We start from the raw sequence: 72,089 nt of genomic DNA, 5'->3' as shown, positions 1-72,089 counted from the left end.
CCAAAAGATGGGCTTTTTCCGACAATTGTTGCACAAAACATCCACCCCCCTCATAGGATTCACTGGAGACGCTATCTCGGCCGAAGGTGTCATCGAGCTGCCTGTGACTGCGGGCATTGCACCCGCAGAAGCCACGGTGCGGCTCGGGTTCTTGGTCGTCCGTGTCCCCTCGGCCTACAACGCTATCCTCGGACGACCCGGACTGAACGCCCTTCGCGCGGTGGTTTCTACCTACCATTTGCTCATGCGGTTCCCCACAGCGGCCGGGATTGGAGAGGTCCGAGGTGACCAGCCGACCGCACGGCAGTGTTTCCTAGCAACTCTCAAAGGGAAGAAGCCCATGGAGGCCCTAAGCGTCGAGTCACTTGACGCCAGAGACGAAGTGGCCTTGCGGCACGGGGAGCCGGCCGAGGGCGTAATCGAAGTTCCCCTCGAAGAAGGCCGCCCGGACCGCACGGTCCGGGTCGGTGCCAACCTCGACTTGGAAGCTCGGCTCCGGTTAGTGGAATTCCTCCGAGCCAATGCAGATGTGTTTGCCTGGTCGGCGGCCGATGTACCTGGGATCGACCCGGAGGTCGTTTCTCACGCCCTCAACGTCGACCCGACCCACCGACCAGTAAAGCAAAAGAAGAGACACTGTGCCCCGGATCGGATCCGGGTGGTCGACCAGGAGGTAGACAAACTCTTGGAGGCAGGTTTCATAAGAGAGGTGAGCTACCCCGAGTGGCTGGCAAACGTCGTACTTGTCCGGAAGGCGAGCGGGAAGTGGAGGATGTGCGTCGACTACACCGACCTGAACAAGGCGTGCCCCAAGGATAGCTTTCCGCTTCCACGGATAGACCAACTGGTCGACGCGACTTCCGGATATCAGCTACTGTCTTTTATGGACGCCTTCTCCGGCTACAACCAAATAATGATGGCTCCACAGGATGAGGAGAAAACTGCCTTCATAACAGACCGGGGGCTGTACTGTTACAAGGTAATGCCCTTCGGTCTGAAGAACGCTGGCGCCACTTACCAGCGCCTCGTCAATAAAATCTTCAAGGAGCAGATCGGCCGGAATATGGAGGTGTACGTGGACGATATGCTGGTAAAAAGCCGCCATGCAGACCAGCACATTGCAGATCTGGAGGAGACTTTCACCACCTTGCGAAAGTTTCGCATGAAGCTAAACCCAGCGAAGTGCGCTTTTGGTGCTTCGGCCGGGAGGTTCCTCGGTTTCATTGTCAACCAGCGCGGGATCGAGGCCAACCCGGACAAGATCAAAGCCATCCAAGATATGTCCCCTCCGACCAAAGTGAAGGAGGTTCAGGAGCTCGCTGGAAGGGTCGCCGCGCTCGGACGATTTGTAGCAAAGTCGGCCGAACGCTGCCAACCATTCTTCAAGGTGTTGAAGCGCCCAAAAGACTTCCTCTGGACGGCCGAATGTCATGCGGCGTTCGACCAGCTCAAGGAGTACATGGCGTCTCCTCCCCTGCTGTCCAAGCCGCAAGAGGGGGAGATGCTCTACCTTTACCTGGCGGTCTCCCCAACCGCAGTCAGCGCAGTACTGGTTCGGGAAGAGGCAAGACTTCAGAAGCCTGTATACTACATCAGCCGAGTCCTCCGGGATGCCGAGACGCGGTACACGAAGGCTGAGAAGATCGCCTTCGCGCTGCTGACTGCGACCAGGAGGCTTCGCCCCTATTTCCAGGCTCATTCTGTCACCCTTTTGACCGATCAACCACTGCGGCAGATTCTCAGCAATCCAGAGAATGCGGGACGGCTGGTGAAGTGGGCAGTAGAACTTGGTGAGTTCGACATCCGCTACCAGCCCCGACCAGCCATCAAGGCCCAGGTGCTCGCGGACTTTCTCGCTGAGTGCACTGTGCAGGAGGCGGAACCTAAGCCGCCGGAGACACCCAGCCTCGATCTCCCGATCTGGACGCTCCACATTGACGGGTCGTCGAACCCTGAAGGTGGAGGGGCTGGGCTGGTCCTCACCAATCCCGATGGAGTGATAGCCGAGTATGCCTTGAGGTTCGGATTTCCAGTGACCAACAATGAGGCGGAGTACGAGGCCCTAGTCGCGGGACTCAAACTCGCCAAGGAGCTCGGCATCCGGCGTCTGAAAGTCTTCACCGACTCCCAGCTGGTGGTCGGGCAGGTTCGAGGGGAGTTCGAGGCGCGGAGCCCGACCATGCAGAGCTACGTCCGGAAGGTGCAAACACTCATTCCCGACCTCGGCAGTGTTGACATTCAGCAGGTCCCGAGGAGCGAAAATGCCAGGGCCGACAGGTTGTCCCGCCTAGTGGACGCAGACGCGCACAACTTGTCGAGGGCAATCTACCTGGAGACCCTGGATGCCCCGAGCATTGACGGGGCTGGAGCGGTGATGGCAATTGATCCGGAGCCGTCTTGGATGGACCCGCTCGTCGCCTACCTCGCCGAAGGAATCCTCCCTGAAGACGAAGATCAGGCCCGGCGGCTTGTAAAGAAGTCCGCCCACTACGTACTTTATGAAGGGAGGCTGTATCGGACCTCGTTTACCGCCCCCCTCTTAAGGTGCCTCCGCCCCGCGGAAGCGGCCTACGCCCTCGGCGAAGTCCACGAAGGCATCTGCGGATCGCACTTGGGGGCTAGGTCCTTGGCGCATAAGATCATGAGGCAAGGCTACTATTGGCCGACCTTGTTGGAGGACTCGAAGGACCACGTGCGGAAATGCGACGCCTGCCAGCGCCACGCCAACGTCCAGAGAGTCCCCTCTGTCCCCTTGGCGCCAATCACCGCGCCCTGGCCCTTCGCACAGTGGGGAATGGATATCCTCGGACCATTCCCCGTCGCTTCGGCCCAGCGGAAATTTTTGATTGTCGCCATCGACTACTTCACCAAGTGGGTGGAGGCAGAGCCACTGGCCACCATCACGGAGGCACAAGTCCGGAAGTTCGTGAAGAAGAACATCATTGTCCGATTTGGAGTACCTCGGGTCCTCATCTCGGATAACGGTCGACAGTTTGATAACAAGCACTTCCGGGACTTCTGCGAGGAATTCGGGATCGAGCATCGGTTCACATCCGTGTCGCATCCCCAAACCAACGGCGAGGCCGAGGTCACAAATCGGACAATCCTCCAAGGTATCAAAGCGCGGATCGGCCGGACGGGGCAAGCTTGGGTCGAGGAACTCGAGAATGTCCTTTGGGCGTATCGGACCACACAACGAACTCCTACTGGAGAGACGCCTTTCAGCCTAACCTATGGCACGGAAGCCGTTGCCCCCGTGGAGCTCGGACTCCCCTCGCCTCGGGTGGCCGCGCACCGACCCGAGGCCAATTCAGAGCAACTCCGAGGGAACTTGGATCTCTTGGAAGAGGCAAGGGAAATGGCTCAGGTACGGATGGCAATGTATCAGCAGAGGGTGGCCCGATATTACAACTCCAAAGTCCGACCGAAGCTTTTCAGAATTGGAGATCTGGTGCTGAGGCGAGCTAAGGCATCTCAACCTACGGAAGGTGGGAAGCTAGCGCCAAATTGGGAAGGCCCGTATAAAGTTCGTTGGGTAAACCGACCTGGCTCCTACCAGTTGGAAGCCCTAGATGGCCGAGAAATTCCAAGGGGCTGGAATTCCGCTAACCTGCGGATGTATTACCAGTAGAACAACAAGGCCAGAAAGACAATTTAAAAAGGTGCAATACTTTTCATTTCAATAATTTCTGGTTACAGTGGCGTGCTCGTGTGATTACAAGGAATTCCCAGAGGGAAATTAGGGAGTAAAGAAAGTAAAGAAGAGGTGGGGACCCAAACCCTCAACCCAGGGCGGCTGCAGTCCCACCAGAAGTGGGTGCTTCTAACCAGAGGCGCCATCCAGCACCTCACCAAAAAGAGGAGGAGCCGCCGCAGAAGAAGCTCCCGCTGCCCCCAGGGGAACGCCGCCTCCAAAGGATATTCCCATCTTCCCCAGTGGTAGGGAAGAGAAGGGATTCGAGGGGGAAGAGTATATGGAGGCGCGGTCCCGGATTGAGCGTCCGGCGCAGAGCTCAACCGGGAGGCTGAACTTCAAGGAGGGGAGATGTGATCCCGGATGAAACGCCTAGAGCGGAGTTCCGCCGGGGAGACCCTCCTTGTTGATCCCAGATGAAACGGCTAGTTGGCTGAAGTTGTAAGGGGAGCGCCTCCCCTTTCCTTCGACAGGAGTCTCTCAGTCATATGCCAAGGAGGAGGTCCGCGATCCATGGCAACCTGCAGCTCCGGCTTGGCAAATTCCATCGTACCTGCACCTGTATTTATAGCCAAGCTGCGGCCCCCTGGTAGTTCCGATACGGGTGGCTCCAATAAATGCAGGCGCACTGAATCCGGAGCCGTTCCGGCTCCCGAGGCGTATCTCCCCGCGATTTCCTAAGCGTCATTCTCCTTAAATCGCATTCTTTGTGCAGGACGATCCGGGTGACGTATACCCCTAGGTCCACGTGTCTCCGCTCGCGCCCAGGCCGCATCCTCCTCGAAGAACCCGCGTATCGCGGCCGCTCAACTAACACTCCTCACCAGCAGCAACTGGCGATCCGATTTCCCAGGTAACGCATTAATTAGCGTTTAATACCCTTCTCGTGTTCCCCCCAGGCAACGCTTGGAGGAGAGGAGAAACACGGTCGCGGCTGGGCACAGAGAAACCCCGATGGGCGGCGAGCGACAAGTGGCCGACCAACGAGTGGAATGTCCCGAGGCTCGGCCCTCGGATGCCTGGCTAACCCGATGATCATCCCGGGAGCAGACTAGCCGGAAGCCCCGACCGGTCGCCTCGGCTTGCGCCAGCCTTGGCCGACCAACGAGCGGAATTTCCCTGAGGCTTGACAACCCTCAGATGCCTGGCTAACCCGATGATCATCCCGGGAGCAGACTAGCCGGAAGCCCCGACCGGTCGCCTCGGCTTGCGCCAGCCTTGGCCGACCAACGAGCGGAATTTCCCTGAGGCTTGACAACCCTCAGATGCCTGGCTAACCCGATGATCATCCCGGGAGCAGACTAGCCGGAAGCCCCGACCGGTCGCCTCGGCTTGCGCCAGCCTAGGCCGACCAACGAGTGGAATCTCCCGAGGCTCGGCCCTCGGATGCCTGGCTAACCCGATGATCATCCCGGGAGCAGACTAGCCAGAAGCCCCGACCGGTCGCCTCGGCTTGCGCCAGCCTAGGCCGACCAACGAGTGGAATCTCCCGAGGCTCGGCCCTCGGATGCCTGGCTAACCCGATGATCATCCCGGGAGCAGACTAGCCGGAAGCCCCGACCGGTCGCCTCGGCTTGCGCCAGCCTAGGCCGACCAACGAGTGGAATCTCCCGAGGCTCGGCCCTCGGATGCCTGGCTAACCCGATGATCATCCCGGGAGCAGACTAGCCGGAAGCCCCGACCGGTCGCCTCGGCTTGCGCCAGCCTTGGCCGACCAACGAGCGGAATTTTCCTGAGGCTTGACGGCCCTCGGATGCCTGGCTAACCCGATGATCATCCCGGGAGCAGACTAGCCGGAAGCCCCGACCGGTCGCCTCGGCTTGCGCCAGCCTTGGCCGACCAACGAGCGGAATTTCCCTGAGGCTTGACAACCCTCAGATGCCTGGCTAACCCGATGATCATCCCGGGAGCAGACTAGCCGGAAGCCCCGACCGGTCGCCTCGGCTTGCGCCAGCCTAGGCCGACCAACGAGTGGAATCTCCCGAGGCTCGGCCCTCGGATGCCTGGCTAACCCGATGATCATCCCGGGAGCAGACTAGCCGGAAGCCCCGACCGGTCGCCTCGGCTTGCGCCAGCCTAGGCCGACCAACGAGTGGAATCTCCCGAGGCTCGGCCCTCGGATGCCTGGCTAACCCGATGATCATCCCGGGAGCAGACTAGCCGGAAGCCCCGACCGGTCGCCTCGGCTTGCGCCAGCCTTGGCCGACCAACGAGCGGAATTTCCCTGAGGCTTGACAACCCTCAGATGCCTGGCTAACCCGATGATCATCCCGGGAGCAGACTAGCCGGAAGCCCCGACCGGTCGCCTCGGCTTGCGCCAGCCTTGGCCGACCAACGAGCGGAATTTCCCTGAGGCTTGACGGCCCTCGGATGCCTGGCTAACCCGATGATCATCCCGGGAGCAGACTAGCCGGAAGCCCCGACCGGTCGCCTCGGCTTGCGCCAGCCTAGGCCGACCAACGAGTGGAATCTCCCGAGGCTCGGCCCTCGGATGCCTGGCTAACCCGATGATCATCCCGGGAGCAGACTAGCCGGAAGCCCCGACCGGTTGCCTCGGCTTGCGCCAGCCTAGGCCGACCAACGAGTGGAATCTCCCGAGGCTCGGCCCTCGGATGCCTGGCTAACCCGATGATCATCCCGGGAGCAGACTAGCCGGAAGCCCCGACCGGTCGCCTCGGCTTGCGCCAGCCTTGGCCGACCAACGAGCGGAATTTCCCTGAGGCTTGACAACCCTCAGATGCCTGGCTAACCCGATGATCATCCCGGGAGCAGACTAGCCGGAAGCCCCGACCGGTCGCTTCGGCTTGCGCCAGCCTTGGCCGACCAGCGAGCGGAAGAATTTCCTGAGGCCTAACCCTCGGATGCCTGGCTTAGCGCCGGAAGAATTTCCTGAGGACTAACCCTCGGATGCCTGGCCTAGCGCCGGAAGAGTTGCCTGAGGCCTAACCCTCGGATGCCTGGCTCAGCGCCGGAAGAGTTTCCTGAGGCCTAACCCTCGGATGCCTGGCTTAGCGCCGGAAGAATTTCCTGAGGCCTAACCCTCGGATGCCTGGCTTAGCGCCGGAAGAGTTTCCTGAGGCCTAACCCTCGGATGCCTGGCCTAGCGCCGGAAGAGTTTCCTGAGGCCTAACCCTCGGATGCCTGGCTCAGCGCCGGAAGAGTTTCCTGAGGCCTAACCCTCGGATGCCTGGCTTAGCGCCGGAAGAATTTCCTGAGGCCTAACCCTCGGATGCCTGGCTTAGCGCCGGAAGAATTTCCTGAGGCCTAACCCTCGGATGCCTGGCTTAGCGCCGGAAGAGTTTCCTGAGGTTTAACCCTCGGATGCCTGGCCTAGCGCCGGAAGAACTTCGGGAATCAAAAGTCAGCAAGAAGCAACCAAGAGCTAAAAAAAAAAAAAAGAGGACGAGGGCGAGATGAAGAAATATTCAACGTGCATTAATTTTCAGGGCCGAGGCCCATACAATTGGGCAAAACGCCGACATACAAAAATAAAAAAGACAATGAAAGGTACAAGAGGTCAGCTTGGAGGAACTCCCGGGTCGGGAACGCCGGGCTCGTCCGCGGGAGGTAGGGAAGCAGCAGGAGAACCAGCAGGCGATGGCGCCGGAGAGGAGTCCAGGAGGGAGATCTCGCTCAGGTCAACTTCGGGATACTTAGCCGACACCCTTGCCAGGCCCTCCTCGAAGCCCAAGGTGAAGGCTTCGGCCCCCGCGTCCGACGCGTCATGGACAAACTCGTCAGACTGGCGATAGGTCCGCACTGCCTCCGACATATCATGGGCGAACTCGGCGGACTGGCGATAAGCCTCTACCGCCTGACGCCCGATTTCCGCCCTCTTCTCGGCCAGCTCCGCCTCAGCTCGCTCCATAATCTGAGCCTTGGCCTCCAAGACCTTCGCCACAATCCGGCCTTCGGCCTCAGAGGAGACCCTCAGCAGATCAGCCTGAGCCTCTTTATGCTTTGCCTCGGTAGCAACCCGAGCGGCCTCGGCTTCCTTCAGGCGCGAACGGAGCTCTTGGACGTCCGTGCATGACTTCTCCAGGGCCGACTCCAGTTCGCCTAGTTTGGCTTCAAAAGAGCGGATTCGGTCGCAGGCGTTGTCGGCAGACCGCTGGGCCTTCTCCCACCGCTCTCGATAGTCCGCGATCTTCCGGGACTGCTTTTCAGCCCGTTCCTCCGCCTTCTTGACCCTGCTTTCGAGGCCCGAGGCGGCTTTGAGTTGCTCCCGAGCCTCTGACAGTTGCTCCTCCAGGGCGGCGAAGCCGAGTGCCCGCTCTTCGGCCTCCCGGAGCCTCGCCTCGAGGTCCCCGGTCGTCCTGCCTGCCGCAGCCCGGCCTCCCTCTTCCATTGCTTTCAGCCGGTCCTCGGCCTTCGCCAAAAGCCCCGCCTGTTCCTTGTAGCACTCCTCCAGACGGATCATGTACTGGGCGAGCTAAGAAATAGGAAAAATAAGGGAGTCAGGCGGAGAACAACAGAGCCAATAAATGGTGAAAGACGGCCAGAAGAACACTCACCGACATGAGACAGACGCAGCTGGCGGCCCCAACGTCAGAGATATCCAACTCCCGGACCCGCCGACGGTCCTTCTCCAGCAACACTGTTTCGATGAGATTTCGGGCGCCATCGGTAGTGAAGGCAGACCCCGATTTCTCCCCGGAGCCGGATGGTGGTTCTGCAGCCTTACCCTTATCCATCGCCTGGGGAAGAGTCCGGCTGATCGCGCTCGGGGCGGGGGTCGCCCCAGGAATTGATAGGGTCCCGCTCGGCCGGGGCCTCGGCGCGTCCCTCCTCGAGTCATCAGGAGCCGACCGAGTCGAAGGCCGGGTCGGGGACCGATCACGTCCGACCCGTCCGTCTTGAGCAGGCTCAGGTGGCACCTCCGGAGTAGCGGCAACCTTACCACCGGAGGGCTGATACAGCGTCAGCTGCCGGTCGGTGCCCACGACATCTCCCTGACCGGTGGGCCCGGACTCGTCGGTCGGCATCGGAGGTATCTCCTTACGGGACTTCTTCGCCGGTGGGGGCCCCGCTCGGAAGAGCTCGTTTCCTCCTCCGGACTGCTTCCAGCAGGGACGCCCTACCAACAGCCTTCGACTTCACCGACCGCATGACGTCGTCGACCTCTGCAAGAAGGACGGGATGGTCAGGGACTGAGAAACCGAAAGGAAGAAGGAACGAAAGAGAAGAAAAGAGCTAAAGAAACGATGGCGGACTCACGGTCGGTGGGGACCGAGCTCAAACCGACGTTCACCAAGGTATCCTCAGAAATAAGGCGGCCCACCGGGGGAAGCTGGCCCTCGGCGACCAACCCCTTCAAGGCGGCGACGCCCTCGGATTCCTCCCTCGACAACTTCGACAGGCCAATTGGGGACTTCACCGGCGTCCCCCAGATTGCCCTGATTTCCCAGGAGGGGTCTGCATCAACGAAAAAGAAGCGCTCCTTCCAGTGGTGAATGGAGGTAGGACCCTCCTTGACAAGGCCGCACCCTCGCCGCGCTGCGAAGCACCACCACCCTTTGTCCTGGGGGTGGCCGCTCAGGCCGTAGAGCTCCCAGAAAACGTTCAAGGTGGCGGGAATCGCATGCAAGCGACAGAGAACCTGGAAGACCGTCAGAGCACGCCACGAGTTCGGCACCAGTTGCGTCGGTGCCATTCCTAAACCCCGGAGCACCTGTAAGACTAGGTCTGAAGGGGGAAAGCGGAACCCGGCCTGGAGGATGCCCTCATTGATGGCGATCTTCCCTCGAGGAGGATGAGACATCCTCTCCTCAGGCCCTGGGAGCGTGACATTGCAGGCCTCGGGAAGGTGGTACCGAGCCACAAATCCGTCTAAGTCCTCGGCGACCAGTTTTGACTTGATGCTATCTGCTCCCACTTCGCCCATCCCTAATGGCCAATCTACGGTCAGGACGGGGTCAAGAAGGAGGGAAAGGCCGGAACGACTGGGGTGCACTAGTACAAAAAGAAAAAGTATGAAGAGCTCAAAGTAGAAGAGTGGGAAACTCACTTGAAGAGGAGGAAGAACGGCTCCGAGAGCGTCAAAGGAAAAGCAAGCGAACGTTTCGGCGGCAACAATGGTAGCGCAAAGGAGAAACTCGAAAATGTCCGTAAAGAAGAAGACGGACGGGGGAGGGCCCCCGATTAAATAGGCGAAAGGGCAAGTGACACCTCGATGACGCCAGAAGACGCCTGGCCGCCGAAGGGTCGCTCGCACCCCAAAGGCGAATCGACACCATTAAGGAAGGATGTCCGCCGAAATCCACAGGTTGCCAGGTCAGCAGCAACCGCCATACGCCATAAAGAAGGCGGGAAGCTTGAAGCGCGCGCGCCTCTCCGAAGGATGGCGGCAATCTCGAAACATCACTCCCTTCACCTGTTCCCCTTCTGGTTCCAGGCTCGGAAGTGGGGGGCTACTGTTATGGGGGAATTGAGCCGCCATGCCCCACGTGATCGGCACGCGTATCCAGGAAAGCTACAGCTGCCCTATGATCCAGCACTCCGACCCCGAGTCGGACCTCCTCGGCTCCGCAGCCCGACCCCGGGTCGGCTGCCCTATGACCCAGCACTCCGACTCCGAGTCGGACCTCCTCGGCTCCGCAGCCCGACCCCGGGTCGGCTGCCCTATGATCCAGCACTCCGACTCCGAGTCGGACCTCCTCGGCTTCGCAGCCCGACCCCGGGTCGGCTGCCCTATGATCCAGCATTCCGACCCCGAGTCGGAGATCTTTTGATAACGACAGGCTATTCTCCAGAGGCACGCCGCGGCCTCCTGCTCCACTACTCCCTGCAACGGCTGTACCCGATGCTGCCCACGATCTCCTGTATCAACCGTATAAAGCGGAGCTCCACTACGCCCTGCCATGACCGTACCCAGCGCTGCTCCACGACGCCCCGTAACGGCCATGTCAGTGGCCATTCTATCGTGCCCCACGACGACAAACCCCCCTGAGAGACCTCCCAGCCAGGTATATATGCGGCTGGGGGGAGAAGGGGGGGTAAGCAATACCTCCCAGAGCACTCTCTCCCACTTGTGATTATCATCTCTCCTCCTCCAATCTCCTCTGACTTGACCGTCGGAGGGCCATCACCACCCTGGTGGTGGTGCAAGGCTTGTTTGCAGGTTCCTTGGCGGAAGGTGGAGCGCAACCAGCATCAACCAAGACAACTCAGGCGGAACCCCGTTCACACCGTCGTGTCAATCGTTCTCGGTTTGGACCACCAGCAACATATATATATATATATATATATATATATATATATATATATATATATAGATATATAAACAAAGGACCAAGAAAAAAAGTGGTCTTTTGTTTTAGGGAAACACAGCCAAAGAGAATGCAATATTCTCGTGGCAGGCTAATTACCACAATCCGTGCCTTGTTACAATTTTTTTCTTTAATTCCAATAAACCTTTGGGAAATAGACTTGGTTATAATAAAATTCTCTCTCTTCCTCCCCGTACCATTGGAGCTCGACATTGATGACTAGAATCTCATTCTATGGCTAGTTGAGCTTTTCATATTTTTTTTGTAGGCAACTGGAAACGGTTGGATAGGGTTGTATCTTTTATGCAACAGAAGGATTCACCTTTTTTCGTGCGAATCTACTGTTAGATTGCACAATAGCTACTTTGAGGGCTCGTTTGGTTCGCGGGAAAAGAAGGGGGGAAAGTGTGGTCAACGGGAAAGTAATGAGATGCCTCTTGTTTGGTTGGAGTTTTCAAAGGAGAGAGAAGGAAAAGTTGTATTCCCATGGGAATATGATTCCCACATTTCATGGGAAAGTCTTTCCCATGAGAAACATGGGAAAGTTACTTTCCCATGAGGCGGGAATCACTCCATTTTTACTTTTTTCCAAAAAGTCCCTTCAGCATTAAAGAAGCATTAAAGAGGCATTAAAAACCTAATTTTTATTAAGGGCATAATAGAAATTATATATAACTTTCCTAGGAAAGTAGATGGCCAACCAAACATAAGCATCTTGGAAATTTGTCACTTTCCCATGGTCAACCAAACATGCCAAAGGTACTTTCCTAGGCATCCTCTTCCTAGGAATTTGTTTCCCAGGAATCATATTCCTAGGAAGGAAAATGCTTCCCGCGAACCAAACGAGCCCTGAGATCTATGCATGCAGTAGTTTGGATTGCTTTGAGATCTATGCAGGACATGATCTAACGATTAATGTCATGAAGGAAGATTAATCATTCTTTCGTGAGAAAGATACAAACCGAACCCCAAAATAGTATCCTATATGGCTGTTTTCAGAAGGCTTGGAAGGGCGGTGATCTTAAGCACTTGGTCAAGGAATCTAGAGCACTGTATAGAGAGGGTAATCACTACTAGCTCTGCAAACGGCCTAGGCCTGGACAGGGTCTAACATCTCATGGATTTAGATCGAGGCCGAAGTCATGTGCGTTGTATTCGGCCCAAAACCCACAAAAAAATAGGACTATTTGGTACAAGCTCACTTGCATTTGAAATCAAGTGTTAATGCTCCAATGGTTGAACTTTTCAGCCGTTTCCAATATTCTACCAAACATCCAATACCAGTACAACATTAAAAATAAAAAAAAACTCCTACCAGTTATTTAAAACTTAAATATCTAACATTTACAACAAAAACCACCAAGAAGAAAGCATAGCATCAAAGAAATAAGGACTTGAAGTTCGCAACATTTTTTCATCAAATAAAAGCATTTGATTTTCGGGAGGGGGCATGACCCCTTGAAATTTTGAAACTTCTAGTAATCCTGTATTATACTATTTTATCCAATCTTATTTAAGTGGTTTCGCCCTATTAATAATCAACAACATTGATGGACCGTTATTTGCTGATTCATTTGGATAGGAGCATTTTGGAACAATGTTAGACTTGATATTGTCTAAAAGAACTTAAATGGAGAAGATTGACCAATCCTCGTATTATCATCAACCTTTGCTTTTGCTGCTTTTTCTGATCTGATCTTTTCTGTACAAAAGAGGAAATTTCTTAAAGTCAAGCTAGAGAAATTTCGAATCGAAAAATAGGCCCCCTCTTCGACATCAAATCTTGTTATCTGGGCGGGCAGCTTTCGGTCCGGGTGCTCGACTTTACTTTAGAAGTAGCGCCTAAGTCGTAAACAACCTCGCCAAATGAGAATTTAGGCTTGGGTGAGAAACCTTTTTTTTTCTTCTCTCTCTTTCTCTCTCTTCTGGTGAGAAAGAGTAGGAAGCTCTTTGGTTTGGTAAGTATCAGGTTACCCAATCTAAGGCTTCATTTATAATGTTATGAGGCCCATATCTGGTACTAAGAAAAGCCATTCATAACTAGTAGAGGGTAGTTCTATATACACCCCCCCTATTGCTCAGGACACCCCCCAAAAACCAAAAAAAAAAAACCCAAACTAACCTTTAGTGTAATTACCATATTACCCTTGAAATTTTCTCATACACCCCCCTTCCTCCTCCTCCGTTTCGTTTTGAAAAGAAAAAAAAAAACACCCCTCAAACCCCCCTTAAACCCCTCCTCCCCCGTTCCCCCTTCTGTTCAGCCGAACAGAAGCCTTCTGTTCGGCAACCGTCAACCGAACAGATCTGTTCGGCTGCACAGTGCCGAACAGAAGGCTTCTGTCCGGCACTGTTCAGCCGAACAGAAGCCTTTTGTTCGGCGATCCAGTGCCGAACGGAGCACGAACCGTGAAAAAAAAAAATTCGGGAGAAGCCGGCGAGGTGGTTCCGGGAGAAGCCGGCGAGGTGGTCGGAGATCGGGAGAATGCCGGCGACGAGAGGGAGAAGGGGGAACGGGGGGGTTTTGGGCGTTGGCGAGGTGTTTTGGAGGGGAAGAGCGGGGTGGGGGGGGGTTTGGTTGGTGTAGAGAGCAATTTAGGTGAGGGGGTGGGGAGGGTGGGGGGTAATTTAGGAATTTTTAATTTTTTAGGGGTGTCCTTAGCAAATGGGGGGGGGTGTAGAGAGTATTTAATTTTTTTTTTATTTTTGGGGGGTGTCCTGAGCAATAGGGGGGGTGTATATAGAACTGCCCACTAGTAGACCATGTACCAATAGGGGATTGGAATGATTAACTTATAGGTAGTGGCATAAAGCACCAACCTCCTTAGGATATATAGCCTTGGAGTCTGGAGATCATGGAAAGGGAAACTTTTATCTTGAGGTGGTAGAATGACTTTGATTGATGTAGTAATTTCAGCTAGTCCTCCTATTATCCGTCAATTTTAAACTGCCAAGATGTGTTGTCAACAAATCAAATAAGGCCAGCTTTTCTGTGGAAAGCGGAAGAGAATGTTAGTGCATTTCGTTGCTTTATAAAGTAGGGAAATATCTGTCATTCCAACGAAGAAGAGGTTTATGGTTGAAAAATTTTAAGACTTATGAACCTCGCTTTATTGGTAAAATAGGCCTGGAAATTGATCAAAGGCTCAAGAATACTTGGAATGAGAGTAAATCGAAGCTTGGTTAAACTCTCCTATCCGAAAAGATATCAGTAAGGATCTTGATGCTTTTTGGAATTGCATATCCTTAAAGTTTCAGAAAGAGCATTTGCTTTTGGAAGGATTGGCCCAGTTCAACTATCTTCACTCTTTTCTGATCTATATCACAGAGCTATCAAGCATTATGTTTCTGCTGCATCCCAATGGAGCTAGAGATGAAACATGAGGTTGCATGGCCCACTTTCCCATCACGAAGCTAGTTAGCTAGACAGCCTCCAAGATCTTCTTAGCTTTATCAAACCTACTAGGATTGCAGATATACTAGTATGGAAGCTCAACCAAAATGGAATTTTTTAATGGACTCCTATTACAAATTCTTTAATAATGGTGACTCCTCCTCCCTTACCACAAAACTATTTGGAAAGCCGCCATGTAGGAGAAAGTCAAAGTGTTTCTTTGGCTAGCTTTGAGAAGCAGATTGCATACAGGAAAAGTCCTTACTAGAAAAGATGGCCAGTTAGCTCGTTACCCATTATGTGGATCTTAGGTGAATCTGCCACATACCTTTTCATTAAATGGCTTGGATTCACTCCAAAGTCTTGCCTCAACTTGAGAGGATGACCATCTAATCTTCACACCCTTTGGGCATCATGGAGGCGTCAGAAACTTTAATTCTTACTCCAAAGTATGGTATGCCGTACCAACCTAAATCGGATGATACAGAGCGTACCATACAGTATCGGTTTAGTATCCGTATTCAGTATGAGTGACTGACACTCGACATGCCAAAAAAATCTCATACTGTACTGTATCGACGATATGCTAGTATGGTACTAGTATGAGGTCTGATACTGAGACGGCAAACTTTGCTCCAAAGAGCTTGGGACCATTTAATAATAGCATTAAGTTGGCAAATTTGAAAAGAGAGAAATATGAGGATCCATTCTCCAAAAGACCATTTAGGTATTCCACCATTGGGAACATCTCTATTCCGATGGGATGGTCGAAGGTCATCGTAGACTTCGGAACTCGTTGTCTTCATTGTTGCTACTGGAAAACACTAAACTTTGATGTGATCTTTGTTCTTTTCCATCCTTCATCCCTTCATTTGCAATTCTTAAAAATTTATCCTCAATGTACCTTCCTTTCTTTGATCAACAAATTCAGGGGGTGTCTCACTTCCTCCATTACCCCTAAGCAAAAGATATATGGCCTTGGAGAAATGTAAAACTGAGGAGGAGATCAGAGACGTACGAGTTCAACGGTGAACGGAAATGTTTCTTTTCTTTTCTTTTCTTTTCTTTTCTTTTCTTTTTTCCTTCTCATGTCCTAGTATGAGTTTACTCCCCCTAACATTACTAATTTTTGCACAAAAAGCTTTGGTTTCAATAATGAAATACCATCAAAATCACAATTGAATTACATTTTTCTAGATTTCAGAGTTCCAACTGCTGAATTATTTTCAATTTCTTTTGCTTATTTATTACTATTTGAGTTTTGCATCATAGAAATAGAAATATATTGCCTATTTTCCTTTTGCACATGTTATATCATTTTTTACTGTTCATATTTTTAAAACTTCTATATATAAATCTCTATAAATAACACAGGCAATCAAATCTTAGAATTTATAAAGTTATAATTCCCCGATAGATATATTTTAAATTTTTTTCCCTTCTCATTCCTCACCAATAGAGTTTTATCATTTATAATAATATAGTTTTCCGGCCCCTAAAGAATTCTGAGTCCACCCCTTCTGATGCAATATCATCTAAAATCCAGAGCTTAACTTCTAAAACGAGCAGTTTTGATAAATTTCACTGAGTGGCTAATGATGCATCAAAAGGCTTCATACTGACCTGACAGAATTGATGATGCTATTTGATTTTTCTTTTTCCGCATCCTACTCAGAACCTCCTAATGAACTCAACTTTTGTATTAAAAAATAGAAGAAGAAGAGAGAAACTTCTTCCAGACTATGCTTTTCACATACCTGATTTAACTTCTTCTTAAAATTCTAACAGCAGCAAAAAAGCAATACAAAATTAGAAGGTAATACCTGACAAAGATTGCGTGCAAACTTAAAACTGCCAATTTTTATCTTTTATGCACCCTAGATCTCCGATTCAGTAATCCAAGGGCTGATCAATTTCATGTAGAGAAAAAGACCTTTGTTACCTCTACTGTTTTCACAATCAATTTCAGTAGGAGTTGTCTCTCTGACTAATAAGAATTATTATCTAGTTCAACATCCTAAAGGCAAACAAATGCAAAGATATCTATAATAGTTTTATGCAAAGTTCGCCGTCTCAGTACCGAACTCCGTACCGGTGCGGCACTAGTACATATCCATACGATAAGATATGAAATTTTTTTGACATATCAAGTGTCGGTACGCCACCCGTTCTGGGTACCGGTATCCAACCCTCGGTACGCCACCCGTACCGGATGGCGGTGCCGCCTAGTTCAGGCTAGTACGACATACAATAGTTCTATGACAAAAAGTATATAAGTTTATGTCTCTGAGACCTAAAGTTGTTTTGATTAAAAAAGGATGTCCATATATTGCCCTGGTACCAAATAGATGAGGGTAAAAATATTACTGGAATAGGTCGGCCAAAGAAAATTTGAAATCAGCCAGGGGAAAGGATCAAAAGAAGCTTGTGAGATTAAATATAGATAAGGAAAATGGGGAACAATGGTTTTGTGGCAGGTAGAGAAATAATTTATGTTGTTGGATATAGTTTCTTGAATGGTTCTCTAACAAGGCCATACCCGAAGTCCTGAAGACTTTTTCTGGTATTATCCTGAGCAGCCTCGGAAATGTTGGTCTGAATTGGCCCCAGCATTACTACAACAGGGTTCTGAGGAATGAGTTCTCTATGATACCTAATCTAGGTTGTGCATTACCTGACAGTGTTGCCTTTTCTAACCAACTCCTATTTGAAAAACTAAGCAATACTAAGATAAATCTGAGATGCACAAGGTCCCCTGAAATGTATGCTACTACACTTTGAGAAACACAAAAGTTTCAAACATGAATTCATGCATAGAAGCCTGAAGAATGTTTCATAAGAATATTTCTATTAATGCACCAAAAAAAGGTGATTCATTTTATTTGTAAAGCGCAGATTATGCAATAAGCATGATCTTTTTTGAAAAATCAGAAGCGAGAAACAGTTAGATTAACTCTCCAATAAATCAAGGACGCAGCTAAGAAAATTCTACGGTTTTGCTCTCCATGAATGTTTCATAAGAATATTTCTATTAATGCACCAAAAAAAGTGATCATTTTATTTTCGAGGCGCAGATTATGCAATTAGCATGACTTTTTCTGAAAAATCAGAAGTGAGGCACAGTTAGATTAACTCTCCACTAAATCAAGGACTCGGCTAAGAAAATTCTGTGGTTTCGGTCTCCATGAACTAAGTGTAAAAGGCTTAACATAGATCTGCTACAAAGACATTTTACAGTTGGTGACAAACTAAACTTATAAGCTCGAAAGGATCTAAATAGATGATCTAGATTGGCAGTCTTGCTCATGGATTGTGGTGAATTATTGAGGCTCACTTTTTTTGTTAGGCATCACAACAACAGAATTGATAGGAAAATAAAAAAAGGATGTCCGGTGCAACACAAGGTCTGTTCAATCTCACAAAAATGATATTTCAGCTGATTCTACACACAAAAAACTATGTTTTGATTTGTCTTTCACTAATTCTTGTTTCCTTTTCTCTATATCTGTTTATGTTGTCTAAAATAGTATTAAGACCTTCCTCCTCTCTATTAGTTCCAGACTGCGGATAGTCTCGACAATGCATATAGTCATGTTATACATCGGCCACCTTTTCAATTGACTTCCACTTTCCAACTCAGTTGCTGGATATTCCAATTCATTTAACTTCAAATTGCACATTGCATTGAAAAGATAATCTATAAAGCAAAGGATCAATCATTTACTCTTGCCACACTTTTAGTAGATTTGCTGACTTTCTCTATGTGGTAAACTATTACCAACAGATTCACTGTATGGTGGACCCTTTCTTCTTGTTGGGCAAACCCACTTGTTGTTCTTGTGTTGCCATTTAATCTTTGGACTACAATGCATGCCTTTGAGGCAACTCCATATATCAAAACCTTGGATTCTGTTGGCTGTACTCAAGCTAGAGTAGTGTAAACAACTGTTGTAACCAATATATATATGTATGTGTGTGTGTATATATATATATGTATATATATATGTATGTATATGTATATATGTATATATATGTATATGTGTATATGTATATATATATGTATATGTATATACGTATATATGTGTATATATATCTATATGTATATACGTATATATGTGTATATATATCTATATGTATATACGTATATATGTGTATATATATCTATATGTATATACATATATATGTGTATATATATGTATATGTATGTATATATATATATATGTATATACGTATGTATATGTATGTATATGTATATATATACATATATATATGTATATGTATATATATATATGTATATGTATATATGTATATGTATATATATATGTATATGTATATGTATATGTATATATATATATATATGTATATGTATATGTATATGTATATATATATGTATATGTATATGTATATGTATATATATGTATATATATGTATATGTATATGTATATGTATATATATATATGTATATGTATATGTATATATATATATGTATATGTATATGTATATATATATATGTATATGTATATGTATATATATATATATATATATATATATATATATATATATATATATATATATATATATATATATATATCTCAAAACCTTGCGTTCTTTCCTCCCAATCTAGTTTCGTTTTATTTCTAAGAAAATATTTGAACATCAATGGTTAAGGTTATACAAGCATCAATAACATGGAGAAAATTATCAACTTCTTTTCTCCTCAAGTGAACGGTTTCCTGTTCTGCGGATTCCCTGATTCTAAAATTTCGGATAATACTTAGTCAATTCATCCTATCATCTGGTTTTTATCCCTTTCTTCATCTGAAAATAATTTCTTTTTTTCGCAACTAGAGGAATTTTAGTGTTTCCAGGTGCGCATACCTTAGGAATTTAGATATCACAGAGATAAGAAACCAAATCAATGAACATAGCAACAATGACCTGTATTACACATAGAAGAGTTAAAATTTCATTTTTTTTAAAAAAAGAGCAAGCTATGCTGCAGCCTCTCTCTACCTACAATAAAATACTAACAAGTGATCCCTTTGTTCAGAAACCATGTCTATAATTTCAATACATTAATTAAGAACTAAAAACAAATCCACCACTAAAAGACAATCTGGTAAAATTATGTATAATTTTTCATTCTACACCAATACCTCTGAACCCAGTCTAGACTTCTGTTTTAACCAACTATTAAATAAGAAGCATCAAAGCAGTGAGTTTGAAGTCACCAACTAAATATTATATGCACATATTGAAATGTCCCTCTGATGCCTTGAAAGTGGTCCTTTACAAGAAAATAGCACATTATCTCTTGTGCATTCTCATATTTTCCATTCTTAGATGTGCAGCGGATACGATCAAAATCAGAAGAACGAGTACTTGGACTGAAGCAGCAAGTGTTTATTCCAGTTGGTCTCAACATCCCAAACAGTCTCATGCATGTCTTTGTAGTGAGTACCATCAAGATTTCAATCTAAAAAGTTCAATGCTTGTGCCAGTGCCAAAAAAAGGCACTTGTTACCCCACTTGGCGTGAATTGAACTTAATAAAGCAGGATGATTGAACTTAATAGAATTGAATCTAATTCTATTTCTTAGGAGATTCAGGCTGCACTGAGGTGGAAGAAGAACTCAATCATTTGGTGCAGGTTTGTGTCCATAAAAGACAACAAGCTTATGAGAAAGAGAAAGATGGATCCTAGTCTACTGGTGGGTTTACATGCATATTACCTGTGCAAGAAACTGAATTGCAATGATGACTTACCTAACTACAAAACTTTACTTCCTACAAAAAATTAGGCAGGAAATATCAACTCCCTAAATAAAAAAAGTACTTTCCTTGAGATATTAACTATATAGACAACTTCAGATTCAAATTGTTCAAATGTATAGACAAGGTGCCTAAGCACTACATGCAAAACATTAAGAGGAGAAGGAAAGAAACAAATTCTATATTTACAAGAATAGAGTCGATATCTCATTTCCCTGAAAAAAAAATCACGTAATCTAACACATTGTCGGAGCATGAAACCATTATTACTAGCCACAAGCAGTTTTTTTTTTTTTTTTTTTGACCCTCTTCAATCGAAAGTAGCATCTACTAGAAAAGTTTCTTTCTTGCTGGATTGCCAACCTTTCACCTTCAAATTCATGAAGTACAAGAATTCACTCTAATACAATATAAATTCAATCTGTTTAAGAACAAACAGACTGTTAAACTGGCCTTCAAAAGAATTCCATACTCTAGACTCCCTAACTCTGTCAATATCCCCATATCCCCTTATAAGGTACCTATGACTCAGCTCATGACATTTTTAACTTCTAGGGTGTAACACAAATGAAACCCAGTTACCTTGAAGTAACACAATAAACTATAGATAAGTTGTGCAACAACCAGAACTATTAGTCAAAGGAACAATAGCCGAATAAGGAGAAATATGAGCCAAAGAAATAAGAAAACTGAAACAATCTCCGAAACAAAAACATAAACCTACCAAACTTGCTTAGAAAACAGAAAGAGACATTCCCATGCCATCATATATTCCAAATTCTTCAACCCAAGTCTCATCATATAATCTAAACCAAGCCCTTATTTCCCTACCTATGTGAATTTTGTTACAACACAATCACAAAGATATAACAACAAAAGCATCAAAAGAAATATAACAAACAGAGCTCCTGACCATAACCTTGCAAAGTTTCAATACTTTCCATACTTGTGCCAGCAGAGGAGCATCACCGCACATCTCCTAATAATATAAACTCTGGACCTCTGCTCCTTCGCCAATGCGAGACAACCGATCTTCTCTGATGCTGCGCCGTTCTTCCACCCCTTGCGACCTCTCCTCCTCCTCGCCATCGACATGCGCTGGCCCATCACATCCAATCAAAAATTCAATCCTCTTGTTCTTCTAGGTTTTAGTCTCTATGAGGGAGGAGAAGAAAACTCATGTTTACTACTAGGCCAAGGAGAGGAGCACAAAGGAGAAGGAAAACAGAGATACAGAGGCCTAACGTTTCTTTATTGTTTGTATTTAAAGGCCAAACCAAAAAAAAAAAAGGCCAAACCGCCTTTGTAACCTCCTCTCTTGTCCTGGCCAGGCTTGGCGGTGTTTTTGCGGCCAGATCATTCTAACTGCTATTTTCCCGTTAATGTACGGCCATGATTGCGTCTTGATTAAGATGGGCCGGATGGCTGTGCAGATAGGTAACAGGTGTCGGGCTGTGGGTGGGTTGATTTTGGATTTGGATAGGGATGTGTACGTTGAAGCTTTTTTTTTTTCCGCTAAAGCTAATGGTGCATATAATTGGAGCACAGATATCCAATAACAACGGAGAATAATAAGTTCCGGAGCGTTTTAGACAACTCTCCCTCATTAACACACGAGGTGCCTCAAAATAACTAGTCATATATCAAGCCATCATGTTCGTAGCCCCGTTTACCTCTCTAATCATATATTTAACCTGAAAGACCATACCAATACTTATCCTAACCCAAATACTCCAAACTATGGGGTGACTTCCACTATTGTCATCGGAGCCATCCTAAATCCAACCAATTACAATGACCAAGTTGCCCTCCAATATAACTATGCTGGCCTGCAGTATATACCGAGCATAGCTCAGCCGATGCTGCCTTCAGCTTCATTTCAGAAACTGAAGTGCCGAAGAATTGGCAACTATCGGTTACTATTATTTTGGGCCTCGACGATCAAGCCAATCGCATCCTTCGCGCAGAAAAATATTAAGTATTTTGCGCGCTCTTGGCCGTCGGATTGACGATGGAACTTTGAGAGCCGGGCGTCCTGATGAGTGATGACGGAGTGGAGACGCACGTCCGTTCGGACCTGACGCCGCCTTCATCTGTTCCATTCCTCCTCGCCCTTGCCGTTGCCGAGCTCCCTCCGTCTTCCCCGAGCTCTCCTCCATCCTCCCCTTGCCGACATCAATCCGCGACCTCCACGGCTTTCCGACCTCCATCCCAAGCCCTTATCGCCGTGCTTCGCTCCGATCTCTGAGAAGCTCCGCTCCGCTCCTCTCCGTCTATCGATCCCCACCTCCGGCCAGCCCCCCCCCCTCCCGGAGCTCTCCTCCATCCTCTCCGTAGGTTCCCCGATCTCTCTGATCTTCTAATTTGAGCTCCTAGGTTTAAAATACTTGATTCATTTTTCCTTGATTTTACAGGTGAGAGGAGGTCGGGGCTGGCGACTAGTCGTCCGGTTGCTATTAGAGGTCCAACATTTTGGACGTGCTTCCAACTGGTTCAGATAGGTAACACAAAAGATTCCTTTTGTATCTCTGATAATATCTCAAATCCTAGCTCAAATCGTCTGAATCTATAGCAACATCTAGTAATTGTTTTATCACGGCATTTTGGTGCGAATCCTTCTTGCTTCACCCAGCCAAACAGACAAGCGAAGCCCATTAATAATCAAATTACAAGACAACAACGATTCCAATTTGCAACATCGCTTCAAAAAGAACCTGGGGCCGGGAGTTTGTTGAAGGCAACAATGAGCAACCTCATCAATCATGGTGTTGCAAGGCATGACAACAAGTCTTAAACCTGCCTCCCTAATAGAATGACAGTATGCAGCAAGCCATGTATTGTATGTTACAATGTCTGGAAGACAACCAACCAAGTCGTATTCCATCAAACTATAACTGAATCTGTCTTCACCGATGAACTGGATTTACTCAGGAAGCTATGCAAACATTCTACAGTTTAGTTGCATATCAGCAAAATTTCTCAATTTGAAGGGTTTCCCATCCTTTCATTGTTCATTGCTCTTTTTTTTTTAAAGTAACCTGCAAAATTTTCCCGAGTAATAGAAAAGAAGATAAACTGGACAGTCCCAGAATGTGCAGAAGAGAAGGCATGCATAAAGATGTGTTAGAGAAAACAATAAAAAAAAACATATATAATTGCAGCTTGAAAGCTTAGTATGGTTACAATACAATAACGAATAAATATTGTCTGATTTAAAAATAAATGCATGAAAATGTTGGAATACTAATTATGTGAACACATTTTACCACTAGTTTTTTTGTATGCAAATTGTCAGGGGTAGAGGCAAGGGAAGTGACCCATCCAAATTTAAGTCTGCTTCAGGCAAAGTGTGGTTTTCAAAGTAGGCCTGAAATATTTAACCAATTAAATCATCTAGCTCGCATCCTTTAAGGGGGACAAGAAGAATGACAAAGCACTTCATGCTTGTTATCATGATGCTTCCTTGATTCTTTTCAAAGGAAAAATAAACTTTCCACCAGAAACCATAGAAGAGCCATCACAATTTGCAGACAATAGTTCTTATTAAACATTCTCTTTCATGAAAGTGATTTTACATGTAAACAATTATGTGACCATCTTTATCCATCCAAATGCTTGTCATGTGTGTATTGATAAGATCTTAAAATTCCAACAATCAATTTACCGTGACATACAGTTGGCAGCTAACATCTTAAGATCAATGATCAAGATGCATCAGAGCCACCATCAAGTGTCATTTTGAAGGTCTAGAAGATGTTATAAATGCAGCAAAAGTGTCACATAGCATAGGTTCAAGCACCTTCAAGATATAGAAGTCCTCAGGGTTGGAATTAGAATTTGATTCACCCCCCCTTTTTTCTTAATTTTGGATTTAGATACAACAATATTTTTTGGTTCTGTAATTGAAGATCCAAATATCTGTTTGAAGTAAATTATATATGATTTTGGGATGTCTCAGGGAGGCCAACCGGACCCATTTTAATCACGGTATCATGGTATTGAAGGGATAAAATGAAGTTTATGATATGAATGCCATCTTTGAATGTTTTAGTCACAGGAGGATGGGTTTCAATTTCAAAGGATGGGTTAACTTCATGCCTTGGTTTAATATTTTGATCAGTAATCTTGCTATGTTCATACTGCCTGACCTTTCTTTCGTTCTTTCTTTCTTGTTTGCCTGCTTGCTGCTTCTTTCATTTTGGAGTTTATCTATGCATATAACTCTTTTGAAAGTATTTCATGCATATCTGTTTTGTTGATAAGTGTTATCTTGTCATTTTGTCTTATTTAATCTATAGATTACCTGTTTCTATTGCGGCAGATGTCTTTTTATTTCTTAGCATGTCTAAATCTATTCTTTTAGATTATAGCTAGAGTAGTATGAGTTAGTTATGTAAAATTTGTTAGCATGGCGGAATCTATTTTTAGCAATATGTCCATTATGCAATAGTACGAGTTTAAGAGAAGCTGGAATTGGATGAGAATTTTAAAGCAAATCAGTAATTGAACACTATGAGATCAATCAATAATTAAGTAGGGTCACAAGAATAATTATATTTCTTGTATTTACATTCTCGCTGGTTGATCATTGTTTTTTTTTTTTGTTTAGACAAATTCATCAGAAATCTTCTATGGGCAATATCAAGGGTTTAAATCTTGGTACAGTACAGTACTAGGTAGGGATGATATGGTCAAAACATAGTGAAACAACCAATAATAATAAGAAGAAAAGAGAAAATTGCATCTCAGTCCATCCCGGTTAGTCTTGCTGTCCTGATGCATCCCTAATGTCGGGATGAATTGGGATGATAGGAACATCCCGGTTAAAGAGAACCACTGTCCCATAGGTGTCCCAGGTCCTGGTTTCTTGTTGGAATAGTACAGAAACGATGGTACTGTTTTGCTTTGGAGGGACTTAAACCCTTCATCTAAATTGTTGTCAGACAATATAAGTAGATTGTTTAAAGATGTATAATATTGGAAAACATGAATTTTGTAAACTACTAGACATGCTTCCTACTAGGTTTGTACTTTGTGGAAATATGTGGACCATGGGAGGTATGGAAGGATATTTTGTTGTGCACTTGTCCCTTTGATGATGGTGAGTGAGATATTTAAAAGAATTTAAAGTTTTAAACTTTCCAAATGTTAACTTCCACAAACCACCCCCCCTTCCTCCGGCCCCAACATGTCAGAGAAGAATTTTTCTTAAGTAATTATTAAGATGTTGTATGATTGAAACATTGGTGGAAAGCCAGTTAATTGCTTTGAATAATGGTACCACTGATGACGTACGGATTCTAGGGCATATAAAAGTTCAGCATTTTTTTGTCTACAATGGTTTTGAACCTCTTTGTGGGGTTATTCCTAATGTGTGTGTGTGATGGTGAAAAATATTGAATCCTTGCAAGCTTTCAGAGGTTTAAGCAGAAGAGCACATCAAAGTCTGTGTCCCATGAAATTCATTTGTTTTGTGATGTTCTGACTGTATGGAACTTTACAGTTTAAATTCTTGCAAATGCCTTCAGATTGTGATACTTCTGCATGTTTACTGAAATGTGACAAGAAGCATGCATAGCACCAACTCGTGAAGAACTGCAAAATTTGAAGATTGAAGTTGACTGTTTGAGGGTACTAGAACCAACAGAAAGTCACAGGTAGTTGGGAAATTAGCATGGCTGGTAAGGCCACAGAGAGAGAGAGAGAGAGAGAGAGAGAGAGAGAGAGAGAGAGAGAGAGAGAGTGTAAATTGAATATATCTGTTTATAAAAGCTAAAATTAAACTTCGGTCCACAATTTTCCACCAAGTGTTCGAAGGAAAATATATCAGAAATACATACTTGATGTAGGCCGGCAGATATCCTTTGTTTCACATCATAAAACACCTTCAAACAGTCAATCTCAGCCATCACATTTGCCCATTCTTCAAAAGATAGTGTTTCTTATTGTCATATTCCTGCTAACCCAGAGATAACATCTTGAACCTTGGAGCATTTTCGAGTATTTAAAATGCAGAACTTTGCCTAGGTGAAACTTCATAAAATAGTAAGTCTTGTGAGGCTTAAACTTGATGCACTATTCTGTTCATTCTCTCAGATTTTGCTCTCACCTACATTAAGATTAACCTTGTGAATGGGAAGTTATCTATCTATTTAGTTGATATATATTTCTATGTGTTAGACATGTGAGTGAGTTATCATCATCGATACAACTTCTGCTGTTCTCTCTCAAAAATCACCGCCCAAAAAAAAAGAGGGAAAATTTTTCAGTCCTTGTGAAGGCTCTTAATTTCTTCTTGTTTTCCACTCTCCAGATTTTTCAATAATTGTGAAATATCGGACAGAAAAATTCTCCTGTAACTTTCTCCTGTAGCTTTCTCAGTGACCCAACAAACTCTTAGTGCTAAGTTGTGCCTGTTGCTGTAGTACTGTGCTGCTGTCTTTGAACTTGTACCCCCTTTTTCACTTTCTTTCCATCTATGTAAATGAGGTCGCTAGTTTGTTTTACTTGACCCTGTTCTACAGAGTATGAAAGGAAGTTCAAGTATGCTTTCTTTAGACACGTCATTTCTTTTAGACTGTCTTAATCTTGCATGCAATTCCTATCCATCTCAGTTTATTTGTCTAGCTCAATACTGCTACAGTATAATTTACTGAAATATAGAATATCTTTGTTCTCTTTGAGCTATGATGGTTTTTTGGTTCTAATTTTATTATTCCCCTATGTGAACTTTGTAGCTAGTGGAAACTCCGTGATGAACTGCATTTCGTATGTATCTTCTGCAGCTCTATTTTCACATGGGAGTCGTGTCATCATGAGAAGTTCTTTATATGGCTTTTCTAGTACATCATGGAAAAGCAGCATACGGCATGCTGGCATTAAAGTACTTAAATTAGATTTCATCTTGATGGGATTTCGTGTTCAGTGCTTCTCTGCTCGGCATTCAAAGAGACTGCGATTGCCAGAGGTGAAGCCGCAACCATCAATGGAGGAAGAAAGTAATGCATTCTACGTTGTTCGGAAAGGGGATATCATTGGTCTCTACAATAGTTTAAGTGATTGTCAAGCTCAAGTTAGCTTATTGGTACTATATATAGCACTCCAAATAATTTTAATGTTTTTGTCTGCTACATTTAAGTTTTTCTATTTATTTTTTTTTTGCTGAAAGTTCTATTTAAATTTTTACCTTCATATCTTGTAACTAGTGTATAATTGAAATTTTTGTTTGGACATGTTTCTTCTTGAATTTATGCTTCACAATATTTCAATCATCTTAATTGTTTGGTCTTTTCATAAATCATATGCATGAGGAACTACCAAACAAGTTATTATAACTGATGCTTGTAGGACCATATGGTGTACGATGGCTGATTTTGCAGCTTGAATAATGAGCATAAGTCAGAAATGAATTCATTCGTTCACATTTTTAGTTGTTATGGGGATTCTCCTTGTCTTCTCATTGATATGGTTGAAATGCTTTGAAGAACTTACTACAAGCAGAATTTCTAAAATCAATTCTCTTTCGATGTCTCTGGCTGGCATGAAAGTAATCAATGTCGAGCTTTCCTGGTGAAAGCTTGAGACTTCTCTCTCTTCTTCAAAAAGCTTGAGACTTCTCTCTCTTCTTCAAATTTGAAGCATCATGCTTGTTTGCAGTTTGTTCTTCACAAAGTCCACAATCTCGATATCAAGTACCGTGTCGGTATCTTATCGATTTGGTACGATACAGTATGATACACCCCTGTACCGAAATAGCTCTCTAACTATTTTGCTTAATTTTTATCTCGGTACACCTCGATGCAGGCCGATACACCTCTGTACGGACTGGTATGTACCTCAGTACACCTTGGTACAGGTCGGTACACCTTGATATGGGGCGGTATGTCTCGGTACCAAGCTTGTACCGGCTTGAAGTTAAGTGTCTTATCAGTTTTCTCCCGATATGGTACGTTATATCCCGTACGAGGTGGTATAGCAGACCATGGTTCTTCATTATTTCACTCTATACATTATTTTTACATTGTTCACCGACTGTTTTACTTAAATTCTTCTTGTTATGTTTGAATCACTATCTCCTCTTATTTTTCCCACTTTTATTGTTCCTGAATTATTGTTAGAAAATATTTTGGGCCCAAATGATGGATCAGCTTTATATTAGCATTATGTTTGTTCATGGTGGCCCTTGTAATAGAACTGCAATTCCACATATATAATGGGAGCATCTTCCCTACTTACAAAATGCTAGCAGTTGCTGATCACTTTAGGAAGTAATTCTAATCTTTTTGCCTTCTTAACTGGCCACCCCGATTAATAGATTACAGAAAAATGTCATTCATGCCACTCATTCTGTTCAGCATCCCTTCACTTTATTTCTTTTCCTTTGTCTCTTTCTTTTCTTGAAACTCAGTCTCTACATTTTTTTTTCAGATATTTCTTTTCTGTATTTTGTATTTATTATAATCTAGAACCCATGAAGGGATTATGAAGACTGTGTTTTGTAAAACTACAAAGAATTCCAAGAGTCTCTCATTTTTATCCCTTTGAATCATGGTATGCCATACCGTACCATACTGGACGGTACCAGGCATACCGTACTGTATCGGTTCAGTATCAGTACTGGTACCGGTGGCGTATCGATACTCGGTATGCAAAAAAAAAATTCATATCATACCGTACCGACACTATGCTAGTGCGGCACCGGTACGGGGTCCGGTATCGGTACGGCGAACCTTGCTGTTTGAATCAAAGGGGTTGGCTTGCGAGAGATTGTATTGTTTAACTTTTGAAAGAACGAGATGAGTATTCTGATGCTTAAAATTAGGTGTTACCAATTCATTTTTTGTATTGGGTAGACAAAGTATATGTGGGCTTAACCAAATTTTTATTTGTAGTGAGAATATGTATTATTTCTTTCTCTCTCTTGCTTCTTTTATATAAAAGTTGATTCTTTATGCATGTGCTTTATGGTGGGCAAGTGTGAGCTGTAGATCACTGTGTTAATGTCTATAAAGTTGCATAATTTTATGGAGTAAATACTTAAATAGTATGGAATTATTACAATTTAGGCTATATATGGTTTTGATCCGTGAGATATTTGGATGTAAGCCTGAAGGATATGATAGGATTCAAATAACTGAATAAGAAGGTGACAAAACCTATGGGTTTAAGCTTGGGTTTTAGATTGCATCCTGATTGCAGTTTTCGTTAGGGTTTGTCTATTATCAGAAAAGAAGCTGGGTACAGGGTAAAGGATGGATGGTAGAGGATTGAGAGCTTAAGAGGAGGGTGTAGGAAGTTATAGCTTGTCAGTAGACGTTGTGAGGTAGAGGCTAGAGGAAGGGGAGCTGAGTGGGGAAGTGGAAGCATTTGTTGGACGTGAGAAAGGTCAGTGATTGTAGGGGATGCATGTTGGAGGTTGGGCGAAGGGGAGGGCAGGTGATGGAAGAGGAAGCATATGGACGATAAAGGGGATGGTAAGTGGGGGAGGAGGAGAGGAGGAACATGGAGGAAGGAAGAGTGAGGCAGGGTTGCAGTGGTTGATCAGATGGGTTCACAGATAGACCCCCATTTTTGTGGTGGTTGGAGGTTTGTTTTTTTTTTTTTTTTTCGGGGGGAGGGGGCGGGGCGGGGGCGGGGGTGGAAGTGGCGGAAACTGGTGGCAGGTGGAAGTAAGATGGGGCTTGAGGAGACATAATAGAGGAGCAGGGGATGTGAAGGAAGTGGAAGAACTAAGAGTTCTAGACATTCCTACATCTAGTTATATCTTATGTTAACAATAGGTATATAGCTTTGTCTAGAACATAATAATCAGTATGTAGGTGAAACTATCTGTTTCCAACTGAAAATATAAGATAATGGTGAAGGCTCTAGACATCCGAGACTTAAAGGTGGGGCACTCATCATATGAATCCATAATAAACCCATTTTTGTTTCAAAGTTGCTGAAGGATTAGATGATTAATGGTTTTGCTATTCCACTTATCCAGCCCAAGTGTTTTATTGTTATCATCAGCAGGTACCTATGAAATAAGATCTAATAAATGCTCATTTTTCTTGCTAATGTATTCATGTAATCGTAGTTAGTACAGCTACGAGCACTTCCCCCAGTTCCTATAAATGAAGCTTGTTTTGTTGGCAAGTTAGCGATTTGTTCATCTTGCAAAGTAGATGTAACCTGTCTCTAGAGATATACGATGGCCAGAAACTGTTGCAATCAATTCACACAGTAGTGTATATAATGCTTCTGGGTATTTAAAAGTTCCTAATATGTATTGGTGATTTCTTTTCATATAGGTATCTGATCCCTCTGTCAGTGTGTACAAAGGTTACTCTCTCCATAAAGAAACAGAGGAGTATCTCGCTTCTCGTGGACTGAAAAATGCTTTATACTCCATGAATGCAGCTGACTTGAAAGATGATCTGTTTGGAACCCTAACGCCTTGTCCTTTTCGGGTGAGATACCAATACACCCATTCCCATTGTATCGTCATCTACTAGCTTGCTGTAAGAAGTTCTTGCAATAAATATGTGGATCATTAGTTCTTTTGTAGATTTACTATATCCTGTTCTTAGAGCTCTTTTACTTTGGATTTTGAATATGTTAAACTGGTTATTGGGAAAACAAGACTATTTTCATATGCCTTTTGCCTCTTCTTACCTTAACACTGTAACTTGATAGAAAATTTAGTGGCCATACACAACGTGGTTTGTCTTTTTATGTTTTTCTTATGCCATAATCATGTCTAATTTGCCTGTCATGCATAATGTAATCTTTTTAGGAGGATTAAATGTCAATATTGTGATAATCACAAGAATGCAAATCAATTAGAATTTTGGTGGTCAATTTCTCTATCCATCAAATCTTCCTCTTTTTTTAAGAACATAAATAATCAAGACACTGTTTTTTAAACCTTGATTTTTGAAAGTAACCTTCTTCCAGAAAGAAAATTTTAAAGCTAATGATAGTTCATCCATATTTTTCTTATAATGTTTCAGGCTCACATATGGTCAATTAAGTATTGCATTTGCTAATAAAAAAGAATTTTCAAGTATAATTCCTATCTATTAGAAAAAATTCTGATTATATCGTCTATTCTGCTAAGCATTATATGTACAGTGTTCTTAAGTATTATATGACGTTCTTATGCCTCAATGCATAAATTTAGTTTCAGACAAGGTTTTAACTAAGGATTCTTTCATGGTGTATCAGTTTCATATAAAAAACATCATACATTATCAAATGATTGTGTCAATGCTGAGATTTTATTCTGCTTCTAAAAACATGAAACATAGAAGAAATGTTGAATTTTATCGAAATCATTGGAAATGAAAAATAGATCATGATTTCGATGAGTTCTTTTGGAGTTATAACATAATACTAGAAGGCTCCTGAAAGTTCATGTCCTTTCTACTTGAACATTTAGATATTTGTTATGAAAGTTGACTTCAATTTGTTTGAAAGCTTTGGTGGTAGAGTCTAATTCTCATTGGCATCATTTGATGGTGATCATGTCTTATAATCCCCAATAAAAATATCATGTACAGCAGTGTCTCCCCTTCTCCTTTAAAATTTCTGAACTTCTGTTTGTCTTGAGAACTTTTGGTGCTTTACTTCAGTATTGTTAATGACGAGTTACAACATCTAATACTTACTCTTCAAAGTGAGTAAAACAGTTGAAAAAAATGTGTACACAAGCTTTGCCATATATACCAGCCATACATAGTGACTTTGATTGGACTATAAGCCACTTTCTACTCTTGAAGAGCTTCTGTGACAGTACAGAAGTGTAGAAACTTAAATTCTACCCTGCTATTGACTTTCTTTTTCAAATCTATTGAAAAGAGTTTACATTTTAATATTACATGCAGTTTAGCAGAATCAAATAATATTTTAATATGTTTATTATGTTAGCCTTAAGAAAATTGTTTATCTTTCTCTATTGCTGGTAGCCTGGTATTTTGTGGCTTGCTGATTTATATCTATCAAACTCGTAAAATAATGTTTCTTTTTCAAGAACTTCTGAGGGTATTGTCTTTGCTAAGCAAGTTGCAAAATTCCTATTTCAATGTCAAAATGCATGATAAAAATATGTTTCAAGTTCTTATAATTTTGTTTGTTTAGTTTTATTGCCATTTTGGGAATGCTTTGGTCTTTATTTTTCTTGTTCTCTTGCTTAGGTTTGATGGTCATAATACTTTCTTTTTGCTTTCTTGCATATCTCCAATTATTTCACTTGAAGATGAAGTAAGAAGGATTTTTAATTGTTAACAATGTGGGGTCATCTCTTGTTTGTTATTTTTCTCATTTTGGTTCTTATGACTTGCAGTTTAGTGATGGTACATAAGTCTTTGTAGGTTATTGATTTCTAATTGAATTTAGCTCCCATGAAGTGTCAAACTGATTGCATTTTTTCTTTTGCATTATTTATAGATTAATTTATTGTCTCATTAGCACTTATATTTTCACATGTTGGAGATGAAATAATTAGCAGTCATACTTCGATCCATGAGAGAGTTTGAAGTGGCTTGGAACCTCAGATAACCACCTCCTACCTAGTTCGTGAATAAAATGGCTTGCAAGACCACAGTTACCCCTAAGGCCATGTTCAGTTGTTAGGAATGCAAAGCAGGAATGGGAAAACCATTCCCATAAAATCTATTCTTAGGAATTGTCAGGAATGATTCGTTTGATTCCTATGTTTGGATAGGTCAAGTAAATCCCTAGGCAATGAAACTGACCTAATAGCAATATTAGTATATCGATATTAACATATATAATAATATATGTTTTTATATTTAATAATAATATTTAATAATATTAATATAAAACATTAATATTACAATATTAATAATATTATTATATTAATACTTGTAATATTAGTAATAGGATTCAATTATATTTATATTATATAATATCATGATAATGATAATCTAAATAATATAATGTATAAATAATATAATATAATATAATATAATATAATATAACACTATATAGTTTATAATTGTATTTACTATATAATTTTAATATGATATGTTGTAGTATTTCATAATTTTAATATTATTGGTATGGTGATATTAAAATTAACCTTATAACCAAGGTTCGTCGTCTCGTTACCGAACCCTTTATCAGTACCATCAATTGCAGTGTAGGTATGTCCCCTACAACAGTCGATTCAATGTACCGAGTGTCGGTACGTTCCTTATACTGCGTACCGGTTCAGTACGGGTACGGTCGATACGTACTGGTATTGACCGGTATGGTGAACCTTGCTTATCATAATTTTTTATTTTCAGAATAATTATAAAATTAGTATTAATATCATAATATTAGTAAGTAATATTATTAATACTTTTTGTAATGGTAATAAAACGATGCAAATATACATTGCATATAATATACAATATATTATTGAAAAATAAATATATAATCATATTAATATTATTACTATAATAATATATAATCTTCTACTATAATAATATGTTATCAATATTATTTAAGTTATATTATCTATAACATACATATTATGTAATAATATTATTGATATTAGTACTAAAAATAAGATTATTACGATAAAAAATAATGCAACTAGAAGTAATATAATAAATAATCTAATGATATTGATTTTATAACATAATAACTGTAAAATATATTTAATAGTAAAATAATTATAATACTATTAAGTATTAACTCAACTCAACTCAATTAAGCTTTACTCTAAACTAGTCGGGATCAGCTGCATGAATCCTATTTCTCCATTCTACTCAGTTTAGGGCTATATTTTTTAAAAGATGTTGAGATACGAAGTCCTTTTTTACTACTATATTCCATGCGATTTTCGGTCTACCTATACCCCTCTTACTTTCTACATATGTCAAAATACCCTTTATACTGGCACATCTGTCGAAATTATAATAATATTAATTATAATAGTTTAATTGTATAGTATATAAGATATAACATAATATATTATGATAAGAAAATAATATCATTGATAATATATTATGAAATATGATATAATATACAATATAAACGGTAATAACATAATATCAATAACATATATTATGAATATATATAATTAATATATGATTTAATATTAAAAATAATATAAAAAGAATATAATATATATAATATCATATTATTTAATAGATAATAAATTATTGCGATATATTTTAATGAATAATTAATATTAATAATATAATATATAAAATCTTTTCTTACTCAAGCACATATCTTTTCTTATTGTTTATATATTTAATAATAATATAATATTATTATAATATAATCATATAACAGGATATAATATAATGTAATAGAATCTAATATATTATCTTTTATATTATTAATCATATAATATATATTATGTATTACTACAATAATATAATATATTATACTATTATAATGTAATAATATAATATAATATAATATTAATTTATTCTTATATTATATTATATTTATAGTATAATAATATATTATAATATGATATGACATGATATAAGATGTAATCGTGAGATTTGTTGGTGGATGTTTTGGTAATCAGAAATTTTTTATTAAAACCAAAATAGATTTCTAACATTGTTTAGAAAGCATTTTTGGGAGAAGCTCCAAAATAGAGCTTTTTTCAAGTAGACTTTTTCAGCTTTCTGGCAAAGCCTTTTCGATTTTTTATCAAACATTATCATATCATCCAATAGTACTTTTTGAGGGCCAGAAAGTGCCAAAAGCTTTGGCAAACGGGCCTTAGTCCATATGTGAGTTTGAGATGGCTAAGCTGGACCATTCTAAGCCCACATGAGTATTAGCTATGCCTAGGTGCGCAGGCTTGTCCACATTCTGTGCTAAATGATGGTTGAGAATGCAAGGGCTGTATGTTTGTTTAGAAAGATGATTTTCTCTCTATCTCCCTCACCCCTCTTATTAACCCAAGCCTAACATACTTACCCCAGGCAACCACAGTGGAAAAAGATGAACCAAACAGAAAAATAGCTGATCCCCAGGACAAAAGTTCTAGATGGGGATAAATCTCCATCTCCGGGATAAAATTCTTGCAACAAAGCTGGGCCTAAAGGATCTGCGTTAACATGGAGAAATAAAGTTGAAGATGTTTCTTATGAATGAAATCTATTTTTTTTGATTATGATCCTATTATGTACATGGATATATGTTTGTAATCTTCAAAGTTAGTGCCTTTTTTGCTTTCAGCAACCAGATGGACTTGCCTCTTTAGTTGATAAAACACCCAAAAAGATGTCCTTTCAGAAAACGTCAAAGGATATGCTGAATAACTTAGTAAGTTACTTTCACTCATTATGTACCATTAGTTATTTTGGTGCATGAATTGTAGCAGGCTCGTCTGCTTGCAATAAATACTTGATTCCACTTACAAAATTTGTGTTACACCTAGCTTGCAAATTAGCATGTTTTCATCTGTCTCTTATTCTGCTTCCTTTTTCTTTGTATGCTTGAATAATTATCGTGTGGACAACTGTTTATGAATTGAGTTACTCTTATATGGATGCATGTTTGCTGCAGGGGATGATAGAATGATGGGAGTGGTATAAGAAACAAATTATGTCCAGTAAAATGTTAATTGCCTGAGTTTTCTTTATATTTTACATTCACAGTACCAACTCCTTAATAACCTCGTGTTTTTTCGTGCATAGTTTGGCTTTTTTCCCGACTAGTTACTTTGAGAAGTGATACAATTCTTTAAGTTTGTTGAAAAATTGCAAATCATTATGAAAGTTTAGGGCCAAGCATAATTATGTAGAGTAATTATGACACTTCAAGAAAATGTTATTCATTAATTTAAATTAAAATGGATTTGAAATATATTTAAAAATTTTGTCAATTTGAAGGATGCTATCATACCATGTAATTCCTTGATATAATATATAGCAACATGCAAAAAATCTTTGGAACTAGAACACTATGCTTGATAAGATAAATGTGAAAGTGGTTGCTTCAGTTTTGATCAATTAATTGATAGCGAAACGTCAGCTTGGAAGCAATTCCTGATTGTTCTAGCTTGATAAGATAAATGTGAAAGTGGTTGCTTCAGTTTTGATCAATTAATTGATAGCGAAACGTCAGCTTGGAAGCAATTCCTGATTGTTCTACAAGTGAGAAATTATATATGCGTAAAATGTGTATAGTGGTAAATATAAAGAAGCTCTTTTTTCGAAGGTTTTTTTTTTGGTTTTTGGGGGGGGGGGGGAAGGGGGGGTTGAGGTGGTAGGTTGATAGGTTGGCTGAGGTGTGAAATAATCTCTAAGAACCATAGTATCATGATCGCATGGTTAGCATTTATATCATAAATAACCTTATGAATTATGAGGCCTTCAAGCACAATGAAGCATAATGAAAGCAGATATCTAGAAACTCTTTCCACTTTGAATGTATTAATGACCTTGCTTTGAAGTTGAGTTTGTCAAGAATTTAATCCTTTTCTGTAAATCTCTGTCCCTGAATCAATCAAACCTGTGTGTCTGTCTTATCAGACTATATTATGACAGCCTAAAAAATTGTGGCTTTTGTTATTTAACTTCATGCATTTTTCTGCAAGAATTGAGGTTCTAGAAGGCATCTTCTTCTTTATTTATTTGGAGTTTGTTAAGGTTAATGAATCTTGCGTTGACCCTTATAATATGATGCGGTCGACTCTAACGAATTCTTGGATCCATTTTCTTTTCTTTTCTTTTTTAACTTTGGCCCCTCATGTATCACAATAATGCATGATTTACTTTGACCTTTGTGTAATGTATTAGAAAGGATCAGCATCCTTGCTAAGATTTGATTTTGACTGTCAATGGATTGCCATTAGCTTTATATACCTTTCACCTGTATGGGGCGCAATTCTTTACCTTCTCCTGCCCATCATTGCCTCCCTAAACTCTTCTTTTTCTTATCTACATGTAACATTCCTATTTCCATCACCTGCTTTCAGTGGCATCTTTCAACTACTACTCTCTCCATTGTCTATTGCTCACCCCTCTCTTTTCTCTCACCTGCTGGCTGCTTGTACTCTCCCTTACCGAGTGTGAGTATCTTGTGTACCCTATGCAACCTCTTGCTTAACTCCCTCTTTGGCAGTGCTTCTCATGGCTGATTCGAAAAGATTCTTAAGGGGAGATGTTATCACCAAAAAGTGCAAATGGCCTGGAGGGTCCAAAATGGTGTATCAAGGATGTGGATTTCTAGGTATGCAGTTAACCTTTTTTTCATTGATTTTAGATTTATATCTAGGTTCACTTTTTGTTTAAGTTTCCGACCACAACACCCTATAGCCTCCTCACCCACCCCCAAGGAAAAAAATTCATTTGAGCTTCGGATGATAAAAGATTAGATGGTTAGAGTTATGACTTCTTTTATTCTGGATTTATTTCATTTAAGATTTTAGTCAGGTACTAGGTACCAATTTATATGATTTCTTGTAAATCGTTGCTTGCTTAGTTCATTTCTTGTAAAACATGCTGATCATATTTTTGTCATTTATCCTTGTGAACATGATTGTGGGATATTCCAGTAACAAATTTGTTCATCTCTATGCTTGTGGGAAAATCACCTTCCCCCCTCCAATGAGCCTTCTCTGATGTCTTCTTTATGTCCTTTTGTTTCATTTTTTGAGAAAAAAATGTCCTTTTCTTGCATGGTGATTAGAATGCATGGTAGGATACTTTGGGTAAAAAGCTAGCACATGCATGCAATCATAGAACACCATACCCACCCACCACCCCCCCCCCCCCCCCCCCCAAAACTCCCCCCCACCACCACCAAGAAAAAAAGGCCACATGCGCACACATGGGTTTGTGAATGCTTGCATGATACTTGTTTGGAATTGCTCAAAGCACTTCATATTGGATGTCTAAGTATCTTAAGACATAAGCTGAAACATGTACTGGTTGGCCTGCATCTCTCTTAATCATTTAAATCCTTTTCTGGAAGTCACTCTTAATTATGGTATGTGTATTGGGTAGTACTTGGCAATTTGGTTCTCTGTGATTTGGCTATGAGGTTATTGTAGGAATCCAAGTTGGATTGGAAATTCACATGTAACGAATTGATGCTGATTATGGCAGATTCTAAAGGTGTGCAAATTATTGATGGATGAATGCGTTCGTTGCTCATCTATGCTGAACTCTTGTTTACCTCTAGAATGTAAGAAACTAAAAGAATCTGATGTATTTTAATGGCCTAATAAAACTTGCTTGGAATATATTTTTTTTCAATTTTCTATAACTAGCGATGGCAACGGGTCGGGTAGGCCATTGTCTATACCTGCCCTGCAATTAGGAACCGTATACCCATATCCACCTTGAGGCAAGGCGGGGTAGGTAGAGTTAGACAGAATGGGTTGGATAGGTCGGGTTGAGTAAAACTACAAAATTCTCTCTCTTTTTTTTTATACAAATCAAACAAATAAAAAGAATATAAAAGTAAACCTCAGTACTTCATATAACATTAAACAAAATAAGAGTTTAAGACAGAGAACATAATAAACCAATTTTTCCACAATAATAGAAACACAACAAACAAAATATTGTTCTCTATGAAGTCAAAAATTAATAAAAGAACAAATTGAAGTAGCTCAAATGCGTAGGAATTGAAGCAAGAATCCATAATTGTATCAAGAAATTCTATGGGAACTGAAGCAAGAACTTGTGATCGTAATTGGAAAGCAAGACAAAGCAACAAAATAGTAAAGAATCGAACTAATACCGAATTAGTGGATAGAAATCTGGGTGCAGGGGGTGGCGAATCGACTGGCATCCGATCAACTTGGCCAGGAGAGTGGGTGCAATATTGCGGCTAGGGTTTGGTTGGAAATAGAGGGACAACCGGACAATAGGAGTCGCAGGACGAGCAAGTGGAGCAACTTGGGTAAAGGGTAGGGAGGGGATTAATAGAGTTATATATATTCATGTTGGGCTTGGGATAGGTTTTACCATTACCTGCACTGGCACCCTCTGCGGATTTGCATCGGGTTTTGAAATCAAGACCCCCCACTGCTGACTCTAAACAAGTCAGGTAAAACCTACCCCATTTGGGTCAGGTCAGGCTGAATAGCTAATGAGGCAGAGTAAATTGCCACCCCTATCTATAACATCTATAAAACCAACTATGTGATGCAAGGTCTGCTGAACCGACCTGTACCGGTCGGTTCAGCCCGTACCGGACCGGACCGGTACCGACTGGAACCGGTCCGGTGCAGGGGTATAAAATGGTTCCGACCCATTATGGGTCGGAACCGATCGGTTCGACCCCCGTACCAGTGCGAACCCGGTTCGCACCGGTTCGGTGCTGAAATTGGATTGCCAACGCTGCGCCGGCCAGAGGCACTGGCCAAAGGCACTTCCGAAAGTGCCACAGTGTGGCACTTCCGAAAGTGCCACAGTGGGGCACTTCGAAGGTGCCGATGCGGCACTTCGAAGTGCCGCGCTGTAGCAAAATCCGAAGTGCACAGTGGCTCAACGGTTGGCTATAAAAGCCGACCGAATGCTAAAAATAAATCCATCAGCTTAGGTGAAGGAAAGGTAGAGAGAGAGGAGAAAAAGAAGAGAAAGGCAAAGACAAAGGTGTGAAAAAAAATTAGAAGGGTCGGAGAGCGTCGTTTTTCTTGAAGAAAAATCCAGCAAAAACTAAATAAGGTAAAATTTCTTTCCCCTACATTGGTTTTTTAATATTTCATTTAAATTGCTTAAAAAAAATTAAGTCAAAAATTACCAAAAAATAGGAAATGATTCAATGATTCCATTTCGTCTTGAATTTTTTATATGTTGTCGATATATGGACAATGTTAATGGTGACATTAACTTTTGTTTTTACAGAATTTATATAATTTATAATTTAATTAAAAAATTTTAAAAATAATTTTTAATTACAAAAAATAGAAATTGAAAAAAATTAATGTGGTCGTAGGAATGGAGCCATCAAGGAGAGGGCAACCCCAAGAGCATAATATTGGCTGGGAGCATGGGAAGATGCTCGGTGAACGGCACCAGTTTCAGTGCAATTATTGCCACAAGTGCTTCAAAGGAGGAGGGGTAACCAGATTAAAGCAGCACTTAGCCGGTAATTCTCGTGAGATATTTGCATGCTCGGAGTGCCCACCGAGCACCCATCAACTGATGAGGAAAAACCTCGCTGAGATCAAAGCAGCTAAGGAGAGGGCTGCCAAGCAGAAAACGGAGGTGAAACGCCAAGCTGCAGAAGCACCTTCCTATCACTTGATGGAGTCACAGAAGGTCGAGGGTCCAGATGAGGAGGAGGCACAGATCCAGGCTGCCATGCGGGCGAGTCTGGATATTCGGTGGCAGTAGGAGGAGGTGGCGAGGCATCGGGCTCGATTTGGGCCCTCGTTTTTCGAGTCGGGCGCCGGTTCTGGTGGAAGCAGACAAGATCCAGAGTTTCAAAGGACAACCTCAGTCAGGAAGGGCGAGGGCAGAGGACGTAGCCGGATTGCATCTATCCTGGGTGGTTTTGGTGGCCGAAAGAAGTCTTCCGGAGGGATTCCACCAGGTGCGTCAATCCATGATGTAGATCCGCATGCCTTCCCCAGGAGAGATTCGAAGCAGCAAAGGGTAGACACAATGTGGAAGAAGGAGAAGAAGGATATGTGGCGAGCTATTGGATCCTGGTTCCACTTCAGCCACATTCCAACGAATGCTGCAGACAATACATACGACAAGTCTGCCATTTCTGCCATACAGTCTGCCGGTCCCGGTGTCGATCCTCCAGGCCCGAGGGACATTTACGGTGAGCTTCTTGACAACAATAAGGAGCTAGAGAATTGGATTGGCTTATATAAGAGCAAGTGGCCCACATATGGGCTCACTCTGATGTGTGATGGTTGGACCGGTCCGACAAAGCGGGCCATCATCAACTTTCTGACATACTGTGATACGAAAACCTTCTTCCATAAGTCAGTTGATGCTTCAGATAAGGTGCACAACGCCAATTACATCCTCAGACTTATGGAGGAGGTGATTGATTAGATTGGAGAGGAGAATATCGTGCAGGTCGTCACTGATAACGGGTCGCAATATAAGTTGGCCGGGCAGGTCTTGATGGAGCGGCGACCACAAATTTTTTGGACCCTATATGCTGCACATTGCATCGACCTCATCCTGATGGACATTGGAAAGATCCGTAGGGTGCAACATACGGTGGAGATAGCCCAACGCATCACCAGGTATATTTATAGCCATACTTGGGTTCTTTCATTAATGAGAAAATATGCAGGGAGAGAAATTCTTAGACCAGGAGTCACACGGTTTGTTACGAATTACATTGCACTTGATAGCCTTATTGAGAAGAAAGGAGCCCTACGTCAGATGTTTGTCAGTTCCGAGTGGCAGGAAAGTAGATATGCCCAGGCCGGCACTGAAGGAAGCAGAATGGAAGACTTGGTAAATAGGCAGTCATTCTGGCAGCGGGCCAATGCGATAGTCAAGGCTATCAAACCATTATATCAAGTGCTACGGGCCGTAGATAGCGAGAGGTATCCCTAGATGGGCTTTTTGTATCACATGATGGAGAAGGCAAAGGCTCAGATCATGGAGGCAGATGTAGCCCATGCCCAGGAGTACATCGACATCATTGAGCAGTGGTGGGGAGCCCAAATGGGTTAGGAATTGCATCTAGCAGGTAAGCGATAATATTGATAATTATACTGATTGATATATTTGTATAATTATACTAAGATGGTGTCATCTATGTGCAGCATACTATCTAAATCCTCGATTTCAGTACGAGAGTGGAATTGGTATGGATGATGAACTTCTTCATGCTCTGCGTAATGTTATTTATAAGATGGAGCCTGATCCAGAAGTCGCCGCGTCATGTATAGAAGAGGTAACTATGATTTAGTAACATATGTAAATATATTGGATCTTATATTATTGACCTACTACAACAAGCTTCTTTCTACAGACCAAATTATTTAGAGAGGGCAACCATAGTTTTGGACAGCAACCAGCTGTCGTGAGCAAGACAACTATGAATCCAGGTACAATACAAATCTGCAAGACACCTCTGCATCTGAATTATCTTCAACTATGAGGCCATCATATATGTAAAATGTAATTATCTTCAATATTTTTGCAGTTGAATGGTGGATTCATTTTGGCGGATCCGTAAAAAATCTTAAGCGGATAGCTATCCGGATCCTCTTCCAAACGGTCTCCTTGAGTGGCTGTGAGCGCAACTGGTCCACCTTTGGCCTTATCCACAGCAAATCGAGGAACCGTTTGACACAAAAAACGCCTCAATGACCTAGTTTATGTGCACTACAATCTGCAGTTGAGGCTAAAATGCATTCAGGAGGAAGTGAAGCTCAAGTATGCAGATCCCATCTATAGGACTTTTACAGATGATGATAATTCTATGCTCGACTGGCTTGCGGTCCAGCAGCACGAGCCCGAGCTTGATGAGTCAGGATCGCCTCGACGACCAGCCAGCATCATAGCCACTGAGGCTATGGTCGATCCACAGCAATGGGCTGAGCGCAACATTCCACGCACTCCTACAGCTGATATGACGTGGCTAGAGGGGAGCCAGTCACCGCATGACTGGTACGATGCTCCCGTTCAGAGAGATGATCCTCTCATGCGAGGACGAGGACGCTCTAGTACCTAGTCGACTCGATCAGGAGGGCGTCAATCCCAGTAAAGAAGAAAAGGAAAGGGCCCCAATGGAGTGTCGAGGAGGAGACTTGGACCAGCAACGATGAAGGTTTTGGTGGTGATGGATCTACTAGCCATGGAGGAAGTGGAGGACAGTATGGTACTACTTATGAAACACAGCCGGAGAAAGATTTTCGATACACCGGTGAATCTCAGTTTACGCATGCTACACAAGATACGGACCACGGTAGGCCGTCTGATATAGGCCGGTCAGATACCATTGCATATCGAAGAAGAGCTCCTCGAGGTCGTTCAAGAGGCCAGGATGCAGCTGCAGATGACCTCTCATGTGGAGTCGGATCCATTGATGTATCAAGTTCCGAGTCTTCCTATTATCCGCGGCCTCAGCCAGCCTATGGATATGGTGCATCGGAGTTATCTTCCGGTGGCTACTACCCTGCGCAGCCCGGAGGGTCTTACAGGTCGGATTTTGGTGCCGGCATATTCGGATGGGCCCCTTATCAAGACACCTCTCAGAGCCAGAGCTTCAGCGAGAGATCTAAGAGTTCTTATGACCCGACGCGCATTCCTCGAGGATTGAGCATACAAGACTACAATGCCGCTTGGTTAGAGGGATGGGTTGATCTGCCTCCATATTATGCTGATGATCCAGATATTGACGAGAAGCATCGCCACTCGACCCGATTTTAGATATCCGAGAGTGCTTTAAATGTATGTAATTGATTGTATCTTAATTTGAAAATATTTTATGTTTTTCATCTCATTATTTGAATTATTTGGAAGTAATAAGTTGCATCATCTAGTTTTAACCTTAAACCTAAACATAAAAACATCAAAAAAATATCCAAAAGTGAAAGAACTCCAAAAAAAAAACGACGATGGGGTCGAAACCAGGCCGAATGTGCCCTATCGATACGGTATCGGTTCGGCACCGGTACCGTACCGTTACTGGAGCCGACCGGTACGATCGGTACCGCGAATCTTGATGTGATGTATTTCTGTTTGCTTCTTTAGCACTATAGGCATACACTAAATTCAAGTTTTAGGAGAAGGCTTTCTTTGTTGTCGCCTATGACATTGTTGTAGATTCTCATTCTTCTGTGGTTGTCTCACTCTATATGCTGTGTCCTACAGGATGCAGTTAGATCTACATCAACTGAACAAGCAAATAAACCTCTCGAACTAGGGCATTCTAAGGAGGCACAACCAATTTCATGTAATTATGTGAGTTTCTGCATGGCTAAAGATTGACGTATGTAATTCTTCTGCTCCGTTTGTGCTCAGAAAAAGCTTTCTTCTGTACCACACAGTCAGTGTTCCATCATTTATATGGAGATGCTTCCCTGTGCTTACGTGTTTCGCAAACTTTTATTATTTTGTGTTGTACGATTTTGGCTGGATATGTTTCAAAAAACTTGTTTGGATGCAAGTTTCATGCAAAGTGAATTTGATATAAGTTGATGGATTGTTTGACTGTAGACACTTTTAGGTCCTTTCTTTTCTTTTTTAAATAGATTTTGACCTCAAGTTGTTGTTTTATTCTTATTTTATCTAGTAGCCTAGGTTGACTTATTATGCGGTGCCAATCCCAGGGACAATGCATGTTTTGTTCTCTTTCTTTTGGTTAGTTAAGGATTTATGCCTTATACATGTTTTATCCGATATGTTTAAGACCAGTCTGGCTGAATGGGGTCTGGCTGGAACCAAAATATATGTCAATCTTGTCAGGAATCAGGGAGGTAGACCTTTGAATTGCTAGTTCCAATTGCTTCTGCTTTCACACCAGACAAACCAATTAAACTGGTTACACTTTTGATGAAAATACTAGGTCATTTTGAAGCCATGGAAATGCTCATATGCATTAAGAAATTAATGATGAGGTCTTTTAAGAAATTGAATTCAAGTCTTCATCACATTAATATACTGACATAACCATAATCCCTCTGGGAAGAGTCTTTCTATGAGCACTTTAGTGTGAGTCATCAACAAAACAACACATCGACCTTATCATTATTTTACCAGATAGTATTGTCTAATAAAATTTTGTATAGCATAAGCACATATATTCCATGATGTCATGTGGTTCAGAGAAAATTCAAGCTGAGTGCATTTATTTGGGCTGTCCCAGATAACCTTGATTCAAATTCTTGTTTGATTGTGACAGTACAGTTTGGGTCCTCAGGCGACCTACAAAGAACAACGTTCAAGCCCAGAAAGCAGCGTATTCATATGGAAAGTGCATGTATAAGCTTTGAAATTGCATACAATGCATATCTTTTTTTTTCCTCTCCTTTTTTTTTTTATTTTCTCATGAACATTGGCATTATGTTTCTTTCAAACTTTAGCAGGCCCATCATTAAAGAGCATAAGCATGTTATGTTTATGCACACCTCCCCTCTGAGTTTCATTATGTATTATTTCCCTATTATGTTGATTAATATGGGAGGTATCCCCGCATAAACTATATCCATTAATGGATGCCTCCAACATTGCTTATATCCTTCATTATTCTAAACCTGTCATATTTTACATTGTTTCTTGGAATTTGGACAATTGTATCATAAATTTTGTGGTCTGAAAAAACAGACATGGATCAGAGGAACCTCTTGATTCTCTAAACTTTACATTGACCTTGTGGCTCAAAATAGATGAAATCTTTCATTATATTATTAAGTAATACGTGATTATATTTGTGGATAAAATGCTTATATGGTACATGATTCAGGTTCACCCTGTTCATGAACAATAATATTTGGTTTTACATGATTGGTTATATATCCCTGGTCTGCCATTTTCGGTATTGTTTTGTATTTTTCTCATTGACTATCCTCGAGGAGATAAGATTTGTCTAATACATGCAGATGTCTTGTGTTCTTAAGTTTGATGGTGCTTCAAAAGGAAATCCTGGAAAAGCTGGTGCTGGAGCAGTACTTCGAACTGAAGATGGAACTGTGGTAGAGAATGCACCAAACTCTTGCCTATGCATGTTTCTATTTTAGACAAATTATTGTTGCCTTGACAAGTTAGGTTCCTTGTTGCTTGAATGAAGGTTTCTCGGCTTCGTGAAGGTTTGGGTGATGCGACCTGCAATGTTGCAGAATACCGAGCCTTGATCTTAGGATTGAAATATGCTCTTAAGAAAGGATTTAAGCAAATTCATGTGCAAGGTGACTCTAAACTTATCTGTATGCAGGTACATGGTTCAGTTAATGTTATAAGGTTACTAACTGTTTTTATTACAGTTTTCATATTTCACATTTTCATGAAAACATATCAAGGCAGCACATTACATTAATAAGGTAGGGTTTCAGAACTTTAAATACCCATGCCAAAACACTTTCTGTTCTCAAATTTTTTATACCTTGGTTGGCAAAGCTGGCAAAACACTTGCTTTTCTCTACTTTCCTCTTAATTAGCAACAAGAACTTTACCATTTCAGTTTAAGTTCGTGATTTGGTAATTCCACCCCTTGGCTTCTATAGACAATTCTTTGTTGTGTGAGTGATGGTTTTGATGCTTTAGTCAAGTCTATCTTGTTATACCTTCAAGATGATGCTTGTTGGATCCTATTATTAGAACTTCACACTATGGTTGTCAAGACTAGTTTTAAACTCTATCTGGTTCTCATACATCTGAATAGCCTTATATTCTTTAATTAGCGATCAAATGGTTAAGCAATTGAAAAAAAAATCATATTTGTTAAGCTACTCTATAAAAAATAATAGTTATAAAAAAACTATAAGATACAATCAGTTGACCAACTAGATGCTAATTTTTTTTATCATTATGAGCAATAATGTTATAAAATATCATAGATAAAGGGATATTAAAAAGAGAGAGTGAGGATGAGAAAGAGAGCTGCTGTCAATTGGGTAATTGGAAGGAGGGAAGGTTTTGGAATTTGGTTCATGTTACATCTTATGTCCGCATTTTATGTTTTGCAATTCATTTAAAGGAGACAACATTGTAAGAAATACAAATTGGTACATCGTCTTAGATAGATATCATTTTCCTAACAACTGCATCAATTATTCTGTTTGTGTGGGTGTCTGTGCATGCATGCATGTCGATTTGTGTGATATTGCATCATCGAATTTCATATTACACTGGATCGTTTACATGTTTAAGTAGACATTTAGATGGCTATGCTTTGAGACCAAAAACTTTTATAAAGGGCATGACTTATGTAACTCAACATGAGTTGGAGCACGGCCAATTTTTATTTTTTTGGTTGATACCATATTTGCTAAATCATCAAATCTGTCCCTCAGCAGCCAGAAATTTCTGCTATATGTGTGGCATTGCTACTAAGATCTGCCCACTTTGATGACAATAGCTAGTGTCTCCCTTTTGGTTTTACTCCTCTAGGAAACTTCCTTAGTAGTACCTTGACAATGATGCACATTATGTTGGTATTGGAGAGAACATCTCATTGCTTGTAAATTATCTATTTTTTACCTCTAATTTTCACAGAATTATTTTATCATTCTACTTAATAAGCAACACTTCCTCCTTTCTTCTTAATTAGTATCTTGCTTAAAAAATGGCTTTGTTCATGTTCTATTGCTAATTGGCATCTTGATACCTTTAGGTCTACTACCTTGACCTAGACATGATCCATAAGCCTTAGCCTGCATACATAGGATTGCCTTTATTGACCAAAGTGAGATCCATGAACATTTGGGAACTTTTATAGAGATCCATGAACATTTGGGAACTTTTATAATTGGCTCTCAAGCTTATGTTAACCCTTCTATTTTGGATAATGCTTTCTCAAACAAGGCTTTGTTGTGCATCACAAGGCTTCATCTTAGCACCTTGATGCAGGACAGCAGGGAAAAGAGGGAGAAAGAGAGAAGGAGGAGAGGAGAGGAAGAAGAGAAGAGGAAGGAGAGGAGAGGAAGAAGGGAAGAGGAAGAACAGGAGAAGGGAGGAGGAGGAAGAAGAAGACAAGAAGGCTAATTTTCATTCATCATTCATCAACCCTAAACAATGTACGGACCCATATATATAGGGTTCCAAAATAACAAAAGACCCCTACAAAGAAAACAATTCCATAAAAGTCCTAAAATAACAATATGTAAATAAGCCCATAAAATAAAACAAAATAACATAAAATCAATCCAAAATAACATCATATGACTTAAACTGGCTGGACTCTGTGAACTGGCTAGACCCGGTGGCGACCGTAGACTTGAGTGATGGCTGGCCTGGCACTGGTGTCCACACCAACTCTCTTCGGGTGGAAAGAATTCGACCTCGACGAAAGTGACTCGGTATAGCCCTGGTAGTACTCCAACAAGTCTGGATCAATCAGTAGTAGCTCCTCGTGCTGGATCCAAGTGTAGCTAGACTTCGGTTGTCCACGCCAGCGAACCAGAAAACGCTGGATGCTTCCATCACTGTTAAAAACTATTTGCTCGGCTAAAATAGAATCAATATACTCTTTTTGTGCTCGATGGAGGAGAAAAGGAGACGAAGATGGTATGGAATCAGTAATAGGATAAGCAATTGGCTTGGGAGAGGGTTCAGCAAAAGAGTCATAAGGGATTGCAACCAAATCAGTGATATTAAAAGTAAGGTTATTACCCAAATCAAATGGAAAGTCAATGGTATAGGCATCAGTGCCATCCTTGTGCAACACCTTGAATAGTCCAACACTAAGAGATTGCAATTTCTTATGACGGATCATTACGTAACCCCAAGTTTGAAATTCTTTAGCATGGAAATCAGCTTGCATCTTATATTGAGAAGTACGTGTATGAATGCCCTTATGGATTTTCTGATGCAACTTATGAATGTGTTGTGCAAATGCATATGCAGGCTCAGAAATTCTAACATCAGTTTCGATGGGTTGTGCGAGGGTATATCTAACTGCACTCATGGTGGACTGGTCAGACTCTTTATCTGACTGTGCAAGCGAGCTAGGTGTAGTGTGGGTGCATCTTAGGATTTCAGGTTTGTCATCATACTCTTCCTCAATGTTCTGAATGTCATCGAGGTTTGGTTCATAGATTTGCTCCTCTCAGTCATCTATGTCACCTCCCTGCTCTTGCTAAGCAATAACGAAAGATTTGTTAGCACATTGGGAGGCAACATGATCAAAATCTTGGCATTTGTAACACCGAATTTTGGAATGTGATTTGGAAGGTTCACGAAGGATTTTTTTGCCATTAGTGTCTCGGCTTGGGACATTGGCAGTAGGAGGGGGCCTAGGAGTAGTGGACCCTACATAAGGTTTGGACCCTAAGGAATTAGGGCCCGTGGAAGTGCTCCATATGTCAGGGCGCCTTACAAATGTGGATTTAGTGCTCCATCGGTTAAGGAGATCGTCTTGGTAGTTAACGGGTTGGTATTTTTCTTTAAGTCTCTCTTTCATCTCTACCCAATCAATTATTTCATGTTGATGTCTTCTAGCTAACAGATGTTCGGTGCTTTGCCCAAAAAGTTTAGCTCGACTGATGAGTTTTATTTTGGCCAACAGAACCTTCTTCTTTTCAGACAAATTATACCACTCAAAGAAATGGTCCATTTCGTGCAACCAGTCTATAAAAATTTTTAGAGTTATTGCGACCATCAAAAGTAGGGGCTTCAACCCGGATGCCTTTTGACACATCTTCAACATGGTCACGAGACCCTCTGGGTTCTACGTTGTATCGATAACCTCTATTGACATTAGGAAAAGGGCCTTGTCCTTTATGACGAGGGTAGGTTTGAGGACGGCCTGGAAAAGGGCTAGTGTCGAACAACCCTAGCGGTCCGACCCTAGATGGTCTAGGGTTTCATCCTTGACCTTTGAGCCTTCCAAATGGGAGGCACTACTTTCTTTGGATCCCATGATCCTCTGAAGAGAAGCCACAGTTGAGTCTAGTCGGGCATAGGCCTGGGTGGACACCGTGGTTAGGTTTTCGACTACCTTCATTAAGGCTTCGATGCGGGCATCCATGGTCAGCTAAGACTCGAATTGGGAGACAACACAACCACTATGAAAGTGCGTATATCAAGAGTGCTAAATTATGCTTGGTCCTACAATGTGAAGATAGTGGTGATTCCTAGGCAGACCTAATGCATGAAAATGATGTCTAAAATGCAATGTATATGCTTAATATAATTGGAAGCTAACTCTAGCAATTGAAATCAGCGTAGAATTACGTAATAAATCCAGACAAGTAGTTGCAGTCAGATAGTACTAGTTTTAGTGTGTTGCTGGGCTGCACAGAGCTTCAAAGAACTCTCAAAGATTAGGTAGCCCTACAATTAAGAACAAAGATAGGCCACTACTAGGGTTTTGGTGTTGTCTGGAGTGGGTGTGTTGAAATTTTCAAGAGTAATATCAATAGAGTACTTAAGAGTTAGTTGATGCTAAATTTAGACAAACAAATAGAATTTTTTTTGTAAAGAAAGAAACCTGACCTGGGTTGGAGCGACGACCAAAAGCACGCCATAGCAAGTAGACTCGTCAAATGGCTCCAATTGGGTCTGCATGCAGCAACTCGTGAGGCCTGAGTGGCCTGCGAACCATAGGAGGGGGGGTGCTGTGTGGGCCGGTGTGTAGTCGGGCTGATGGGCCTGCTGGGCCTCGAATGAAGAGGCTGGGCATGGGGGCCTAATGGGCTGTGGACCCAAAGGGGAGGGGAGGGGAGGGTGATGGGGCCTGCTGGGCCCTCAAATTGAATGGGGGAAGTGGGGATGGGTTGGAGCGCGTCGGCGGAAGGGAGAAGATGTGGTTGGGCCCGACGGCTCAAGTGGGTTGATGGGGTGTGTGGGCGGACGGGAGGGGGAGATGAGGGGCGAATCGTGGCGGCGGAAAGGGAGAAGATGAAGAAGGTGGAGCGCGGCGGAAGGAAGAGGGCACGGGCGCAACGGCGGAGGCGGTGAAGGCGCGGTAGAGGTGGTGGTGGTGTGGCGTGCGAGCTTCGGCGGCGGCGGGAGGTGGCTCGTGCTCGGGCGGCGCGACCACGGAAAGAGGGAAGAAGGAAGAAGATGACAGAGGTAAGGGAATTGTTTTTCTCTTCTTTTTTTTCTTTTTTTTTTCCCTCTTTTTTTTTGTTTTCTTTTGCGGATCCGATTGGATTCAGGCTATTGGGCGCGACCCGCTGCGATAACCCGCTATGGGTCCGTCACGTGTAGGTCACGTGACACTCTTTTGTCTATTCTCTTGTTTTTTTTTTCTTTTTTTTCTTTTTTTTTTGTTGGAACGGACCCGGGCTAGTGGGTTTTCGGGTTTGGGATCTTACCCGTGAATCGCAGTCCGTCTTCAACCTTCTGACAGTTCGGGAGCCCGTGCCGATCTTCGCAGCTGGGGCTGCGGCGGCGGAAGGTGATGGGGCGGTGGGTTCGGCTCCTCTCCGCCTTGCATCGGCCGTGGACGACGACGGGAGAACGTGGCGGCGCGCTCGGCTGCGACGGTGGGGCGGGGAAAAGGGGCGTCAGGTCACTTGGGATCAGGCGTATTCTTCTTCTCGCGCCCGATCGCAAGCCTTCTTCCTCAGGTGCCGTCGGTTTGGGTTCCGGCCGAGGCTAGGGAAGCGAGGAACCCCACCTCAGCTAGACGAGAGGGGCTTTGGACGGGGCGTCCTAACCCCTGTCTTCTTCTACTCTTTTGTTTTTTTTGTCTTTCCTCTGTAAAGCCTGAGGCCCACAGGGTGGCCACAGCCCAAAACAAATGGTGTTTGTTGACGACGGACTCTGCTTTTGGCGGTGGCTTTCGTGGGGATGTGGTGGTCTGCGGTGGCGAACCGGCGGTGCTGCGAGGTGGGGGAGGCGGCGGCGGGGACTAAAGGCGGCGGCGGGCTTAGGTGAGACGGCAGGTGGGGAGGGTCTGGCGCAGGGGCTTCTCCCCTTCTATTCTTTCTGTGAGAATCGAGAGAGAGGGAAGAGAAAAGAGGGATCGAGGCTTTGGCAACAGGGGCAAAGCCGTGGCTCAGGGAAAAGAGGGAGAGAGAGAAGAAGAAGAGAAGAGGAAGAAGAGGAGAAGGGAGGAGGAGGAAGAAGAAGACAAGAAGGCTAATTTTCATTCATCATTCATCAACCCTAAACAATGTACGGACCCATATATATAGGGTTCCAAAATAACAAAAGATCCCTACAAAGAAAACAATCCCATAAAAGTCCTAAAATAACAATATGCAAATAAACCCATAAAATAAAACAAAATAACATAAAATCAATCCAAAATAACATCATAAGACTTGAACTGGCTGGACCTGGTGGCGACCGTAGACTCGAGTGATGGCTGATTTGGCACTGGTGTCTGCACCACACCTCCTTTTGAATATAGGTGTGCTCCTCTTCTGTTCATTTTGACATAAAGACAATTGTTATCATGATTTCTCTCCTTGAGCCTTTGAATTCTTAGTATTTCCCTGTTCAGGGAGCAATTTGCTACTCTAGCTAATTCCAGCGGTCACTCTTTCCATCTTCCTGCATCTTCCTTCCTTAACTCGACTACCATATAACTTTTTTTCCTCTCCAGAAACTTGCTTTTTTCCACCATCACTCTTTCGCTTACAAAGCTTCCTCCCCCATTGATTAGGGGTGGCAGTGGGACAGGTTTGAGTCCTTGAGCCTTTGAATTCTTAGTATTTCTCTGTTTAGGGAGCAATTTTCTACTCTAGCTAATTCCAGCGGTCACTCTTTCCATCTTCCTGCATCTTCCTTCCTTAACTGGACTACCATATAACTTTTTTTCCTCTCCAGAAACTTGCTTTTTCCCACCATCACTCTTTCGCGTACAAAGCTTCCTCCACCATTGATTAGGGGTGGCAGTGGGACAGGTTTGAGTCGGGTTGGGTTGAGACATTGCTATTACAGAAACTTGTCAACCTGAACTGGCTTGTTTATTGAATGGGTCAGACATCCAAAATGAAATGTGACCTGTCACAGAGCTGCAGGATGCGGCAACATCATGCTTCAACTGGCAGCACTAGCATTAGCAACCTCAGTTGCTCACTGCTGTCGTTTCCAGGAAGTACTGCTGTCAGCAACTGCTGCTGCAGGTGTCGCCATCAATAGCAGCAGCCACTGCTTGCTTCTGATGCCGGGCAGCAGCTGCAGCACCATTGGCACTTGGCGGCAGAATTGGCTGCTTGCTGCTTCTGCAAGGCAGCATTGTCACAGCAGCAGCCACTGCTGTTGCAGGCACCATCTCAGCAGCGGTCATTGTTGTTGCAGGCACCACTGGTAGCAGCTGCAGCACCACCATGTCTCCACCATCATTTTGCAAGCAGTAGCCCGCACATCCGCAGCTCCACGCTACCCAAGCATCCCTCCGAAAATTAAAAAGAAAAAAATGGTAGAGAAGAAGAAAATAAGAGGAAGAAAACAAGGAAAGAAAGGTACTCACCTCGAGTTCGCCATTGGTGGCTCCACCCACCACCTCCATGTTCATGTCTCAACCACTACAGCACCACCCTAATGCCACCTCCATGGTCCATCACCGCCACACTATGCTATTTGCTCATCGCTGACCAGAGACCACCCAGCCACCATTTGTTGGCGGCGGGGGGGGGGGGGGGGGGGGGCTTGTGGGGATGGATTTAGTGGTTTTGAGGAAGATATAAGGAGGAATAATTGGGAGAGATGGTAGGTGGAAGGTTAAGTGAAATGTGCAACATATCAATTTTCTAGTTACCCGAATGACCCGATCCGTTCAATCAAAGTAGGTGATTTACATGTGAAAGCACACCCAAGCGCCCATCTTAATCGGGCTTACTAGGCCTAGTCGGGGTGCTAGGTGTGCCGATCTACTTTATGTTGGAGTGCCAAGGTTGGCACGCGGTCGATTTCTGAAATAGTAGATTGCAGTGTGAAAGGAGCATGATATTAGCAGTGAATGATTGGTTTTGAAAAAATTCCAATCACTTTGAGAGTACAAATTTAGCCTTCAATTTGTGTTTAATTGGATTAAAATAAAATTGAAATGTAGATTAAAACTAAATTGAAATGTAAGTGCCAGTTGGGATTTGGAAAATGAAATGGTAGTTGGCGAGAGTTAAGGAGCGCATGCGTGAGAAAAAGCACAAATCCGAACGTGGACAAAAGGAATTAACGCAAGTCATGTAGCCAATTCTTTTTACATTCCTATATCTATATCTACTACAAATATACATTATGCATGTATGTATCAGGTTATCGGGTTTTCAGACTTGAGTATAGTATAAATCCAAGTTTGATTCAATAAGAAATCTGATCTTTTCTGTGGAATCTAACTTTGAATCCATAAGGTTATTAGGAATTTAAATTGGATCCATACTTGAATATTATAAAATAATCGGGTTGAGATATCGGGTTTTTGGGTACCATTACACCCTAATCTGGAGAGGCAATGGAGAATCGAGAGAGAGAGAAAAGGAGAGAGGGGAAGGATTATTGGGGAGGCAGCGTGGGTTATGGGACCAATTTGGGCCTGCCAATGAAGTCCAAAGGTTTTATCTGCCAAAAATTAGAGGTCCACGGCAAGGCCCATATCTTATTTTAGTCAGCCTGGTTCATCCCTAAGTTGGCCCATGCTGATTATCAGTCATTTGTAGAGAAGAGAATGAGCCCAATAAAGGGTTGCTGGTAGCTTCATTGCCACCAATGGGTCTGCATTGATGAGGGAGAGGCCAACGCTGAGAAGCGCCCCGTGGGCAGTTTTTGTTGGGAGGAGTATAGGAGGTGAGGGCCTTATGATAGGAGAATTGAGGGTTCGAGGGTAAACCAATAGTTATGGAAGGTGTAGGATTTGGGATGCGAGATTGAGGTGGGAGTGGGGAGCAAAAGGGTTGGGATGGATTCTTTGGTTTTGGAGTGAAAACCTTCTCAAAGACCATAAGAGAGGCTTGCAAGAAATGCATCAACTCCCATAGGGGAGAAATGTTCTTTTGAACACTTCCTTTTTTTTCCCTAAAAAGTGATTCCATGGGATTTTAGTTCTCTGGTGGGATATTTAACAAATAAAATATTGTGTCAAAAATGCAACAGCTGAGAAATCCAATGGGATTTCAAAATCTAGCAGGATTTCATCCTATCTGATCCAATGCAAATAAGTTCTGTCTTGTTTTATCACTTGTGGCTTAGTTGCAGTTAGGAAAAGAGTATTGGTCCTTCAGCAAAGATGACCACTATGTGTAATTTCTGTGGTTAATGGAATTTATGCTTGTTGCTTGATCAGATGTGTGGAATACTTTTTCCCCTCCAATGAGCTCCTTGAGGAGAGGCATTTGTATCTTGTTTTTAGCCTCTGATATCCTCTCTATGGTATCCATCACTGCCATATGGTATCCATCACTGCCATAATCCTTCTATAAAGCCATCATTTAGTTTGTGCCCACTCATTTTTTTCTGTCCAGTTAGAGAAATACCACTGTCATTCATTCATCATCTAGTCTGCCTTCTGCAAAACAACCGTCTTACTCTTAGTCTTTGTCACTTTTATCAATACAACATTGTTTGCTAATCTGACGTTGTATTGCCCTTTCTTGTTTTGATGCCATGACACTGTCTACTTCCTGAAAACAGGTACAAGATCTTTGGAAAACCAAGAACCAAAATTTGGCTGACTTGTATAAAGAGGTAAAAGAACTGAAGGACATGTTCCTATCATTCAAGATCGGCCATGTCAAAAGGGTAAGAAGAATCTGTCTCATTCAATGCTTACCTTAGTTGAGTTTGGTGTATGATGTTAAGGTATAAGCAAAATGCTTCTTGCACAGTATAAGGCAAATGCTTCATTTTTCATCCCATGTGTAACTGTACAAACTTCCATGACATAAATGAATACAGTAAACTGTTCAGTTTTGCTTAACTTCATGTACTAGAATCTGCTGATTTTATATCAACAGGCTGTCTTTATCGGAGTCTGCTCTTAGGAGCAATTTTTGCATTCACAAATTTTAGAAAGCACATGGACATTAAAACCTTGTATTCCCGAATAGGCTGCACAATAGTTTTGTTATTTTTCTTAGGTAAGATATGAAGGCAATCCTTGCCTATTGCACTGATGCATGGTAATACAGCCTTGACAAACAAGCTCTCTCTCTCTCTCTCTCTCCCCCCTCTCCCTCCCCCACACCCCCCCCCCCCCCCCCCCCGTGTGTGCTCGCACGAATGATGGTGTGCATAGAACCTCTTTGGTTATTGTTTATTTTTGTATGAGTCGCGTGCGTGCGAATGCCGGTGAGGGTGCAATGAACCTCCCAGATTATTGTTTATTTTTGTATGAGTCCCTTTCTTTTCACTATTTGCAACTAAGACCTTCGTTGCCACAATAATTCCCAAATGACTCCGTAGTTAACTGTTTTTTAGTACAGTAGGAATGTTCTTGGAATATTAATAGCTTAATGCTTCAAATATAGGACACAGTTTCCCTTTGCTTCTTTAAACTTGGAGATACCTTTACTTTTTAAAGTAAACATTTATAAAATAACCAGATTAATGAACAATATATGTACAATGTATTAATATGCCACTCTGTGCTGTACCAGTATCTACATAACAGAGGATACCAAGTCCAAGGACTCTAAACAGAAGATGTTCCAGCCATCCAATCTAGCTGTATAAGCAATTACATTGTAAAATAGTAGCATTATGCTACCAACCTGTTAATGTACATAATATTCCTTGTTTACTAACATACTGTTGAATGGTGGAGTTATGTGGTGATTTTTGTGGTAATAGAGGTGTTTGGCACCAGTTAGGAAGAAGAAAGGGAGTTATACACAATAAACAATATATGCAAAAATAACGTATTCTTTTCTTATAGAGAACTTGTTATTGTTGTCTTTGGTAGTGGAAATAATGTCAGAATTGACTTATCGTGGGAGTTCCCATGTTCTTTTAAGTTTCTCAGGAGAGCATAATTTTGTCTCTCTTGGTAACTAGAGATCTTTTTCAAAAAAAGGGGAAACAAATCAGTTGACTATTTAATTATTGACATTCTTTTGCCTGTTATTTTATACCTTCTGTACTGACATGGGCTTTTGTTGATTACTGTTGAAGGAGTTCAATTCTGATGCTGATACTCAAGCAAAACTAGCTGCCGATCTTCCTAGTAAGTAATTAAATTCTATCTATTGTTCGAACTTCTTGAGTCATTTGCAGTTGCATGACGATGTTGTCTGATTTTTCTGCAGTTGGCAAAGTTTGCGAAGACCCTGGTGAACTTTTTTATGTTCCTAGTAAGGAACCAAAGTCTTATCTATTGTCTGAACTTTTTGAGTCGTGCGACTGCGTAATGATGTCTGATTTTTCTGCAGTTGGCAAAGTCTGTGAAGAGCCTGACGAACTTCACTAATTCTGATTCTCAAGGCAGCTCTCTCCATTTTGGTGTGTTTTTTCTGGGACTAAACATCTAAGATGCTGAAGCCTGAGAATCTGCATCATTGATGGCACTGTCAAAGAAAGAACAGATGCCTGCTAGCATTCTTACCTCTATTTATGGGGAGTGAATACAGGTGTATGTACAGCTGCTTCAATTGTTACCATTTGTTCTTTTTCTTTATCCTTTTCCTCCTAATACCGTCAAATTCTTGTGCTAATTTCATGGCGAAGAAGGCAAAACAAATGCCCGGTAAGTTGGGGACTAAAATGAATACAGTGATCTAGCAAATATACATTATTTACTTATTACAGGTTCTGTAATACCAAGTTACCACTTTGAAGCAATATTATTTCTATGTAGTTGAAAACTGCAGTTCCAATGTTAGAGATGTATCCTGGTATAATTACAACACATCTATTTTTGCGATATTTATGCAGCATTTTTTGCCAATATTTTGTCGTATTATTATGTGGTTCAAGTAATACTTGAGGGGAATGCATTTAGTTTGCTATTTTTTAATGCTTAATTATATTTTGGTGGCCTCCAATTATTCTTTTTTATTTTTGGGTACAGCCCAAGAAACTGTAAGAAGATAAAGATAACAACCAGATACAACTGGCAGACTAACTATACTAGAACTTCTAGAAACAATGCAACAAACGCTGTCAAACTTGGCAAGCCATTCTCCTAAATCCAGCCCCTACTATATCATCTGTCAAAATCAAACTCTAGAGGAAGCATTTCTCCATTGGAGAGCCCTCTTAGATAGCCAATCAGCAGCACTGTTCTTTTCCTGGAAAACTTGAGAAACTACACAGGCATCAAAGTTAATCTTCAACACCTCAACGAAGGACGCCGGGGGGAGGAGGAGGAGGCAGCCAAGACAGCAACCTGTGCTTGCAGTGTTGATTAGGCACCAATAAGCTGCCCCGGTGCTTCGAACGAGTGTCGATGACTCCTTCCCTGCCCACATCATGAAAATAAGAAAGATGACTCCTTCCCTGCCCACATCATGAAAATAAGAAAGTTGTCCGGACAAATACCATGGAGGTGTAAATTAATGGTGAAATATTCTCGCATTGCGGGCATTCCAAATCAAGCAGGCCATGCGAACCATCATTGCTTTCACCCCGTTCTCCACCTGGGCATGAGCTAAGAATGATGTCAATGCCAGCAAATAAGCTAGGGGAATTTGAAGCTTAGATATCGCAGCCATTCGGTGCCAACACTGCATAGCAAATGGATATGTCACGCCAAGGTATGTTGTCTCGGTACCAGGCTTCATATCGGTGCCATTTTATTACTATAACGGTATGCCTGGTACGAAAGCCAATTCGGCGTATCGAATATCGGCACATCTTCCATACCATATTTCGGTACTGAACCGGTACAGTACAGTACATTCCGTACTATTTGGTTTGATATGGTATGGCATACTTTGATGTTGGTAGTCCTCCACTGTCCCTGCACACAAGTCACAATAGACAAAAGAATTCAGCAATAGGCCGTCCAATTCAATTCATATTTACAAGAAATTTGGCACCACATAAGCTTCCATCATAAGCATTTGACCCACGTTGGGAACTGCAATTTCTAAAGCCAGTTAAACTCTAATCGCCTAGCTTGGTTAGGGACTTTCAAAACTTGTGATCCTTAAAATCACCCTAACAGGATAACAAAACAACTGACACCCTAACAGAATCACATAACAACTTATATCAGCGAGTATTATTTTTATTTATTAGCATGATCCTATATCAAGCTCTATTATTTTTCTTGTATGGAGTATGTACATAAGTAATATAACCTCCGAGATGTACCGAATGTATTGGAACAGAGAAATAAAATTATTTCTCTCTATCTCTCTCTTTCATATTTTTCTCCTTCTGTAAATATTAATATGGCATCAGAGACACAGATCACCTAATCTGCCGCCTCCATCTTTTTCGCCTTTGCTATGATCATCATTGCCATGTCTAGAAACTTTAAAAAACCCCCCGTTTTCGATCTATCGATCTTTGTTCTCGAGTGAATCAACACCCAAAGATCCTCTATTTTCTGGTAGATTCACAGATCTTTTATTTTCTGGCAGATCCTCTATTTTCTGGTGAATCAATATTCGAAGATCTTATATTGCTTAGTAGATCTGCATATCCTCTATTTTTGGTAGATTAATATCCAAAGATCCTTCATTTTCTAATGGATCCACAGCTCCTCTCCACCACTTTTCTTCACAACTTCATATCTTCGGTCGTCTCTCACTGTGGCTAGGCTCCTTTCTCTTCATCTCCATTTTTATTTGTTGCCTTTGGCTTCTTCACCTTCCAGTTCAAGGTCTTTTTCTCCTCTTCCATGGTGCCTATATCTACGAGAATCATCAACCTTCGATTATCTTCTCTTGGAGATATGTCTTTGCTGCAACTGCCATCTTCTATGTGTCTTCTCGCTGCCACATCATCAGACAAGTCAATCAGCCACATCGACATATACGTCAGTTTGTCATGTCAGTCAAACGCATCGACAAACACACCAGTTTACTATGTTAAGCAGTCATATTAGTGGACGTATTAGTCTACCATATTAGTTAGCTACATCAGCTTTGTCTAACGCATCAGTTTACTGCGTACACACCTTAATCTATTGCATCAATTTCTAAAATGCTATATCAATTTTTGTTCTGCAATATCAAATTATGTATTATCATATTAGCTTGATGCATTAGTCTGCTATATCGGCTTCTGAGTTGTTATGTCAACTCCTAATCTGTTACATCAGTTTCTGAGCTACTATAACAGCTCATGTTCTGCCATATCAAGCTCTATGCTATATCCTTATCAAGCTCAAGTTATATCCTCTATTTTGGCAGATTAATATCTGAAGATCCTTTATTTTTTAATAGTTCTACAGCTCCTCTCTACCACTTTTCTTCTCAGTTTCAGATCTTCAATTGTCTCTCTTCACCGTGGCTCGGTCCTTTTCTCTCCATCTCCGAATTCACTTGCTACCTCTGGCTCCTTCACCATCCAGTTCGAAATTTCTTGCTCCTCTTCTATGGTGCCTTCATCTACAAAAATTGTCGACCTCCGATTGCCTTCTCTTTGAGCTCTGTCCTCGCTGCAACTGTTATCTATATATTTTCTCGATGCTATATCATCTGACAAGTCAATCAACCAATGCTCCTCTTCTATGGTGCCTTTGTTTACTGGGATCATCGAATTTTGGTTGCCTTCTCTTTGAGCTCTATCCTCGCTGCAACTATCATCTTCTATGTATCTTCTCGCTACCACATCATCAGACAAATCAATTAGATACATCGATAAACATGTCAGTTTGTCACATTATTCAAACACATCGATCTTCCTTATCGGTTTTTGAGTTGTTATGTTAACTTCTAATCTGCTATATCAGCTTCTGAGCTACTATAACAGCTTATGTTTTGTCACACCAAGCTCTATGTTGCCACATCAGCTTTTGATCTACCACCACGTTAGTATATGAGCTGTCAACTCTTAGTCTATCACGTCAGCTTTTGATATGCTATTTCAACTATTGATTTAGTACATTTTCTAGGTATATTCGTGATCTAATTTCCAAACTCAAGTTGGCATCTATAGTACCATCTTGAGTTTGAAAGGGGATGTTAGCATAATTTTAGAAATTACGTAGCAACCTATATCAGCCCATAATATTTTTTTTATTAGCATAATCTTGTATCGGTCAATATTATTTTTTTATTAGCATGATCCTATTAGAGTGAATTTAGAAATCACATAATAACTTGTATTGATGAGTATTATTTTTCTTTATTAGAATGATCCTATATTAGCCTATTTTATTTTTCTTGTTTAAAGTCTATACATGAGTATATATAACCGCTGGATGTACCGAATGTATTGAAATAGAGAAATAAAATCACAGCTCTCTCTTTCTCTTATTCTTTTTCATTTTTGCAAATATTTTAACAATATCAACATTCAAACAAGTAGCTAGTTGATAAAGATCCCACATACGATCTCTTGTAATAAAATCCGCAACATGAACATTAACAAGATTCTCCTCTATGTTGATAAAAGTGGGCCAATTTCATTCGTAAATCAGTTTCTTTCAAAAATATCAAGTTTATCTCGATAGTCATGAACTATGACCATATTTATACCTTGTTGAGCCAGAATATGAGCTCAGAAATAATCAAAATACCAACATATAACCTCCATTGGCAGGGTATCGATATACCAACGTATAATCTCCATTGATAGAGTGTCGATATGCCAATATATAGCCTCCACTGGTAGGGTATTGATATGCCAACGTATAACCCACTGGCAAGGTATTGATATGCCAACATATAATCCCCACTGGCGAGGTATCAATATACCGACACATAACCTCCACTGGCAGAATATCGATACATAATCTAGCTGTGAGTCTAAATCTGTTTCGAAGCAAAACTCTTTTTCTCAAAGTATGTTACATGTTCCAAATCATAAGATACATAAAATCATATAACATTAAAATCAATCGAACATAATGTATATTGAAACCAACACATTCAATCAACAATCATACAATATTCTAGAAAAAGGTATATATAATAATAAAATACTATGCATCAAGTTCATAAATCAAGAATAATTTGATTAAGAACATATTTATAACAGATAGTGATTTCATCGAATCATACTTGGACTAGGACACAGATGGTTCAACAAAGATCGGGGGTGATCAAATCTAATAGTGTCTGATAAGGGCTAGGGTGGGGACTGACACGCCGCCCAACGACCATAGATCAGGACTCTTCACTAGAGACGATCCCAAAAGTCACTGAGAGATATACTTACTGGTCGAACAATCTTAGAGTGATAGTAGAGAGAGATAATCCTGGCAGAGAGAGAAATAAGAGAGAGAAAGGATGGGAAAGAGAGAAAAGAGAGAGAGAGAAGGAAGAACAAAGGAATAGGGTGGCTACAAATGGTGCCTGGGGTCAGGAGACGCATGGCGAGCTAGAAAGTGGCCGATAACGCTAAAACTCACCAAAAATAGGAGTTTCAACCTCTTAAACCATGGAATCCACGGCATCCTAGTGACCAGAGTCCTAGCTATGGCTTCCAGCCACCTCGAGGAATCGAGGAAAGCCTCCGGTGACAAGTGATGGCGACTGAGACAGCCGAAGTCAGAAGAAAAAGGATTGGGTTTTCAAAAATAAGAAAAATAGGGCATCACTCTTTTCCGCCAAAAATCTAACGATCGCCAACTGGAATTAAGGCTCTAAGGGGTTTAGAAGAAAGAGGAGAGGGGTAAATTGAAGGGATCGGGTCCTTACCTGGTTTCCAGCGACATTGGCCGTGGCAACGTTATGAATGGCTGCTAACATTCAGAGTGGAAAAACTAAAGATTTCTGATGATGACTTCAACTAAGAGACCTGGGCTCTCTAGTGAGATCAAAGTGAAGATCGGAGGGACCCTAAATAGGGTTGAAGAATGATTGAATCCTCCCGTTGGTGAGACTTTTTGGATGAGGTCGGGAGGAAGAAGACTTCGATTGGGAGTCTTCTTCCGTCTCCACAGATGCTTGGCACGTGTGAGTTTTGTTTATATATTTTTTCCTATTGGGCCAAATACTTTTGGCCAGTCAAATGGATCGAGCCAAGATACTAGGTTTCACATAAAGCCTGCTCACTAGACCACAGAGAATGAAGTCGTAGGCCTCTCAGGCACTTTGGCTCATATATTGTAGACCAAGAGAGAAGATGCACTCCCCACCGATTAGCAGAATGCTCTCACAAAAAGGCCCTAAACTCCTTTTCTATTGTTTAATGTTGGGAATTGTATCCTAAATGTCAATCATTAGCATATTGATGATTGAATTTTGTAAATGAATTGACAAATTAATAAAGTATTATTTGGTATTATTCATCATTTCATCTTCAAATGAACTCTTATATGATGAAGTCCTTAGGACTTATGTTATGATAAAGGAGAATTTATCTTTGAGTCCTTAAACTTGTTCGCGACCAAATGATATGTTGTTACTAGGACGACAATATTATCGAGATTAGGTCGTTGTGTGACATATACGTTGGTTGTCCTCTTAACCAAGGAGTGTGGAGACATTGGTATGCCATACAGGTGAAGTGTAGGAGTACATTTCACTGAACGTGACCAATTCCGGAATGCTCTACTGTCGAGGAGATGTTCCGAGTGGATATGGGTATAAGTTTGGCCCTTTGACCTAAGACCGCAACCTATGACTAGCAAGCAACTCACTGTACTTTGGTACCGGACTACCTGAATTTCTAATTCAATGATGGAAGGTCACTGGGTGCAGTCAAGTACTTGCGTAGTCAGTTGTGAGTTAAAATAGAATTGACCCCTCCTGAAAATAGGAGATAATGTCTTGTGATTAATTTAGCAAAACCTTGGCCAGGGTAATCTCAGTGAGGAGTCACGTGATATCTAAAGTAAATCACATAATGGATGTACTAATTATAGGGTTAACAGTGAGCTCTAAGTCATCCTGGCATTAGGAGTCAAAGGGATTGAATTATACAGTAACCATAGTCCAGGGTTGCAGAATATTTGCTTCGCATATATTCAACCTATCTGGACGTCGGGTACCATTGCTAGATGGTCACATCGATTAGTATAGGAAGACGTTCCTATACTACCGGCTTAGGTTCGAACCTATGAGATCACACGCATAGAAGTTTCTAGGTTGATCAAATGGCTGATTGATGATTAAGAATCATTCAGGGATAATTTGGTCAATTCGATTGACAAATTATCCAAAGCAAAAATTGCATTAAAATAATTATTGAATTATTGGAGGACTAATTAGCAATTAGATTGCTAATAAACTCAATTTGATTGAGTAATTAGGCTTAAGTTGAGCCAAATTGAATAGGATTCAATTTGGGCTGCATCAGGGTTTGATCTAATTGGATTGGGTTCAACCCAAGTAGATTGAGCTTGACCCAGTTGATGGAACTTGACCCAATTGGATTGGGCTTGATCCAAATCAATTAGAAGACCTTATTTGATGAGGATTATGAGTCCAAATAATCAGAATTGGATAAGGAGAAGAATCCCTAAATTTTAGGAACCCATCCTTATCTTCTTGGAGAAGAATGACACCTTAATTTATTTCCAATATTTTCTATGCCTATCCTCTTTATTTTTGGCCAAAAATTGGCGTGAGAAGAGAGGAGGCGTGGCGCTATATTTCCTATAAAAATGGCGCCTTAAATCTTTCTAGAAAGATTTAGATGAATTTCCTAATTTGTAGGGATTGCATGGGGCATGAAATAGGGTGGTCTGCGGCTGAACTTTGGATGCATGAATTCTTATCTTTTAGAAATCCAAAATGCACGAAATTTGGATATGTTTATCTCCTCTTAGCTGCCAAACCACCAGAATTTTTTGGGAATTTTATCAGCCAAATTAGTTGGCTAAATTAGGTGTGATACGTGGGGGGATCTTTTGGCTATAAAAGACCCCCATGCCTTGGGTTCAAGATATACCATATTTAGAGGTTTCAAAAAATTCTGAAAAAATTTCTTGAGGGCCTCCATCCCTTCTTCTCCTTCTTCCTCACGTCCATCCTCCATCTCCTTGAAGAACAATCAAAGGTTGAGTGTTTAGAAGGAGAAAGTTTCAGCCATTGCTACGTTCCTGCGCGAGCTAGCATTCCCGCGGAAGACGATCTACCTAGGGCTTCGCGTGTACTTCTCATAGAGGCCATTCATGTGCGTGGCTATGAAGTCAAGGATCAGATCCATAAGTTTCTTCCATCATAAAAGGTATTAATCCCACATCAATATTTTATTTTGGAGTCAGGGTCTAGGTCTGATTCTCCGAGGTTTTACCCTCCTTTGGGGCTCCTCACGGAGTTATCTCCAGAATCCATTCGATGGATATTCGGAGATTAATCAGAATAGAGTTCTTAAGTTTCAGATCTGATAGTTAATCATGCATGAAAGTTTTAGCATAATTGTTTAAACAATTTCGGCATAATCCTATGTGTTCTTAAGGTGCTGATTTCTAGATTTGATCTTGTAAGCATGCATGAATTAAATTGTTTGATTCGATTTTTCCGCTACGTTTTAAAACTTAAAAAGAACTACGTATGACTTGATCCCCCTTATAAAGGGGTACGTAGGCAACCCGAACAGGTTCAACCATGGTTTAAAAAATAAAATAAAATTCAGCATGCTTAATACCGAAGAACCTAGGATTCACTGTCATTTAACCACTAGGAGAGGAATATAAATAGGGGACGTGCATATAAGGGAGTAGAAGATAATATGGATTGTAGAAGGGTTGCCCTTCCAACAAAAGATAGAGCCCTTCACCTCCACCCCACAACCTAACACCTAAAGTAATAATATGGGAATTTGCAACATCTATAGCCTACCTAAACATCAAGGAGTAAGCCTGAAGTAATAATCTTAATGTTAAAGCATCTCTTACTATAGCTCAAGTGACCAACAAGCAGTCATCTATATAAAAAATATGAGAGAAATAGAGACCCTGTGGCCTTAGAAAATAAGCCTGTTGTAGCTTCATCTAAACAACACCCTGCAAGGAGACAGATAACATCTCTAAGCATAGAATGAAAAGATAAGGAGATAAGGGACAGCTTGCCGCAAGCCACACAGTGTATAAAACCATTTTGTGGGAGAACCATTGATAAGCAAAGCAAACTGAGGTTGTGAAATGCATGCAATGACCCATGTGATGAATCTATGGTGGAAATGAAATTGATGAAGGATTTTAATCAAATATTTCCATTGGACCCTATACAATGCTTTCTCCATATCTACTTTAATCAACATTAAACTTCGAGTGCGTGGTGCCTTCATCAAAGAGTGCATTAGCTTCTTGGGCTAGTGGTATATTATCAATAATATTCCTCTGTTGTATGGAAGCACCCTGAGATGAAGAAATTAAAGAAGGAAGAACTGACTTCAACCGATTAGCAAGGATATTTGGAACAATTTTATAAACTGTATTACATAGGCTGATAGGTCCATAGTCCACAACATGTAAGGGATTATATTTCTTAGGAAGTAATGCTACATATATTTGTTCCCAAGATTCTGGCATAGAAGCAGACTTAAAAAAGTATATTTTATAGCATCAACCACCTCTTTCTTTATATTGAGTCAAAACTCTTGAAAGAAGAATGATTGAACCCCATATGGACCAGGTACCTTATCAAGGTACATAGAGCGAACCATGCACCACCTCAATTTCATCCTCCGTAACTGAAGTGATCAAGGCCACATTTTGGTCATCAGTAAGTGTATGCGCCACCTTAGGGACATACTCCTCTTCTAATTGCCACTCTAGTTTTCATCTAGCTTTAAAATGATTAAGTAATAGGGTTCTTATTCCTTCCTCACTCTCAATTTTATTACTTGCCTCATTTTGTAAGGGAAAACATAGTATCGGCATCCCCCACTTTAAGCTATACACTCTGAATTTTTATATCCACAATTTCCTACATACAAAGATTTCTATGGAATACCCGAAGGTAAGATAATCATAGCATGTGCTACTCATGCATTAACCCTCCTTGTCGTGCCTTTATCTCTTGAAAATCGAGAGCAGTAGCATTAATAACATCTTCTTTTCTGAAAATATTTCTAACCTTTATCTTATTCCACTGCCCAAGTTTATGTTTTACATTAGATAACAATTTAGACAATCAAACCCCTAGAAAATAAGAACCTTCACAATGCCATGCCTCCCTGTCCACCTCCTGAATACCAACACGCATCAGAAGTGGGCAATGGTCACAAGAGAATTTAGTAAGGTGACTAACTTGAGGTTCATGATAAAGGTAAAGCCAAACTTCAAAGGCAAAGGCCCAATTAAGTTGCTCTCAAACATGCGCCAAACCCAATCAATTATTACACCAAGTATACTTCAGCCCCTGAAATCCCAAATCAATGAGCCCTCTAGTATGGATGAAGGCTTGGAATTTCCGAATAGCAAATCCACCTTAAAGGGTCCCCCCCCCTCTTTTGTCATTAGCATTTAAGATTACATTAAAGTCACCAATTAAGAGTGACAAGCCTATAGTGGACACCAAATCCCATAGCACTCGCCATCACACCCCACTTGTGCTGGCATAAACTATCTCAAGCACTCAAAACTAATCCTGATTAAATATGATGATGTCAAAACATACATGCCGATCCACATGCACGAAATTAACCTCTCCTGTATCTTTACACCAAACAACAGTCATGCCTCCAAATAAACTAATAGCTGGCCTCATATGATGATCCCAAATCGGACACATCATCTATTTAATCCGAGGCATAGACTCTTCCAAGAGTCTAGCCTCAAGAAAAGCAAATATTTTTGAATAAAACTAACCAATCAATAACCTAGCATACTTGATAAAAGGGGACTTGGTTGCAACCCTACAGTTACACATTAATATTTTCATTAAACTTCTTCAAAAGGAGCTAGAGACCCTCCCACTCCCCCATCTTATGACATTCATGACGAACATCCCCAGAAGGACCCTCTATCACATGCCCATAATTCTCTTTAATTGAATGGAGATCATGCTGGATGATAAAACATAGAGAATTGCTTTTGGAAGCCACCAAATGCTGCTTCAACAGTTGAACATGAGTTTTATGATTAACTGTTGCAATACCTATGGACTGTGGCAGAATAATAGCAGCCTCAGTGGTCTAGTGTTGGTGGCATCGACCCAATAAAACACTAGTAATCCAAAGAGCTACCAGGGTTGGTCGATACCATCCTCCATACCTTCTTCTTCGGCGGACTAATCACATTTTTTGACTTAAGAGATGAGGACCCCTACTACTGCACCGATGAGGCACCTCCACCCTCCTCTAGAACCACCACCTTATGTTGAGGAGTCTCTAACCCTGGCAACTTAGCACTAAGCCCCAAACCCCCCCCCCCCCCCCCCACTATTCTGGGAGTTCAAATGTTGCTGAGGGTCCAAACTGAGAAATCGGCACTATTGATGCCAAAGTCACGAGTGATGTTGGGGGCTTCGAGGGTGACTTCTTAGAAGTTCGCCATGGTTGTACCCATTCCGATGCAGGTTGCATAGAAATTGGAGATGGTGTAAGAGAGTCCCATCTTTCTGACGCTTCTTGGGTAGAAACTCTTTATGTAGGAGGAACTCGAGCTGCCCAAATCCAAGGACCAAACACAGATCTGTTGCCGGCATAACCTCCTTCACAAGAGCAACCACAGTCCTCCATTGTGGCCCCAATCTTCCCACATATATAACATATATTCGAAAGATCTTCATATATGAACTCCTATTGTATGGTGGTATCATTGATCTAGAGCTTGGTACTAGGACACACACTCTTGGTTAGATAAAGTTAAACATAAGCCTGGGCAAATTCCAACCTTGTATTGCCCTTTGTTCACTGATCTAAGAACAGAGGCTTACCGGCTACTGTGATGATCTTTAAGATCATCTCCTTTTCCCATAACTCCAGTGGTAGGTGTGAGAGTTGGATGCAGATAGAAGCATATCTCGGCCGATCCATTCTAGGTCTGAAGGTGGGTCTCCATTCACGGCTAACAATTACCAGCCAAGGACCAGGGTCCTCGAGTCAGAACCCTAGTCTTCACCTCCTTTAAAAAAAGTGAAAATAGCAATAGGCCTTCCAAAAGTGGCTTAATTCTACCTTACCCTCAGTGATTTTTGAATGAAGTCTAATGGAAACCCTTGCCCATAAACTTACCTAAAATGGCTGATTTCCACCAATTGGAACTCTGATCAAGCTCCTTTGCTATGAAACACACCACCTGAGAAAAACGCTCCTTCAAACAAGCAATATCCTCCTGGGTCCCACGCAAAGTTTCCCACCGAAACCTCTAGCTCCCCTGAACCACTTGGGATCAGGAGCAAGCTGAATCTGTCTTCTCCGGATCTTGACGCTCGGATGACCTCCGGTTGCATGTAGCTTCATGAACATTTTCTTTTGGAATTAAGAAGTGTTTCGCGTTCCACATTAAGCTATTGCCATTCCATTTGACAACAATCACATACATTATATCTAATTGTTGTCTACATGATACCAAAAACACATGCAATTGCTCTGAGGTTGGATGGTCGACGCTAGGGTTTGAGCAAAACATAGTAGGCTTCAGTTGTAGTCGTTTCCTTATAATTATTATAATTGTAGCAAGGCATATGACAAAGAGGACTCTGCGGTAGATAATTTGCTGCAAAAATCATCTAGTTATAATCTTTAATTTTTTTTAAATAATTATTCATCATTTTCTTTTTCACTCTGCATTCCATGTTTGAAGTAGCTGAAACAGTGACCTAAATACACGACGGTTCAACCTTGGTAGGAATGTTAAGTGCAGTCCATATTACAAAACAGGAAACAGTATTTGTTGGTATCAAAGTCAGCCTTGAATCAAGTATATGGAAAACTATAAACAAGCATGTATTCTTCTAGAATCGCAGCAGTCGTTTAGGTGCCTTAACGTCTCTTGATCGTTTGCTTTCAAGTAACATCGCACCAAACTAGCCAGTGGTTCAACTGGTCATGCTCTCCATGCCTCCAGTGAGACAGCCAGCGTCTGCTAAACCAATCAGGCTTGCTGAACTGGGGAATCTGACAGAAAGAAAATTTTGCTGCAGTAAAATAAGACGTCACTCTGATCCAACAACTGGTGCCTTCCATGCTTCCCTGAATCCTGTTGTATTATATATGTCAGCATATTGTTGAATACACTAAGTAGCAAAAGGCCTTTGATAATTGGCCAAATTTGAGAACCATGGATGCAGGGAGCCTGATTACTAATGTAATATGATGAGGAGAGCATTACTTGGTTTGGTAGGTCAATGATATACCTTGAGTTAAGGGTAAATGATTTCCATTTTTTTCCTCTTTTTTTACGTAACCTCATCATTCAAATTATATTTTTTCCCCCGCTGTGGGCCTCTGATAAATCCTGCATATATAAGCCACCAATATATCATGTTATGGAAATCTTTGCTAAAATAACTACGATTGCTACTTCCAAAACTACCGGCCATGAATCAACAACGAGGGTGCTGGGGCTGCACTGGAAGACTACCTGCCATCTACAGTGACTAGTTAATAATAAAAGAAAGTACACACCCATGACGCATCCAAGTAAAACATCTGCAGGAAAAGAGCAACACCAACGCCTGCACCAAAATACAGGGAGTTGGTGCATGGTGGCTGACAGACAGAGAAGTGAGCACAAATAGTTTCGAGCATGGAGTCTCCCTCCCCATGCAAGAAAAACACCATATGTGCTCACTCTCTTCTGTCAGCCTCCATTCCTACAGACCACAAACCATCACAAACCTTTCTATTATCTCGAAGCATATGACTTGGTCACAGAGAGGAGGGTGGGGAAGAGAGAGAGAGAGAGAGAGAGAGAGAGTGTGTGTTAGTGTGTGAAGAAAAGGAAGGGTTGCAAGGATTATATAGAGGAGACAGGGAGTGGGTTGTTGCATCTCAATTGAATGGAATAAATAGGCAGCTATATCCATTGGTCTCTCTCATTTAAAATAACCATCTCCCATTTATTCCTATCTACCACTTACCAATGCGTATTGTGATTTCTAAATCCCAAACTCTACTGCCCACCTCTCCCCTCACCAATCATCACCCATGCATTCATTCTCCGGACCCCACTTATATATCATGGTATCATGCAAGGGAGGATTGTTCTGACAACGGTCTCCAATGCGTCATATAGGTGTGATAGAAGGATGCTTAGGAGTTCATCCGTGTACTACTTTATATTGAGTATCGTGGCATTTTGTATGTTGAATTATTCGGAGAGAAGAGAAGGAAATGAAAAGAATTGGAGGAAGAAAAGAAGGCTCTCTATCTTATGCGGTGCTTAGATATATACAACGGCATAAAAGTGGATTAAAGGGTATCTCCTTTACATTAAATAGTATTCGGGAAAGCAAAGAGGGTATTTCTTTGGAAAAGATATACAACAAAAGCATAACCATAAGCGAGAAGAACATTACTTCTTACGTAATCATGATGCCCTCCTTCTTTCCTTTCTTTCTTTTTTAAATAGCTGGAACGTTGGACATATGCCACTATGCCAGAGAGAAGAAAGCGCTGGTAGGAAATTTTGGACAGGAGGCACATATTTTAGTTTGTGTGCATGGTTGGAATTATGGTTTTTTTTTTGGGATTTCTCTTTGGATTTTTATATATAAACCTTTCCTCACTTGGCTTGGAATTTTCTACAAAAGTGTGAAATTTTACCTTTTTGGTTTAGGCATCCAGGGAGGGACATGGTTAGAAAACTTGAAAATTTGGCATCTATCGTTGCAGGAGATAGATATTTTCACCTCTCCACTTAAGTGTAAATCTAATTAAAAATTATCTTATGAGATAGAAATTACATGATCTCCATCGCTCCAGGAGCACAAAACCATAAATACCAGGTCCATTGTATTCTTCGAAGCTCTTCGGAAATCAAATTAATTACAGTTAGAAACAGTTTTCTAACCGCTTTACCTTTACGAAGAAGCCAACATAGGGACAGCAATGCATGGCAAGATCCCAAGAAAAATAAAATAAAAGAAAGAGGATTGATTCCGCAATACTTGGATTTCATCCATTAAAAAAAAAGACACAAAATGTTGAACACGAGGGGAACGGGACATTCATGTTTTTCAAATAGATTTGTTTGTTTGTTTCATAATGTTCTAAACGATAAGAATGGAGGTAGCTTTCCTTTTAAATAAAAGGGAGAGTGCTCTAGTGAATCTGCTATAGTAACTTTAAAAATAGATTTCCCAATCCAAGCAACATCTAATTTATAAAATTATTGTCTGGTCCCGAGTGGCATCACCCTCCTCATTGGGCCGCGTGACTTTATGAATTATTCGGTTGTGTTTAATATAAATAGGCCATCCGAGATAAAAAGATCATGGAAATTGATGATACAACATTTGTCCGAACTCTAATGCTCGCTCACACTTACATATGCTTGC

At 41.9% G+C, this 72,089-nt stretch overlaps 1 protein-coding gene across 9 annotated transcripts; it reads left to right on the top strand.

The window, feature by feature from the left end:
- The first annotated feature begins 21,995 nt into the window (after positions 1 to 21,995).
- LOC103703834 lies at positions 21,996 to 57,520 on the top strand. Of its 9 annotated transcripts, none has more exons than XR_003384991.2 (12): positions 21,997 to 22,461; positions 22,543 to 22,629; positions 26,866 to 27,212; positions 30,421 to 30,579; positions 35,327 to 35,413; positions 43,903 to 43,992; positions 45,630 to 45,722; positions 45,818 to 45,935; positions 55,270 to 55,377; positions 56,749 to 56,800; positions 56,883 to 56,927; positions 57,006 to 57,520. XR_003384991.2 is itself a non-coding variant. In XM_026803320.2 (12 exons), the coding sequence occupies exons 3-12, from the start codon at positions 26,883 to 26,885 to the stop codon at positions 57,041 to 57,043; spliced, it is 1,128 nt and encodes a 375-aa protein (XP_026659121.1). In that variant the 5' UTR covers positions 22,001 to 22,461; positions 22,543 to 22,629; positions 26,866 to 26,882; the 3' UTR covers positions 57,044 to 57,520. The 9 variants fall into 9 exon arrangements, 7 of the variants coding, with proteins under 7 accessions (XP_026659121.1, XP_008785070.1, XP_026659124.1 ...); XM_026803320.2 differs by having other exon boundaries at positions 22,001 to 22,461; positions 45,648 to 45,722; positions 45,818 to 45,961; XM_008786848.4 differs by having other exon boundaries at positions 22,001 to 22,461; positions 45,818 to 45,961.
- Positions 57,521 to 72,089: the final 14,569 nt, after the last annotated feature.

This window comes from Phoenix dactylifera, unplaced genomic scaffold (genome assembly GCF_009389715.1).
Source record: "Phoenix dactylifera cultivar Barhee BC4 unplaced genomic scaffold, palm_55x_up_171113_PBpolish2nd_filt_p 000414F, whole genome shotgun sequence".
In the NCBI taxonomy this organism is placed as follows: domain Eukaryota; kingdom Viridiplantae; phylum Streptophyta; class Magnoliopsida; order Arecales; family Arecaceae; genus Phoenix; species Phoenix dactylifera.
Note: the sequence above shows the minus strand (reverse complement) of the source record. Positions and strands in the feature narration are given on the sequence as shown.

What these genes read in the sequence shown, in the direction of transcription:
- LOC103703834 (XM_008786848.4), top strand. Translation starts at nt 26,883, where the DNA reads ATGAACTGCATTTCGTATGTATCTTCTGCAGCTCTATTTTCACATGGG. An exon ending in AGGATATGCTGAATAACTTA is followed by an intron (nt 35,414 to 43,902) that starts GTAAGTTACTTT and finishes TGTGTCCTACAG; the next exon opens with GATGCAGTTAGATCTACATC. An exon ending in AGATCGGCCATGTCAAAAGG is followed by an intron (nt 55,378 to 56,748) that starts GTAAGAAGAATC and finishes TTACTGTTGAAG; the next exon opens with GAGTTCAATTCTGATGCTGA.